Source organism: Molothrus ater, chromosome Z (genome assembly GCF_012460135.2).
Source record: "Molothrus ater isolate BHLD 08-10-18 breed brown headed cowbird chromosome Z, BPBGC_Mater_1.1, whole genome shotgun sequence".
Taxonomy (NCBI): Eukaryota; Metazoa; Chordata; class Aves; order Passeriformes; family Icteridae; genus Molothrus; species Molothrus ater.
In genome coordinates, this window is record NC_050511.2 from 50,170,212 (window position 1) to 50,242,300 (window position 72,089).

The window sequence follows — 72,089 nt, forward strand, 5'->3', positions numbered from 1 at the left end:
TACTCCACTAAATCCCCAAATGCCACATCTACCTGTCTATTACATACTCCCAGGGATGGTGACTAAACCAATTCCCTATTCCAAGCCTGTTCCAGTATTTGACTACCCTTTCAGTGAAGCAACTTTCCCTAATATTCAATCTAAACCTCCCCTGATAAAGCCTGAGGCCATTTCCTGTTGCCATGTCACTTGTTACCTGGGAGAAGAGCCTGACCCCCACCTCACTACAGTCTCCTTTCAGGCAGCTGTAGAGGGCTGTAAGGTTTCCCTTGAGCCTCTTTCCTCCCTCTCTCCATGACCAGCTCCCTCAGCTGATCCTCATCAGACTGTGCTCCAGAGCTTTCATCAGCTCCATTGTGTTTATCTGGACTCATACAAGCACTTTCTCATAGTGAGGGGCCCAGAACAGGACACAGAACTCAAAGCGTGGCCTCACCAGTGCTGAGTATAGGAGGACAATCACTGCCCTGGTCCTGCTGGCCACACTATTACTGGTACAGGCCAGGATGCCACTGGCCTTCTTGGCACACTGCTGGCTCATGTTCAGCCATTGTTGACTAACACTGCCAAGACCCTCACCTCTGGGCTGATTTCCAGCCCCTCCCTCCCCAGCCTGCAGCTCTGCAGGGGTTGTAGTCACCCAAGTGCAGGATCTCATACAATTGGCCTTGGCCAATCAATCCAGGCTGTCCAGATCCCTCCAGCAGATCAGCTTGGTGTCATCTGCAAACTTACCGACAGTGCACTCAATCCCCTCATCCTGATAATTGATAGAGATATTAGACAGGATTGGACCCGATACTGATCCCCAGGGAACACTACTAGTGACTGTTCTCCAACAGGATTTAACTGCATTCACCACAATGAAGTTGTGGTGGGCTGGGCTACCCAGCCGCCAGTTTTTTAACTAGTGCAGACTACACCTGTCCTAATCATGATCAGCGAGTTTCTCCAGAAGAATGCTCTGGGAGACAGTGTCAAAGGCTCTACTGAACAAAAAAAACATCCACAGCCTTTCTGTCATCCACAAAACAGGTCACTCTATCACAGAAGGACATCAGATTGGTTGAGCAGGACCTGCCTTTCCTAAGCCCATGCTGGCTGGTCCTGATGGCCTGGTAGTCCTGCAGGTGCCATATGATGGCACTCAGGTTGATCTACTTCATGACCTTCCCCAGCACTGAGGTCAGGTTGACAAGACTGTAGTTTTTCAGATCCTCCTTCCATCCCTTCTAACAATTTGCATCACACTGGACAACCTCTGGTTGTCTGGGACCTCCCTGGTTAGCCAGGACTGCTGGAAAATGATTGAAAGTAGCTTGGTGAATTCTTGTGCCAACTCCAACAGGAGAATCTAATTATGTTAGTTTAAGCAGGTCCTTAATAAAATGGTTTAATTGCTATGTTGCCTTCACTTTTGCAGGGAGACAAGGCTGATAGCAGCAGTGAAGAACAATAATACCCTCACTTGGGTAAAGGAAGAGCACTGCCAGAAACTTCCCAAAATCACACTGAGTGCAATTCTGGATGACAGGTGAGTATGACAGTACAGCCTGACCTTCACTAAATTCTACATTTCAGTCCTTAAGAGGTGAGAAGGAGCCACAGCTCTTGTTTAGCATGGGCTTTAATAAGGCTTCTACTGACTGGAATCCTGGAGAGAGACCTTGAGGACCATTATCTCATTGCCTGATTGAGCAGGCATCTGCTGTTTTCACACCTTCTTATACAGCTATGTATAGCTTCATTATACTTCCTTACTTCCTCCAAATGAGTTTTGAAATGAATTCAAAATGACATAACACTGATAGGAAAAGAAAAATCCCTGAGCTTGGAGGGAAAAGAAACATGAATGGGGCTGGGAAAACTAGATTTTAACATGATGGGCTTAGTGCCTTAAGTGGATCTGGTAATTATTAATGTAGAAGTTTGTTTCTTAGATCCAAACATTTAAATACAGTTTTGTTTTATACCCTTGTGTATTTATTACAAAAGGTCAGAAAGGATCTTCTGTTAGAAAGATTTGGGTTAGAAAAAGGGTTCAAGAAACCAGTTTTTTTCCCAAAGGAACACATCTTACTTTAAGATTGCTTCAATTGGTTAAGCATTTTGCTAATAAAGCTGCAGTTGTGGGTTTGATCCCTGTATAGGCCATTCACTTAGGAGTTGGACTTGATGACTCTCGTGGATCCCTCCCAACTCAGACTACTCCATGATTCCACTTTGCCTCAGAAAATGGCCATGCCCCACACAGGTCTATCAGTTCAAGAAATCCCTTTTCTCCCTGGTAAACAGTATAGAAAGGAAGAGCAAGCAATGGACCTATTGCAGAATGGACATATAAATTTGTATGCACACATATAAAATACAGGATGATGTATGACAACCCTTTGATGTCTGTAAAGTTCTACTTGCTGGAGCTCATACTATCAAACCTAACCCACCACTTAATGTGACAGCTGTCAAGAGAAACTCATTGTATTTACCAGGTTTAGCTGTGGGGATTTTTTAAAGCAGACTGGCATGTGTGAATCAAACAACTGTTGAAATATAAGTCTCCATGGACACATGCGTATCTAATGCATGTAGGGAGTGAAGATATTTTCTAGACATCATTGACAGACCAACTGAACATGAAACCTTAACTTTCTGAAAAAACCTTCGGAATAGATCCAAAGCAGCATCTTAGAGGTACTTCTGCCCTGTGATTTCTATGGCAACAGGGAAGTGTCCTGCTGAGCACAGCAGGAACTGAAATCTGACATTATTTAATAGCTATTTATCAGCCCTTATAAAATAAGCTGACGTGGTTAACTTGACCTACACAGACCTATAGTCAAGAAATCAATTCAGCTAAAGGAAATTCAGCTGAAATTCACATGTTCATGAATGACATTCTCAGAAGCTATTGTCACTTACTTTAATCTTACAAATTGTATGATAAACTCTTTCGTACAAAGTTTAGTCACACTTAGAGCTGCTGCACTTTATTCCAACAGTATGTACTAAAATACAGAAATTATATATTTCTCAATAGTTTCTTTCTCTTTTCTCTAGTCAGACAGCACACTCTCTGTATTTGAGGTGTGTTAGCTGACTTCCAAGGAGAAGCCTGGTAATGTATATTCTTTATATTTTACATTCTTCTTTCATCTCCAATGACCAGGGTTAAGCAAGAGAATCAACATTATAAGAGGACAATGAAATCTTTGCTTCAACCTGGCATAGAGAATTTCTTAACTTTTTTTTCCTGGGATTAATACTGTTTATCTTTAAAGAGCAATACAAGGAGCACTCTATGCTTCTGTACCTAAAATTACTCTTATTAGTCACATCTCTGAAGTTATGTAACAACTGAGACTGTGTTTTACTGATCAATTTACTGAGCAATTCTGTGTAATAAAATTTGAGCAATGCTGAAGGACCATGAAGTCAGAAACCTATGCTGTGTGGATGGCTAATAGAAAAATGGCAGCTGCATTTCCATAGCTGCTGAGGTCTCTCCCCTTCTTTGATAATCATCTGCTTTTCCAAGATGTACATCAACTTTTTACCAGTTACCAGCAAATAAGAAAAAGGCTGTTTTCTTGGTACTCCTCTGACCATAATTCTATATTTCTCAGGGCACAGATATTTAGCCTGCAACTTAGAAATTCCTAGGATTTGAAGCATAGTATCTGTATAGTACTGAAAACAGAATATAAGAATGTGAGGATTGTGCATTGAGAATAGACCACTAAAGTTAGGTCTGGTTAAATATTCTCCAGTTGCAGGAAAAACTCTGCAGTTCCATGTTGACTCCCTTCAACAGTTACTTTCCATGGATTTTACTTGTACCACACAACAGCAGGAGATATCCAGCCATGACTTACAGGCTTCCAGGAGCTCTCCTGGCTGCCAAGACCTTTAAAAGATGACTGTGAGCAGCCACTGCTAGATGACCAGCTCTCTCAGCACTCATGGATGCCTCCCATCAGGAGCCATGGACTTATATTGTCAATGTATAGATGTCCTCTAACCCAATTCTCCTTGACCAAGGGAAAAATCTTCCTTCCAATATTTCTATACCCTGGTCTTGTGGGTCAGAGATTCTTAAGGGCAGCTCTTGTCAGTGAAGACCGATGCAAAGATGGCATTCAATAACTCTGCCTTCTTTGCTTCCTCTTGCTTAGTACCATGTCTATCATTACCCTTTGCTTTCTTCTTGTTATTGATATATTTGAAAACCATTCATTATGTTAAAGACCATTTGTTTCAATAATGTTATTCTGAGCTTCATTAACAGAAAAATATAGCTCCAACACTTACGGGTGAAAAGATTTTTTTTACATTCCCTGCTTAGCAATTTCTCCTCACAAGAGCAACAGCCCTAGACTAAGCAAACCATATTCCCAGAGCAGTCTGGTTCACCAACAGGACAGCAACAGAACACCAAAGCATGGCACACCCAGGGAGGTTTAGGAATTGTCTTAAAGATCCTTTCTCTACTGAGCAATTCTTACTCTTCTTTGGGACATTTCTCTGGAAAAAGGCCAGGAAAACAGAGAGCAAAAGAACTTCCTAATGGGTGTTTTTGTAGAAAAATATACATTCATAAAGGTACTGGATAGAAGACAGGGATGTTATTGTCATGTTGTGTTGCTCCATTTGGCAACACCATCTGGAATAAGTTACTGTATGTTTGGTACTGGACCTATCTTTGTTTCTGACGAAGTATGTGTTCCTTATTTAGTATATGTTCCTATTTAGTGTAGTCTACTGAAACTGCTGCAGTTTAACTTAACAAAAATTCCATAAAAAAGGAGAACTTCTAAACCATTACCTCTGTTTTGTTTTGTAGTTTGTGGGGTTTGGTTTTTTTGTTTGTTTTGGTTTGTTTCTTTCGTTGTTTTTTTTTGTCTGAGCAACTTTTACTGCATAATAACCAGTTTGCTTTGGGTCATGAAAGCTTCCTTAGCTTGTCTTTCAACAGTGAGTAAACAAGGAAAACAAAGGTGAAACAAATCACTCTTCCATCAGACATGGCCTACACGAGCAAGCTAATTTGAGTACAGAGTTCTCATGGTGTGAATTATGTTGCAAAGCACAAAGAAACTGAGGAAATCTGGGTTTTTACAGTTAGCCTTGACCCCCTAGGATTGCAAACACCAGTGGGGATGGTTTCCATGGGGACTGCAGAACTGGGGCCGCCGTGGGCAGGCTCCTGAGCACATCTACCAGCCAAACTTGGCACGAGCTGAGCTTTGTGATTCCTTTGTCCTCTCTGCAGCTCACCCAGCCCTTCACAAACTGAGGCAATCAGCACTTCTCTGCTCTACATGGTAGGTAGGGAAGAGGCCTCAGCAACTGTTAGGACATGCTGATAAAAGTGCAAGGGGAGGGCTAGATGTGGGACAGCTGCAGGCAAGGCAGCCTGACAGCCGGAACTTCCCAGACGGGCAAGTGCTGCCCTGGTGAGGAGACCATCGGGAGGACGAGAGCGGAGCGCCTGTGTCGGGGAGCCCTCGGCACCCACCGCCCCTCGGCCCTGCCCCGCCCGCCGCCATCTTCCTGCGTCCCCTCAGGCCGCCATCTTGCCCCGGGGCGCGGCGGGCGGTGCACGGGCGAGTGGCGCCACCTGGCGGCGGGCGCGGGACAGGGCGGGGGGAGAGGCGGGAGCGCCCTGAGGGGGAGGGCAGGGAGCGGATGCAAAACTGACGCGGCCGCGGTAAATATAAATACGGCCTTGCTGCGGTTTGTGGCGGCGGCGTGTTAGGTTTTTACATTGCTTATGATTATAGATGATTTTAAATTAAGTATTTTATGACAAACAATGGGCTTTAGTTTGTACTTAGCAGATGGCTGTTGCAAATTTTTGTGAGCACCATTTACTCCTGGAAACAGAGCAGTAACTCCCGAGTTCTGGCTCCCATATCACACGTAGCTTCAGTTGATTGGATTGGAGTATTTTAGTTGTCATTCTGTCAGAAAAAAAAATCCTGCAGAGCAAACCAAGAAATTCGTCCTGGAAATCAAGTGATCGTTGCATGATTGGTACAGAAGGCATTTCTGGATTTTTAAAATGTAGTTGCTAGTCATTCCCTGGAAATCCTGATGTACCAAGTAGGAAGTTCAACATTTTGAATATTTTTGAATTTTTCCCTTCTTATTTTTCTTCTGGAAAGTAAGGAAATTGGTCTGCTTTGCTTTACTTTGTTTTGTCTTCTTAATTTTTTATTATCAAATTTTTGGTGATGACACATCTCCTAATTTTGTTGGTTTGTGATGTGTTCTTCAAGCTGGCGCTGTCTCTGAAAGAAAAAAGGCTGTGTGACATGCACGTTGTTCCCAGTTATTTAATCCAACATGGTACTGCATCTCTAGGCAGCCCAGTGCTCTTAAGAATCTGTTGGCTGTTAAGAATTATGTGTATAATTAACATTTGTGTCATGGGTACTTTAAGGTACTCCTACAGCCAATCTTGCAGGCATCATGTTGATTAAAGAAGCAATTAATTACAAGAATTTTTTATACACTACTAGAGGTGTTTAAACCACTAGAGGTGGTTTGGTTTTTTTTTTTTAATTAGATTTCTCTCATTAAAGTTTACAAGGGCTGTGTTTACTGGAAAGAACTGCATTTGTATTTGGTTTTCTGTAGGGTGATTTTTTTTTTCCTGTTTTAATCCTGAGATGTTTGTTGTCACCAAAATATGTTATGCTTACTCTCCCTTCTCCAATATTTTGTATTTCTCAGTCCCTACAGAAGATGAGTTTATTTACTTATTGGCTGGTGTGGTTATGCATAAAAATCCTCCAAGGGATATGATTCTGTATCCACTTTTACCTGTGTCTGATAGATAAATATATTTTACCTTTGTCTGATAGATAAATTTATTTTATGACTCCTAGTTTACATTTTTTAATGAAATGGTTTTTATCTGCCTGTCTGCAATGGCTTTATTGGCTATTGCTATTACAAACTTCCATGGAGAAGTTTTAGTTCCTTGCATTCTTCCTGATGACTAAATACAAGTAACAAAGGACCAGAATAAGGTGTCATGTCAGTGAGGGCTGCAAGTGCTGTTGATTCAGAATACCAAGAAAGTTAGTAGACTTCTGTTAATGAGACCAAAAGAGAAAATTTCCTATTAATTTTCAAGTGCTCAAGCTATGTGGAATTCCAATCTATTTCAGCCACAAGCGTCTTGCTGCCCAAGGACTGAATTAATACTCTCATTAGGTCTCCTTGTGATCTGGTAAAGCAGGGAAGAGAGCTTGCTCTTAATTCAGCATTGCCCACAGTATGTAATTTCTTCTTAAAAAGCAAGACCCAGAATTGATAGGAAATTACTAAGTAATACAACATCTGGAGCAAAGAGGACTCTTGGAAAATGTCAAGGACTGCAGTTTGAGTTCTTGTAGGGAAAAAAATGGTGTTTCACAGGCACTAAAACTGGCTTCTAAAAAGAAGTGAAAATAGATAAGAACAAACGCTTACTATCTGTGCCATTATTGCCCACCCTTGTTGGAAGCAGGAACACTTGATTTAAAATCGTTATAGGGATCCCAAAAGTTGAAAGTTTTTCTAAGAATCTGTAGTATTTGAACAAATTTTTTAGAAAAGGAACAAAGGTATTGTACTGCATACTGGATTATATTTAATGCCAACTCACAAGATCTGTCTATAAACTCCCATGCACGCATCTGTAAGGAGTCCTATTTATTCTTATTTTTATTTTTGCTCTATAGCATGACTAATTCTTAATGGGTTGTTGCACATAGTTTCTAGAGAGTAAAATCAAGGGTCAAGTACATAGTCATTTTTTACAATTCATGAGGATTTCTAACCTGAACATTTTCTTGCAAGACTTGCATTGAATATTAAAGTTTTCTTATGAATTTTAAAAACTTCAACGTGCAAAGATATTTTATAGTTACATAACATATTTCACCTTAGAACTGAGCAGCTAATGCAGCTCAGCATCAGTCAAACCTTTGTATTTTTTCCTAATACCTAGTTTATGATTTAGTCATTACCCTGCAGCCTTTCTTCAAAAATAGGTAAGTTGAAGGGCAAAGTTCAGCAAATTACACTAACATAGAGCAGGTCTAGGACAGAGTTGGAGCTGTTTCTCTGGTGGGCTGGCCAATAATATTATATTAGTATTATGCTGTCTGCATTTTCATGTTGCAGAAAGTCTTGGATGTAGCCCATCAGACCATCTGAAATCTGTACTAATAAGGATACAGTTTCCTTTAGGTTTTCACTTGGAGCATTTTGGTTTCAGTCACCTGAGTCAGTGGTAACAGCCTCTGGGTATGTTATTTCCCACCTCTCTGTTTCTTTTCCCCAATGAGTTTTGGTCTGTTCATGTTTAAAGACTTCTCTTAGTTATAAACTGTGGCAGACCCCTCAACTGAGACTAGGATATGAAGTTTTTAAAACTGAGTTTTTGAAATGGCAGCACTAGGGATAGAAATACCAGATCATTTAGTTACAAAAAAAGTGATGCCTGTATATGCAGATAAAATGTAGCTTCCTTTGCAAGAGCGCTGAGGTCTACTTGTGGTAAATCAGCATCAGGCATTTAAAAGTCCTAATTTAAGTAACCATGGTAAGTAAGTTTCTGTTAAATGTCTGCATGAGTGCAGTAAACTGCCTCCTTGGCATTGTTTCAAGAGGGATTGAGTAGAACTGTATACTATTATCACTGAACTATGCTTATAGAGAGGTGTAACATGCCATTAACAGTTTCAATAGCAGCCAAATTACCACCCTTTCCAAGTACTGCTGTTCTGGCTTCTTTTTTTTTTTTTTTTCCTCTGGGACAAAGGGTTTCATCAGTTTGTTTTCACTCTGATGCCCTGGGAACTTCAAAGCAAATGATAAAGGGTTACCACCTTCCTGCCTCTTCTAGTTACTGAAATTGCCCTCATTTTTTATGTACCCCAGCACTTCCTAGATCCCCTGTAAATTCACTTTCCATTAAGGAGAAAATCAGACACATATATCCCTTCTACTAGTCTCCATCTCCTAGAAATCATTTTCCTAATTTCTGCAGAAAATAGCACTTAGAGAAGGTGCTGCTGACAATCTATTAAGCAGGTTAAGTCTCTCTTTTTCCTGCTCTTTTTCGCAGCTAAATGAAACAGTTTAAGAAGAATGTATGAGTGACATTCATGAAACCTGAGTGGAAAATTGAGGTGTTTTAAAAATATATTACCTATTTTTAAAGAAAAATAGGTAATTTTGGGTTAGAAAAATACTGGCAAGTGAATTTTTAGAAGTACTTTTAATCACATTTTGAAAGAGAGTGAAAAAATGCTGAGAAAAAAATTTAGTTAATCCTGGCAATTGTGATAGGCTATACTTCCCCCTAATTTAGCAGAGTAATGAAGTCCAACTATTAATAAAAACAGAATTTAGAAAGTCAGTAAGTATTTGTAGTGGTATAGTGATGCATCTTGGACAACTCTGACAAAACTGATTAGCTCATGGAGTAGGAAACAATTCTGAAGGTAGAGCTTGAAATATTTTTTTGTGCTGAATGCTTGATGTAGTCTAGGGAAGGAGAAATTCAGGTAACAGTTCTGTAGCCAGCACTAGCTAAAGGCTTGAGCTCTGAGCCAGCTCTTGAGCCAGATGTGCCCAATAGAAGGATCCAATGCAAACTGAGATGTTTCATCATTCTGATTTGTCTGAATTCTATAAATCTATTATAATACATTTTTTTCTTATAATTTATTCTTTATATCAGTTTTCTTTCATTCAGCACTGTGATGAAACCAGAGTGAAAACATTGTTTCTAAAGAATTCACCTTTTGGTGATGTTTCTTTTGTACAGTTCTAACCATGAATATTGTTGCCTTTAACAGGTGGGACGTGATTTGCCACCAAGGCAGAATGGAGGTTCTACAGCAACAGTAAATGAATGTTACATATACAGAGTTTTGTTTGTGATCCCTTCCATACTAGGACTAAAGAAGTTAAATAAATGTATTCTTGAATTAACTAAAAGCATTAATAAAAGAGCAATTTCTTGGTCAATGAAAACACTACAAAACGGACTATATTAAGAATGGTTAAACTTAGCCTGGCTAAATTAAAGTTTTTGGACTTTCAAAAAATCATTTCAGAAAAGTACTAAAATTATGTCTAAAAATGTTGCATTACCAGAGTTTCTCACTATGATTAGTCATGCATGATCATTGTCATCTTTGTTCACAATTTTGATTTTTCTCTTCTGTATCAGGTAGAAACTTGTATTGTCTTTTGCATTGCTTAAAACAGATATAATACAGCTTGCTTGAATTCTGGCAGTTTGTGTGATAGCTGAGACTTCTGTTGTATCAACATGTGTCTTTTTCATTATTTCTTGAAGTTCTTAGACAAGACAATTCTTTCAGCACACCCTAAAGAAAATGGGAGACGGCATTCACTACAGAAGGCAGACAGTAACAAATATTGGTGACCGTTCTCATGTAAGACAGAGATGTTGTGCTTAATACCATTACTAGGTAAGTCAAGACATGCTTGGCTCCTGTCATTTTTCATTTCATACATCTAATGAAGAGTAAATATATGTGTGTATAAATACATATCTCACAATTATGAGTACCACTCCCCCATTCATTCCTAGCAATGAAGATTCATTCTTCCTTTAAGGTACTTTTGTCCTTCTCAAATAAAGCAGACCAAACTGATGATTGACAGTCTTTATTGGGGGGCCAATGAACTCTGCCCCTCTACCTTCTTCTTTGCTTGCCTATCAAGTGCCCTCCTGCATAAATTCTCATTGCTGCTCCCAGTACTTAAGAAATCACAAGGCCATTTTGTGCTCTTTGTTGTGCCAGCAGCATTCAGCAAATCTGTTGTTTCTCAGTTAGTTTGATTTCACAATCCAGATTACCAATCAGAAAAAAGGAGACAATAGAGCAGAGCATATGGAGTATGTCTGCATCAAATCAAGATCATTTTCAGCCCAAAAATCTAGTGAAACACGTTTGTTCAACACAGAGGTGCAAGGACTTTCTCACTGTGAGATGCCAGTAAACGTTTCTTCTAATAGCTCTGCTCTGTGATCCTGCTGCTACTCCTTACTTCACTTGTTTCCCTGGATACTCTTTACTCCTTTAACCACAAACATTTCTGCTATTTAAATTCTTCTAGAATGCATATAACCAGTGGAACTGCTGGTCATCCAAGGGTAGACAATTCTAAATAAATTTTCTTTCCCTGTTTCTTCTTCCCAGGCTGTAACATTTATACCTCAAAACTTTGGCTAGGCAGACTTATCAAAACTGGCTACTCAGAGGTTTCTGCATGCAGTTACAAAACATACATTACAATGATCCATATATGATGTGAGTGTATTATATTATTTTCTTATATATTGTGACTGCTTCTTTAAACAAAAGTGCCTCTCAAACAGATAGGATTAGATTGAGAAGTGTTGCTTCTTGAGAAGGCTAAAGTCTGGCCCAGTGACTACATGCTGTGGACATAGAGTAATGGAGTAAAATGGTGCTGCTACTGATAGATCATGTTAATTTCATGGTTGGAACTGGAGGTAATCTCAGACTTCATTAAGAGATAAGAGAATACTCTTTGTGGGACTAGAATTACCAGGTTTTGATCCTAGTCATTATGATCCCAGTCATAATACACAGAGTTGTAGCTATGTCATAGAATCTTCCTGTCTCAGATCTGGCAGGGAGAGGGTGTTGAAGCAGCAGGAGGTGTAAGCTGGTTTGAGAATGAAAGTTATGTGTTGGGTATTTAGTAAACCACTGATACCTCAGAGAAAACAAAAATAAGCACTGATTTATTTAAGAGAATGACCTTCTGTTTACCCAAAGCTACACAAGTAATTTTCTCTTCGGCTTTATGCTTGCCACAGCTTCCCAATGGAATTACAATTTAAATCTCTTACATAATCAGAGCACTTTCAGGGGAGAATTTGACCCTGAGGGAGGCAGGAGAACTGGACAGACTTGCTAATAGTCATGTGATAAAAATAGACTTTTCATTAGCCCTTCATGAAGTGCAGAGATTGCCTTGAAACATGCCCTAGCTAGTATCAGAAATAGCCAACCTGGAGATGAAAAACATCCTTGTGCTCAAATGAAGAGGGAAAAAAAGACCCTAAGATATCCTATGACAGTGTTCCTAATGAGTTTCTCACAGGTCACCATTTCAAATGGCATCCTTTTCTCACCAGCACAGAAGTACTGGAGTACCCTGGAAATTCAGGTTCTCATGCAGCCTTTCTCCCCTTAAATGCAGAATACATTAGCATCAGTTGTATTTCAGGGTCCATAGAAATTAGTCCCTTACAGCTCATGTGTTTATATGGAAAAAGGAAAATGAGCAAGTCTCATGATCCCTGGGAAGCAAAACTTCAGGAGCTAAGAGGAGAGCAGTTTCATTCTTGGTTTTCCCTATACTGCATATGTAGTTCACCTACCTTGTCTGCAGGTAGCCTGGTTCTTTAATCCCTTGTTTGACAGTGGTTGGACTTTTATCCTACTTCACACTTGGAGGGCTAAGAATTTTATGTATTGTTCTTCCAAATATGTTACTTGCATCTCTAAACTTTTCCATGAAGTATGGAGCAGTTTATGCAGCTTCCAAGGGATATAAAGACTAATAATGTAGGTTTTTCCTTCCCACTGAAGTACTGAGAACAAAATATATATAAGTTAAAGGTCATCTCCTCTAAATGGAATAAGCACCTGGGGCATGAGAAGAAGATATGCCTCATCATTTTAATGACTAGTGAAAAAGTGATATTGTGATCCAATACAACAGTTTTTCATGGTCCAGCATTAACAAAAACTTATCAGTGGTAAAAAATTTAAGTGACAATATATATTTTATAAAAATATCTAAAACCACAGCTGGTCTCAAGCAGATACTTTGAAGTGGGGGTGTGATGTGAAACTGGATATTAAACTAAATCAGTTATAATACTGTTCATTTTAAAATATTACTGAAACCACTGATAATCCAAAGATAGTGATAATGTCTGTGTTTGAAGTTAATGATGTGTAGAATTCTGTCCTGTCTTGATAAATTCCTACTGAAACAGAAGGAAATGAAAATGTTGTCTTGTTTGTAAAGAGTAAGTCCTTTACAAAAATCCCTATTTGCAATTAGAAATAGTTTGGCAAAAGATACTGTAAGAGGGATATCTCTGTGAGGTTTTGAGCAAATAATTCACATTTTCCTTTCTGGCTAGAATTGCAAAATTTTTATTGCAAACTTAGTCCTGAAAATTATTTTTATTTGTTAATTTTTAATACTTATAAGTTTTTTTTTCCCCTCCAGCATTATAGCTGAGGCATTCTTGTAATTGAGCAAGGACAGAGTGTACCACAAGGCAGGGATATCTGAGCAGCAAGGCAAACAGAGTGCCGTCACCCCAAAAAGTCAGGTCTACAGTGCCAGAGGAGGGCAATCATGACAGGTCTGTAGATAGTCTTCAACCAAAAGTGCAGGTTAACAGATGAATGAGTGATGATAACAGATAACATGGTGATGAAGTAAATCCAAGGTCACGCCAGGAGGTAAAATCCATGTGGATACAGATCAACAGGGTTCCTAGCCAGGTGTGGGCATAGGTGCAATATAGCTCTGGCAAAAAAAAAATTGTGAGAGCCCAGCCTAAAAGCAGATCCTGGAGAAAGGTGAGGGGTCCCTGCGAGGGCTTCTCAGGTGACACTTCTACATGTGGCTTCATGGCTGGAGAGCTGTGCTGGCTGTGTTGGCCATGAGAGCAGGCAGGTAGCTTCCAGGAGAGAGGGGCATGCTCAGGGAGCATAGCTGCTTGTCAGGATTGTGTTTCCTTTTTATTACTCACTTTATACATAAACATAAAAATTAGATATTTTTTGAGAACTAAGTATTGGCAAGCTATGTGGAGATTCAGTGGACATTAGGCCTCTGGTTGCTGTTTATGTCTTTGAGAATCTCCTTTTAGAATTCTAAAAAACAGAGAATTATTTTATAAGAACTAAATTATAAAAGAGGTGAGGGGTGTGGAAGAAATTTATAAAATGAGAAGATACAGCTCAACTCCTAACTAGTATTTGACAGCAGAGCACTGAAATACTTTATGGTAGAATCATATGACATATCATTCTTCTTGCCAACCAGACTACACTGGAAATCATTGAGGATTTCACTTTGGAGTGTACTCTCTGAAGGGAGAGGAATATCAAGAAACAGGAGAACAAGCAATTAGCAGTAGGCCTAGACAATATAAAAATGAGCTAGTGGAAAATAAAAATCCTCTTTATAAATATGACTTCATATGCTCACATTTCTCCTTGCAGTAGGAGTTCTCAAGTTTCCATTCTGGAATTAGCACATCATTGGGAAAAGCAAAGACAAGTGCCAGGGATTTCAGTAAAAGTGAGTCTGAGCCCTAAATCAGATGGTAGTTGCATGTGGCTATAAAGGATACCTTATTTTATTCCCAACAGGCATGTCACATCAGGTATTTGGTTTTCAAATCAAACCAGTTTTATTTTCAGTCTTTTCCTTTCAGTGACCATTTGAGCCACTATTTCTTGTGTCAAAGCTACAATGCAAGTGGTAGATTGATCTCTGGATAAAGAAGTAGAAGTTCTTGACTGCCCAGTGTTTTCTGACAGAAGAAAGACATATCTGACTTCGGCAGCAAAAGTACTGTACCCAAAGAACCAGAGAATCCTGAATTGCGGAGAAATCTTTTCAGGTTCAGTAGCATATAAAAATCTTCTTCTCCCACTAGACTACTTCTGTCAACTAGTCAGTCACAAAACATTCTGCAAAGTGGGATTATGCCAAACGAAGTTTACTCTATTTGAGGCACAGATTAAAAAAGCTCATTGAGACAAAGTCTCCATCAGCAGAAAGGCTGTCATATTAAAGAAAGACTGATTTTTACGTTTCTCTGTAACTGACATTTATTTTAATTACAGAATGAGAACACTTGCAGGGTAGTGATCCCAGGCTGCATTTGCAATCACTTGTTTGCATACAATACTCCGAGGACAAAGTGTTAATTTTACAGTTGAAATATCTGTTCTGCTATTTTTGGTGGGTTTTTTTGGTTTTGTTTTGTTTTGTTTTGTTTTTTTAATCTGCCTTTATTCCTGTATTGGGTAACAGAAAATAGGATGATCCTTTTTTCCTGTGAAGAAATGTGAGAATAAATTTCTGTAAGGCATCTTGATACATAGTAACTGGCAGAAACCAGAGCCGTGGAGATTTTGAGCCTGTAAAAAGGATACAGAACAATCTGACTGTTCTTTGTGTAGCTGGGATAAGTACTGAACTGAAATTACAGCAAGATAGAAGCTGGTGGGGCTATAGTGAAACCCTTCTATCAAGGAAGTGTACTGAAGCCTTGGATGACACCACAAAGGAAGGGATAGAGGCTCCATTTCCAATGGTTATTAAAAACAGGTTAGGCAAACGTTTCTATAGCGCGGCATATGCAGAAATTATCATGACTTGAGGAAAGTAAATAATCTGGATCTCTTTTTCTTTTTTGGACTGGTCCAAAGAGATGATCAATAAAACTAAGTGTTCCTTCAATTAAGAGACACCCTATCTCGGGGATCTCTCAGTGTCTCTTAGGAATTCCTGATTGTATGACATCCTGGAAACATGGAAGCAATTGTGGCTTATGAGGGCATCTTCCTCGGGGAGAGAAGGGCTGTGTGTAATGTCCATAGATGTGCAATGCTAATAGTCCATAAAAGTATGAGCTTCAGAAAATCATTGAAGAGTTCTGGACAAAGGAATGACTAATACAGTGAGAGGTGAGGAGGACAGGAAAAACTCATTCAGGGAAAAGGCAGATTTCAGTTGAATGCCCCTACTACCAGTGGAATGACCAGTGTATCTTAGGACTGTGATGCAGGCCAAGAACAGAATTGTCCCTCAGCTGCTATATGTCACTATTACCCAGGTCCCTCAGTAGATCTTCAGAGCACTGCAGACATCTGTAATGTTTCTGCCTGTGTGGGAGGACTGAAAGATGGGAGGAATTTGAGAACATCAGTAATGTTCTGCTCAGCTGGAAAATTCAAATTACTCTGTGCTGAACTGGGACCCACTCTTCTTAAGCCTCCCAGGCAGTCATCCTGACAAATTGAAATTGATTCTCACATTCTCAGACTTGCTGAATGCCCTTTGAACAACTACAGCATTGACATGCTATGTTACAGTAACAGAGACACAAAGATTTGTTCAGGAAAATCCCTTCTGCAGAAATGTATATTATGTTATGTAAATAGGCTAGGATTTTCTAAAGTTTAACCCTTTGAAAACAAAATTCTTGGTGGCTTTTCTGGCAACTGAGAGTCCCTTTTTTCTTATCCGGTCTCTTTAGCGGCTTTCAGTGATATATTACATCAAATAACTAGCATCACCAATATTTTCAGTTAATGACATAATCACTGTTACCTGTTAATTTTTTACCTGAGAGTTTTTTTCCTTGCAGGATTCTAGATTATTGTTGTTCTGTCTTCTCTTTAAAAGAAGAAAAATTATATGTTGTTTTACATCATGAAAATTCTTGAATGTTGGGTTTTTTTTCCACAGTAGTTCATGTACTGGTCAGTCATCTAAACAGATAATAGTCTTATTCTTAAAGAAAAATGTTTCTTCTTCATGTCTGTGACATATGCTAGGTGACAGTATTCATAGAACCTGGAGGAAGTATACAAGATACTTTTAATTTCAAGTTTTGATGTATTTTATAACATTTTTGAAATAAACTAAATATTTAGGCTTGTTTAATGAAACAGATCAAATCCAAAGTAGAGCAGCACAACAAGCCTTCCTGTGATGCATCACAAATTAGAGTGAACCTGAGGAATGCATCTATAAAAGCATTCATTTGTTCAGTATTCCCAAGAAAATCACCTGCCATCTTCACCAATTAATATCACTTGCTTTTTTGAGGTTTGTCTGAGTTTCTGAGGTACGTACAACATTGTGGGTGATCATCAGAATAAGCAGTTTCTTTGCTGTAATTTTCACTGGCTGTAGTTATCTTTATCTGTTTTGCTTGCATACTGCCTCCCTGGTCTGTTCCTTTGTGTATGGATGTAACTGCTACTTTTGCTGTAAGTAAACTGTCATAAAAGATCAATCACCTAACATTAACCTTTCAGATCCTTGAACACCAATATGTCATCACTTCTTTCTTTAAGGTATGATTACCATTTTTTTTGCTTGAGACCTCTTTCTTTGGAATTATCTCAAGCTTTCAATATTTGGAAAAATGTATTAGAGAAATGAAGAGGTACTACAAAGAGTGATGGTGTGTGTGCAAGGCTCAGGATCTTACTGCTCTCCAGCATTTCTTCAAACCCACACTTGATTACCTGTTAAGATGTCCCAGCAGATTGAGGTCACTCAGGACCTCTGAAGCTACTAATCTACTGTGCAGTTTATTAAAATGTTTAGTCTTTTAATTAAATTATCTGTAATTCTGGAGAAAATCAGGTGTTATTTTTTTAAATCTGCTAATTCAGGCTCAGATGAGGTGTAAATCTCACTGAACCATATTAGCTCACATATGTGTTACTTGAATAAGTGTTTGCAGCAAGAATTATGAGAAAAAGACAAAGGCTGGGAGGAAAAAACCACTGAATCTTTTTAAGGTAATGCATAATAATAACAATCATCATCATCATCATCATCATCATCATCATCATCATCATAGCAGTTGTAACCAGATCAGGCTTTTGATCCAGTTGTCCATTTCATAAGCAGCAGAAAGCTTGGAAGACCAGCACCCTGAGAAGAGCACAAGAAGCCCATACTGCAAGGCCTCTTTTGGCACATATAGTTGCTTGCTTCAATGTGGGTTTACAAGACAAAAGTCAATACCCTTTGTCTGTAGGGCTGCATTACATAGGTCAGCAAAACCCTTTCTCTACAGGCTGAGAATGCATAAACAAATTATTAGGGTGACCCAGGGAAAGTGTGATCACTTGTTGTTCTGTGGTACTGTGACCACGTGCCAGAGCCCTGGAAATTTCTTGTGGCTGCACAGTGCATCCCTCTGCTCTTGGGAAGGGGTAGAAGGCCACCATCTGCTGCCTCTGAACTCCCTGGTAAGAACCTGAAATTTAACAGTTCTGTGCTGCACTGTGGCTCTGCACTCCATTTGCAGCAGTTTGTGCATCAAGAGAGGACTTCTCTTGCCCCAGACCGTGCAGTGTGGGTGCATCAAGAGGAGGATTTCCTTAAATCAGACTGGGTGTAGGAGGAAGCTGTCCTAGAGCCAGACCTGCCGCTGTGCTGCAAGGAAACCACTAGAGAGCAGCGTCAGAGTGCTCTGGCCATACCCAGCAAACGCCGCGGGTAGGGGAAGCTGTGCTGGTCCCAGTAAGAAAGGCGCTCGGACTCCGTGTCGTTTAAAATTATTTTGGAGCTTCCTGTAAAATGAGAATAGCATGGATAATCGTCACTTAGACGCTAGGAACCTGGAGCGATATAGCATTGAGCAGGGTGCCAACCCTTGCACAGGATGAATATACTCTGCATAAGTGGAGTTCTATATGCTAAGAACTAAAGCTATAGCTACTGATTTCACGAATCACAGCACAGCCCTCATCAAATGGTGTCTTTGGAATGCCATAATTTTGAAATGTCAAATAAGCCCTGGTAGTGGCTTTTGAGGTTTTGTTTGGGATTTTTTGGTTGTTTGTTTTTTGTTTTATGGATTGGGGGGTTTGGGGGGATTGTTCACTTTTTTGTTTTGTTTGTTTGCAATTTTAGGAGGTTTTTTTTTGGGGGGGGGGTTGGTGGTATTTTGTTTTGGCTTTTTTTTTTTCTGGTTGTTGTTTGTTTGTTTGGGCTTTTTTTGTTTTGTTTTGGTAACTCAGTATCCTTGTCTTACTTCCAAGACAAGAACTATCTGGAAAATTTGAATGTCAGAATAAAGAAATATTTTCAAGGATATCTGAATCTTTCATCACACTAATTTTTGTTTTGACTTACTGCTGGAAATTACTATCCTAAAATACTTGAAAGAACACAGGTGGCAACTTTTGTTCAGCAATATTGTATCCATTATTATTATTTGCTACAAATATTAAAAATTTGTATGTAAGTTATATGATTTTTGAAACATTAACAAGAATACATGTTTTTAACAATATCTAAAGTTTTCTTGGTCATAAATTTTTGAAATGTCTTTATTTTGCCTCTGTTTCTTTCATAGTAGAAGTTATTGTTGTGTTAATTACTGAAATGGAAATAATGTAGCTTAAGGGACTGCCTGAGTACAGTCAACATAATAGAAATACATCTGTAAACATAAATTGATTTGATAATTTAATTTCAATCAGTAGAAATTACCTGGGGTTTTCTTTTTTTCAGATTAAGAGATCCTTTGAAGAGAAGAAGCCAAAGAACTCAGTGTTATTGCACTAAGCAAATCAAGCAGTAGTACATAGAATTCACTTAATCTATGCTAGAATGGGTCTGGCTGTGATTATAAACTTATCTGTGATAATAAACTCATCTGTAATCATAAACTTATCTGTGATAAGATAAACTCTGTGATGGAATGTTAAGATATAAACACAAATTATGTAAGTGCATATAACTTACAAACAGTAAAAGGGGCAAATGTAAAGCAATTACTATTGAGATGAGTACTTCACTTTATTAAAATGTATTTCTGATTTCTTTTATATCCAGAGAGTTGTGGATAGAGCTGAAGAAAATATTGCTCACTGAGATGTCAGTCCTTTTTACAAAGGTTTATATACTTGTATTGCACTGGTTTTATTTTTAAAATTTTCGGTGCTTCTCCAATGCAGAGATGGTAATGTGCATCTCAGGTAGCTGGGATACATTGTTAAATCAGACAATTGCCAGTCATTCCTGTCCATCTTTAATCCAAGTTTCTCAAGTATTTGTGGCCATTCTCCAGGATTTCTGAATGAGGTGATAGACAAGTAGCTGTAAATGTAATGTATGATATTTACAGTCCTTGAGAATCATGATATCAATGTCATCTGAATATTTGTCAGTCCAATTAAAGAAAATAGGATCAGTCAGGCAATCTTTTGGCTTCTGTAGTATCTAACAAGTTATAATCCTTAGCTTCCCTGCCAGCAAATTCCTTATCAAGCAAAGATATCCTAAAACACAGGGCTAATAAAACCTATACAAGATGTTAATATAAGTGGGCTGTTTTAAGTAGATAAATGTACCAAAAAAAAAAAAATTTCTAAAAGACTTCCACATAGTGAAACCTATCATAGCACAGGAAGACAAAGCACACATGAGGTTTAGCATCTCACAACAAACATAAAATTTCAACCTGAAACATATAGTTTATACAAATAGCTCTTTAATGAGTGAAACCAAACATTTTTTAATTCATCTGCAGCTCTTTCAAGATTATCTGGGCACACATTGCAGTTTTTCTCCTGCCATTTTCATGCAAGAAATAGTGAAGTTCAAGCAGTTTGACTAAGATTCTTAATTTCACATTGGGCTGAGAGACAGAATTCAAGAGGCAACATAGAGAAATATTCTGGAGAGCTGAATCACAACTGAAGGTCTGTATTGGCAGGGCTTCAGCGAACAAAGATATTCATGGACACATCTATGTCTTTATTGTATCAGCATAGCTACACAGAAGTCTGTTTCACCTGTGCATGTAGCAGGACACATGGATAGAAGTTGTTCTACGCCTTCAGGTGAGAAATTGAAGTCACAGGGTCTCATGCAATTCAGGTTGGAAGGAAGCTCAGGAAGCTGGTCAGCCTTACTGTTTGTCTTATGGTGGTAGCCTTTGCTTGCCTTGGTGTTTATGTCCATCTTTGGGCTCAGCTGTGTCTCTGTGTTTATGTCCACAGCATCAATTCATCTGCCTGAGAGTCGGATGCTGCTCACATTTGACAAAGCACTGCAAGAAAATCCCCCCAGTTGGTTTTGTAGTTTTAAGCAGTAAGGGGCACAAATTTCAGGAGGATGGGGCTGCCCCTAAAACAAGTTGGGAATTTTTGAAGGGTTTCAGCAGAGGTGCAGAGGGATAGTTCCACCCTGCACTGTGGAGTGGAAGAAGAGGGAAGGAAGTGGGAGAACAGCTGCAGCAGCTGGAGTTGCCAGGATAGCTTGCCTAGCAACCCCCTTCTTAGGCAAGGGTATCTAATTCAGAAGCAACAGCAACATCAGAAGCAGCCCTGACACTTGGTGAGCTGGGTGCACATTAGGGAGCATGGGAGCTGTCAAATCACCAGCTGTAGAGCTCCGAAGCCTCCTCAGTTTTTTGGTAGGTCTACCTAGATCTGCTTACCAGAACTTATTCCTCTGATCTGTGTGTTCAGAAAGAACTGTATATGGCTTATTAGAGTGAAACAGCTATTTATGCTAGTGATTTTTATTTTAGTAATGTAGAAACCAAGAGTAATGGAAGATATATTGGAAAAATAAGTTGTACCATTCTGTCTTATTCTATTCACATTTTGTTGTGATAAGCAATTGCACAATACAGTAGATGATTATGCTTTAATTATATGTAGAAAAACAATAGCAGATTGCATGAGTAGAAACTATTATCTTTTACTAGAAATAGAATAAGCCCAGAGTGCATTATCATAGACTATTCTGATTTGTTAGTATACACCCTAAAGTGTATTTTTTAATACATGACTAATATAATCTGTTATATATACATATATAATGTATCTTTTATTACTGTTACAATTCAATTTCTAGGCTATTATGATGCTGTATTCTACCTATAATACGTTTATGCAATTCTTATTTTATATGTCATTGTGCATATTAACATTTATATGGCTAAAATTTGTATTGTGTTATTAAAAGTATAACAAAAATTACTCCTTCATAGATTTTAGGTATGAAAGATTAAAAGAAACGGAGCAGTTTGGAATGGGGGGAGTGCCATTCTAAAAGCAAACAAAAAAACCTTTGTTAAATAAACTGTCTTTCTGCATATAGTCCTTGAACCATCTGCTCTTTGTAAAGAACCATTTTGGGAGAGAAAGGTTAGTTAAGTCTACTAACTGTTTCATGCCAGTTTCTGGACAAATCAAAATAATGTACTGGTTGTGTTTGTATGGAATTTTTTTTTCTTTTTCCCTCCAGAAGTTGGAGACCTCAAAATATGCCAGCCTATGTTTCTGCATTTTGTTTGGTTTCTGTAGAAGAATTATAAACTTAGGAGATGGAATCCATCCTTTCCTTCTTCTTATCCTGCCTTTTTTTGACTCTTTTTTTTTTCTTTTTTCCTGGCAGGTGGTATTAGTGGAAGGGTGGCATGATTTAGATAACAAAGACTATGACTGTTGGCCCCTGGAAAAGCCAGATGAGTATAACATGCTGGACTGCGGAGGTGAGTGAGTCATAAAGGCGACTTCGTATCTTACTTGGGGAATGGCTGAAACCCCAAAATTGAAGTATTCATAACAATAGCTTACTCATGATGGATGTAATCCATGATGAAATACATCTAAATCAGTGACAACCTCTCTTCCTAGAGAAATAAGGGAGAGAAAACACCTAAAGATACTTCAGAGTAATTATTTGTCCAGTATACCTTTGTTCTAACAGAAAAGTAATAACAACAGCTGTATCCATTTGCCCAGAGAGAAACTGAAAACATTTTCTTTCTCATTAGAAAATCAACTGAAACTTAATCCAAATGAAGCATGGAGGCAGCGCAGCATTGTAGCAAATCTACTTGCTGAAACTTAGAAGTGTAATTTCAAAAGCGTACTGAGCTTAATCAGTAAGCCAGCAAGCAAAATCACCGATTCTACATCACGCTTTTCCACCTGGCACAAAAGTCTTCCATGACTACCTAAAAAAACCCTGAGACCTTTAATAAAGTACTCCTGTCAGTTTCCAAAATTAATTTACATGATGAGATAGGAACAAAAAAAAAAAAAAAAAAAAAAGAACCCCCCCCCCCCCCCAAAAAAAAAAACCAACAAAAAAGTTGGTAATTTATTGAGATGAAAAACTACTTTAGGAGCAACTGATATGTGTAAAACTCAATTTAAATATATAAATATAAATAAAAAAGTTTCTTATACTCTAGGGGTTATAAAGTAGTAGAACAGGCATCTCAGAAAGGTTGTGGCTTGTCCATTCTTGGAGATTTTTAAAACCTGACTAGACAAATGCTAGAGAAACATCCTTGACATGACCCTGCCTTGAGCAACACGGGCTCGGACCAAATGATTTCTGTGGGTGCCTTCCAAATTCAACTCTTCGTGATTTTGTGACTCTGTAACAAATAAATAACTGATGTAAAGGAACACTTTGTTTATATTGTAAAAGGTAGGACCAGAGACATGCATTCAATAGGGTTTTTAGAAAAAGAACCAAGAGCACCTCAGAAGGTGGTTCTAATAAAACACTTCAGGAAATATACTGCTGTGTCACGCTCTTAGCTCAGTGTTACCGTTAAACATTCTTCAATTAATTCTCTTGGAACAGTGAAGTTTCAACTAAGACTTTTATTCCTGTATGAATTTACTATTGGTTTAACACTGAAACAGCTATTTATCACTACAGATGGCTTGCTTAAAGCTATTTTTACTAAGTACAAGGAAAATTAATGTGAGTAGATTGCTTAATTAATGTATACCCATTACAATCAGTTTTAGAATGGACTTCAAACTCTATCCTCCCTTTCTTTGTAGGTTTTCTTTGCCATTTTCTGGGCATTGCAAGAAACAAAGCAAAACACATATACTGTAGCCTCATTGCTGTGGAATTAACAAAAGATTTTCAAAGCTTCTATATGTGGGAGTAGCTGTCATTGAAAGAAGAGTTTGGTTTACCTTTCTGAGACCTTTATAAGGCAGTAGAAAATAATTTAACTGAAATTTGTGCTGACCTTTTGTCTTCATTCTCATATATTCTTTGAAGCTCAACTCTCTTACCTTTTAGTAGAAATCACACTAGCATTTTTTTTTAATCTTTGTATTATAGTTTTCACATAATGTTAGCAATTAAAATGGGTTTTTACTTTTCAAGGGAGATTATCAAGGGAAATCGAGGTTATTTTACAAATTGCCTAGTTAAATCTGATAGTAAATTAGGGGGAAAATAGTGGTTTCAGTACTGTGCAAGCAAAGAATGTACTTTTTAAAACAAGTATGAGTAACAAAAGAGGTCATAACCGAACAACAAGAACAAAAATGAGATGTCTTGTAAGGCAGGTTTACCAGTCCTCTGCAGAAGGAATTTAATACTTCCTGACAAACTGAGTTACACAGTTTCGTTATGTAAGTAATTTGATGTAGTGCAAATTAAAACCTTTATCCAACAATAGACAAAAAGGTAGGTGAGTGCACTGGGAAGATTTTGATGGTGTTAAGTTTATGGATTTAAGACTTTTCCCAACTTTTATCTTTCTTCATTCTTAGGCACAGAGGACAAGAGACATGATGGGGGTAAATCATCTTTCCCAGTTTAAATTGTGAAAATGGAAAATAACAGATGTTTGATATACTCCTTCCACTGTCCTCTGTTCTAGATGCCATATGATTCCATCATGTGATAATGTATTCTTAAATATGTAATTATTAGTATTTATGTTTCATGAATTTAAGGGTTTTGACTGAATTTTGTGTGTGATAGAGTTGTCTGTTCTCTTCCACAATAAGGTGTGTCTCAGTGGAAGCAGCCAAGAATTAAGGGCAATATTGCCTGATCAAAAGAGGAAAGCAAATATACCAGAACAAACATCAATGCTATAAAATGGAAGCAAAGTTAGTTTACACAAGATGAACAGATTTTTTTGTTGCATTTATCCAACTGCTTGGTCTGAGTGTCAGAACTCTTCAAATAATGTGCATTTGTATTTACCAATACAGCCATTAAAATAAATGACTCTATTTGGCTCATAAAAAGTAATTGGAGAATACTGAGAGGGTTACTCAGAGGGTTGTGAAGCACTGGAACAGGCCACCCAGAGAAGCTGAGGATGCCCCATCTCTGAAAATGTTCAAGGCCAGGTTTGATGGGGCTTTGAGCAACCTGGTCTACTGGAAGTTGTCCCAGCCCATGGCAGGGGAGGAGGGACTAAGTGGTTTCAAGTGGTTAAGGTGCCTTCCAATCCAAACCACTCTGTGATCCTATGAGTAGATGAAAATCACTACAGAGAAAGTTTTATATTTATATGTATCTGTTAGGTAAAAAACTGTAACAAATATTCTGACCCATGATTGCACTTTTCTAGGACTGGAGATGACATGGGTTCATAGGCCTCCAGAAAAGGCTGTGAGTGGGGAGTCCTTCAATGTCACCTATGCCGTCTTTGCTTCAGACAGTTTTTATCAATATGCTGTGCAAAATGGAATCCTTTCCCACAGGTATTACTTATTATAAAAATGCTATAATGATCATGAGTATATGAGGATTTTGTGTATATATATTCAGTGATATAATTGGAGCAGACACTCTGGAGCTCTTCATTAATTCCTTCCATGTTCTGAGATCTCTCATAGCTCTATTTGTCCTGCTATTTTTCTCTTTGCTCTCAGACTAGCCATTATGGCATGTTTGCCTGCTAGGTCAGAGACAGGGCACATCACTACTGTCACAGTGCAACTTCTTGCCTTCTCTACACATTGAATTTATGAAGTTGAAGTTTCATCATGAGTCACAGGCTCTCTGTATCTTATACTCATTTTAATCATGATTCAAGTGCTCAACATGGATATGAAAAAGACCTGAATCCATTTAATTCAGTGGTCAACTGTGCTTGATTTCTGTGGGATTAAAATCACTCCAAAAGCTTATATGTCAGCTCACACACTGTGTTAGTGACGGTGGACATCAACAGTTAGAGAGTATGAAGGGGTGCAGCTCCAGATCTACAGATCTGGATCTATAAATCTGGGGGCAATATTTCATACTTTTGTCTGTAAATAGCAATTCTCCATTCTTATATAGGAACATCTGAGACAGAGGGTGGGACCCCACTTCCTGTACTGTTGTGTAAGAGATTTTTACAGAACATTTTTCTCTGCCTGAGAGTTCACATTGCAAAGTTCAATTTATAAGAGCTGTTATCCAGAGTTATTTTTTTTTTCATATTGAAAGATGGTCCATAATCTATTTGCAACCGCAAAAAATTGATTTTTTTAAAATTTTGGTCATCTATGTACTATGTTTAAAAACTACTTAAAATTTGTTTATCACATCTTCTGAAATGTATGGTTGCTGTTAGTTCTGGGAACTTAACCATGAAGCAGGTTTGACTGCTTGGCATGAATCTGATTTTTCTAGTGTTCCCTGGGAGACCCACTCCCTCAAATCAGTAAGGAACTTGGAAAAGTCTCCTTTTTGTGTACTTATACACACCTTGAACATAGAGACAGATGGCAAATATTTTATAAAAAGAGAGACAAATCTATGCTTCAGTTTTCAAAGGGCTTAAATTTGCATCTCATTTTGTCTAGGTTATCTGGTTGACACTACAGGTTACAGTGGCTGACCCAAATATACCTGAGGTTGGCAAGTCAGTGTATGGGCATCAGTTTAATTGGATAAAACCATGATGAAATTATTGAATAAAAAATACACAATACTGGATAAATTTTGAAAAGGAAAGAAAAGTACATGATGGAATTAGACACTAAATTAATTAAGTATTTTTCTTAACTTAAAACTTCCAGTATGAACTCAAAGGCTAATAAATTTTAATATTTTATCTGTTTAGGTGTTTTGGAGGTTGACATATTTGCTTATGTCATATTTCAAATATGCCTATGCCCTCGTAAATCTGGCCATGAGTACAATCAATGTTAACCTAATCCTTTGTCATTTTGTTTATTTATCATAATAAACACAGTCTTCTCATAATAAACAAAGCCTACTGTTTTATACCTAATCATTATTGGCTAATTCTTTCATTAAGAACAAACAAAAAAATAAATCCTGTGTTCTGAAATTGTTTTCTAAAGATCCAACACGAGTGCATAACATTTCAGCTGAATTGCAATTATTCTGGCTGTATCTGAGTAAATCATGTTTGCAGAAAACAATTTATCTTACAGCCAAATTTATTAGGGTGATAACCACTGAAAGTGTAACTGAGGAAACAGTGTTGCATCACACATTTCGAGTGAATACATTCATCTTTCAGGAATAAGTTTTCATAATTGTTTTGCAGCACAGTCTGTTTCGAAAGTCTCCTCTAAAGTTGTTGTTTGGGAAATTGTATCTGGTGTATAAGACCATTATACTTATTTTCCTCAGCAATTTAGATTGTGGAGTGAAGACTGGAGCTAAATGGTCTGTATGAATTTCATGCATAGATGAAAGTTTCTGATGGAAAACTTTGAGACTGGAAGTAGTCAGGGACACATATATCTGAGAGTGGAAGTAGAATAATAGTGTCTTTGCCTGTGCCAGATGAAGAAGTGCAAAGTAATCCCACCTGGTCATGAAGTCAGGTTGGAAAGAGTAGTGGAGGTTGGTCCCTGCTTGCAGCACAGTATCTGCTAGAAGTCCCTAGTGCATGGCAGTCAGCAGAGGTCGAGTTGACAACAATTTCTAGTGCTCCAGGAGCATTTCAACTAGAAGACAAAAAAAAAGAAATGGTTCAACAGTGTTTATTTCACTGCATATGTTTTTGCTGCTAATTTGTCTGTGCAAGATAAAGAGCAAGCTCTCATGTGTTTGTTGCAATTTTTGTGAATGATGAATGGATGTAAAAGTTTTTCTCTCTCTCCTGCTTGGTTAGCAATGCTACTGCTGCAAAGGAATTCTGTGAAGAGCATGACTGTCCTGCCAGATGGAAAGACGCAAATGGGGACAACTGCTGTGTCTACCATGCCAACATTCATTCCTGTCCTTTGGCCTTCATGGTTAGTGGGATGGTGCAGCATCATGTGCTCTGTTCTTGCTGCTGGCTGAGACATCGTTGTAATAAGCAGGTTCAAGTTCGTGAAGTATTTCTGTGATTACAATTAGACCAAATTTATATAGTTTGCTATATATTCACAAATTATGGTTCACTAAAACCACTGTGGCAATGTCTGTCAGTTTTGGAATTTTTTTTTCACTGGATGCTGAGGCTGCAAGGCAGTATTCAGAATCTCCATTAGTGGGACCAGTTTCATCTGTCTGAGTTTACCTGACTTGGACTACTATGCAACCAAGAGAGAAAGAAAGACAGATCACTGCATTCTAAAACCAGCAGGGAAAATTTTCAGTTAGATGTATTCCAGTCTTTTTGTTTTACAGAGTGAGTGTGATTAATTTGCTTGGATTACTGGAGTTGGAGAGGGTGAGTATTACTGGCTGTGACCTGTAGAACTGAAGCCTATTTACCTGTCAGGAATGATTTTACTTCATTGTATCAGAGCAAAAAAAAAAAAAAAGAATCTCAATACAAGATAACGAAATTTGTTCATGCAGTGAAGGCAAGATCCATTCTTAGCCTGTCTTCTTGGCTGTCCCTCTTTGAATAACTATTTAAAGTTCTGATCTAAAAATACAGTTTGGAACACTTTTTTTTTTTTTTTTTTTTTTTGTCTGTGAGGTAAGCCTTACCCTGCATAAGAACTTTCATGCAGCTGCCCAGTTTTTCTAGTTAATCTTCCTTCTGGAAATGTGACACATTCTTCATGATCAAAGGTGGTGTAATAGGAAGCCTAGCCTACACATCTTGCAGCTGTTTCATATACCAATCTGTGTGAAGGTCTAATGACTCCACAACAGCTCTGGTTTGCACCTTAGCAATCTATTCTTGTGGACTTGTTTTATTAATGATTCCTCAAAAGCCTTAGCTGGCACCAGGATTTTGGTTTAAAAGAGGAATCCCTGCTGGAAGCATCACATCAAAATTTTTGTCTAGAATCATAGTAAAAAACTTGAACATCCCACTGCTTTGGTAACCTCTCTATTATTTCTATTTTCACAATTCGTTCTGCTTGAAATTATGGTGTGGAAATGGCAAAAGCATATTCACCAACATGCATCATCTGGTTTCTTCATAGTACTCTAAATGTTAGAGTTTCTGCCTAAAGGAACTCTGAGATATTTGACTGTTGCAGAGTTGACTATCACTGCATAAGATTGAATATACACTTCAAAGTAAGTTTTTCCATTGTTTGAGAGGAGTTTGGGTTTTCATTGCTTTATTTTTTCAGTGTCATGTGTTCTCAAACATTTTATTTTGGTTAATGTGCTCCATTTCTTTTGACTTGGTCTATTACTTACAGTCCTTCAAAAGAAATGTCAGAAGAATTATCTGGAATTAGGAGACACGCTTAATCCTTTCAAGTAAACAAAACAGCCAAAATTAATCCTTCATGTTTGCAGTTGTAGGAGGTTTACATCTTAATAACTTTATTGAGAAGTGCTCTGCAAACAGACTCTGAAGCAATGCCTCCCTTCCAGAGGGAAAAGAAAAAAACAAAGAAAAAAAGAAAGAAAAAAGCTGCTGTATCAAAAGTGACACTTCAGTAAAACCTCTTGAGAAAAATATTAAAAATGGAATACAAATCTGGTTCTGATTCTAGCACAGGAAATCAAAAAAAGTGAACCAGCTTCATAAGAACACTCATTCTTTGAGTACACTACTGAGGCTCATATTTTAAGAAATAACAATATATGTGAGATCTTAACTGAATATAGGAGCAATTGCTTCTCTGTTATTTTGTCAACGAGCAGTGTTTCTTATATTTTGGCAATTTGATAGTTTTGGTTATAAAATAGAACTTTATTTGCTGTTAGAGAACATAAGTAATTTTGAGAAAGAAAGAGAGGGGGTGCTAGGACTTTCATTGTGTTTTGGTATACTGACATAACCAATATGTCTACTAAAGGCTAAAGGAGGAATATGTGGTCCATGGATCCCAGATGATGGTCAGATATTTACTCACACTTTGTCTACTGCTGGCAAAATGAGCCAAAGGAACTGGACTGCCAAGGTAAAGTATATTTATTACATATAGGATTTTACCTCATTTGCTCTTTTTGGAGCTTACTTGCTAGTAATTTAATGCAGTTCATGACCATGCTCCCCATTTCATTTATATGTATGTGTTATTATCTCTGCTATGCATATAGCTGAGCTGACTATCAATTCCCAACTGACTTGACTTGGAAGTCAAGTAAGGTACCTTTACAGCTTAGGTAGTTAGTGGAGGGAGTGGAGATGACAGGAAAATGAATAGCATAATCTGTCCATTTGAGGCCCACACTAAGAATACATCTCACTACTGACTGGATATGAACCTGTGATGCAAGTTCATATGACCATAAGGGAGCTTCAACCTGAAAGAAATGGCAGGAAGGCATACACAGCTGAATGCACAGGGCTGATAGCCCAGCCTGGTGAGAAGAAGACACATCAGGAAGGGAATAAACCAGTCTTTCTCTCTAGAGCTGTCTCTCCTGATTTTGAAAGAAATGCACAAATTCTTTTGAAGGATACCACAGTCAGTCAGTTCTTTTTATAAAAGCCTACTGTATGCAAGTGAAGTTTTGATGCTTGGTGATTTGTTCACTTGTTTCACAGGTTGTTTTAGTTCATGTGGGTGTGACTTCTCTCATTGCACACATCAGAGTTGGGAGAATCCAAGCTGCTCTGGAAGCAAAAACCACAGTCCTTCCTGCAGTAGGTATGATATAAAATGAAAATGTGAGCTAACTTCTTATTGACTACAACTCTCAATGCTATTATCATTCATGCATAGTTACCAAGAGCAAAAGCAAATTCTTACCCCAGCCTTTGAAAATACACAAATGTCTTCCTGAAATTCTTCTTCACATAACACTGAAGTCTGAAAAAGTGTTTGAGCTTCTAATAGTTGTATTAATCTAGAACAGTAGAAAGTCATTCTTGTCAAATAAGTACTCAAATACGGCCAATGGCTTCAGGTACTACAAGGCTTGTCTTCAGTTCATGGGAATCTGAGAATATTCCTCCAGCTAGTGTTCTGAGAATCCAGACACTTTTCCCCTGAAGGGGAGCAGACTAGTCTTAAACATATTGGAAAGGTAGAAATCCATATTGGTTCCCTTGTTCACATTAAAAATTGCTCCCAAGGGCATCAGTCTTCCATTCTCTTTAGTATACCTGTATGGAGGGAAGCAGAAATGACTGTAACAATTATCTTAGTGATGTCAAATTTTAAAAGTGGGCTTCTTTAATAAATTAAACACACAACCTGAAAAGTTATTGGCTAAAACAAAAGTGTCATCACAATTCTCTTGATATCTACTCTTCTGGAAATGTGAGAATATATTTTGCAATGTTATGGGAAAAAAACACAAAGCAACTACAGTGTGAATAGTAGTATTTATCTACAGAATTTTCTACTCATTTCAAAACAACTGCAGCTGAATTTTCCAGGAAACTTACAATATATCAGAGAAGAAATTTTTAAAAATGCAGCTCTACCCCTGAGACAGAAAGTGACTTCTGTTATTATCTTGGTATTATACTGGAATTAGTGAGGTTGAAACAGAATTATTACTGAGCAGTAGAATTTTTTTTTTCGTTGTTTATTTAATTTTTAAAAAATTACATAATGACAGAATAATACCTTCAGCTCACCTCTCAAGTCTGAAGTACAGCATGATATTAGTTTAATCACAGAGGTAAAATTGAAAGACCATTCAAAACATGGTAGAGGGACTTTTGTTATTTAAGACTTTTGTTTTAAATTACATCTAATATTGCTGATAATTTATGTAAGACCTTGGAGTAAGTAAAGGAAATAATTGAAATGTGGGTTGCAAGATTTTTTTCTGCAGTTCCCAGTGTCTTTTGCTGCTGCTGAGGAAGAGTCCCTGGCTTCCTAGAATCACAAGTGCTGGATTAAATACAAAGAATTCAAAAGAAAATGTTGGCCTTGAAGAACTTTGAGTTTCAGAAAAAAAAGTGTAGATAATGAGAAACACAGTAGTGATGAGGTGATTTATACACAAAACATGTCAAAGGCTCACAGGTAATTCACATTTACCTTGACGAAAGAGAACCTGTATTACTTCAGAAATTCAGATTGTTCTTTCAGTTGCTGGGATGATGCCTCTGAATTCTTCAAAATTTATTTTTTCTGGGACTCTGAGGTATCCCAGGTCAAGAACCACATGTTTAAATCTGAAGACAATCTTGTGGATGGATGAAACTGCCTTAAAATGTTTTGTTTTCTAATCAGTCTGTGGAGATGGCTTTTGTGAGGAAGAGGAAGGCTGCTCTATCTGTCCAGCAGACTGTGGGGAATGCCCTCTTTCTGTTGATGTTAGAATAGCAATTGCCTTACCAATATGTTTAGTCTGCACTGGCTTCATTTTGACAATCATGGTAAGTACTTGTTCTCTACTCTTTTAGTTCCTTTTTCTTCCATGAGTTTATTAGACAGAGTGGAGCTCACTCTATGTAGGGGGAGAGATTTTCTTCAGCCTCCAGCATCTGTGTGCTATGGAAAAAAGCAGAAAGAAGGGAAATTACTTGTAAAGCTTCCTTATGCGGGAAGTCACATTGTACTAGGAATTTTCATCCTGTAAGAGAGAAGACTGAGGTGGAATCTAACGGGAGAGTGGGTAGATTATGGTAAAGGAAAAAAAATTTTTTCCACTACATGGGGAGTAGGGGATACCAACAAAGTAAGAGTACTTTTCACTTACAGTAGAACTCTGTTATGAAATTAACAGCTTCAAAACCTTATAGAAGCCAGACTTATAAAAGATTTCAAAAACAAATTAGGTAAATTCATTAAGGAACTAGCTCCACATGAGGCCATTAAATATCAGAGTCCAAATAGAACTTTAAAAGCAAAACATTCAAGTTGGGATATTCTCAAAAGAATTGTGGGGAGAGGATAATTTTTTTTTCCTGTTTTGGTCACTTGATTTTTTTAATAGGTTTGTTTCCTTAGTGTAACAAACAGCTTCGTTCCTTTCAAAGTGATTAATTTCATATAAGATTAATCAATTATTATAGCAAACTCTTGAAGGAAAAACAAAAAGGGAATGAGGAGAGAGGAGTGTATCAATATTAGAGAAGTAGTTTTGGGAGTCTTTGAATGAAAATGCCTGTATAAAGAGAGAATGATATTATGGCTTATTACTTAAGATGCTTATTACTTAAGTGCTTCTGGGAAAGAGTATCTACATTCCTTATGTGTCTGCGTCTTGAAAAAAATGCATTTTTGAGTTGCATGACAGAGGTTTATCAGGTGAATATGGCAGCTGTAGAATTATTGTATTAACTATGTTCATAAAGGGTAATTTATTTAGCCCTTGGCCTATATATCCTGTAAAACTATAGGCTCCTGCTTCCTCAGGGATTCCTTCTCTGTCCATCTTATGCTGCAGTTGCAGTGAGCATCTGAGGTAGGCAGCTGCACAGATAGAGAATGAGTAGGAGAAAGCTGATGGCCCACAAATTGAGGTTCTAAAGGAGGCCTGAATCACATTTGTTTGTTTGTTATTGTGTGACTTTGTGAGTTAGGAACAGAAGCACTGTTGAAAGCTATTTGAGCATTCCTCAATGGAATCCTCAAGGAAGTTGTGACAATGAGTTTATAGGAAGTGTCCAGTAAAACCACATGATCTGATAGAAATAAGCAACTGGACAGATGAGAAGTTCAGACAGTTTTAGGTGACTGGCTTTTTAGAAAGAGCAACGGAGATTCTTGGCCTTGCATATGTTTATTTAAAGATCTTGTAGCAAAAATCTATTATTTCTGCTGTTTTTTCTGTATGTTTGGAGTTGTTTGTTTTCCTTCTTTCATTTCTGTAGACATATTCCTGCTATATTCTTCAAAAGTGGCATCATGGGAGTTTAAAGTTTTAATGATTTTACTGTAATAAGATAGGAGAGATTATTTTATCTAATTCAGGAATTGATATAATGTAAAAGGAACCATCTGGGAAACTAATGCCTTCTTTAATGCTTCAAGTAGCAGAAAGGATTCCTTTGATATCAGTGTCAAAGGAAGCAAGCCTAGTATTCACTTCTTGCTAAAATGTCTTTGTACAGTCACACCTTTGCAAGATAAAATGTAGGTTTCTTTCCTCAGAAGCCTTTTGAAATAAATGGGATGACTTAATTTTGATTCAGTGAGCTCTATATTTGTCACAATTTCAACTAGTATACCAACACAATCTCCACAACCTGTTCCTTGTTCATTATCTGGACTTTTATTACCTGTTTCAATGAATCCATCAGTCCTAATATTAAATTTTGAACTATAGAAAATGGTATAATGATGATAAAATGCTGCTTTGATTTGACATTTTGGCATTGACTGCAGTTGCATAATTTAATCTGTTGCTCATCTGAAAGCATGTACTTACACTTTGTAAATGTTAGCTTTGTATGTCAGTTCTACCAAAAATCAGCTGTTAGCTCAATGCCTTTAACAAAGTAGCCACAGAATCCCTACCTAATATTCTTTTTGATAGAGTATTTGACATAATATGGCCTAATTAGTAGGTCATGGGCTAATTCTGCTCCAAGATATAAGATGCATTGCTCCTTATCTCAGGACTGGGATGAAGTTCTTGTCATGTACCTGTATAACATAGGGCACTTCCATGAGATGAGATGATGTAAATCCCTCATCTGATGTCCAGGCTGAAATGTAAATGCACACAGGTTTAAAATAATGGAGAGCTTGTAGACAGTGCAAAATATTACATGTAATTAGTTCTGGAACATAGCCTGTACAATTTTTAATATGTTTATTAGATGCTGTTTTCATCCAGGCCTGTTATTAATACTTTTGGTTCTAATGTTACTTTAAGACATATGCTGAATGTTTACACTTCAGATTTAGTTTGTATACTTTTAAATGTTCATATTTTATAAAAATAACCTCCGAGTCAATTTCTTCAAAGAGAGGAGGGCTACATTAGGAATGATTTTTTTTTTTACTCTTGTAGTGGTTTCAATATCAGAAACAAAAGATGTTTTGGGATGAAAGCTGGATTATAGACTTCACCTGCATCAAACAAGGTTAGCAGCTTGTAATTTTAATACTGTGATCAGTTTACTCATTAATTTTGAGAAATAATCTCAATTATATTGTTCCTATTTTAAGGATCTTGCAAAAAGTGAAGCTGTTTTTGAAAGACATATCCAATATTTCATCCCTGTAATCTCTGTGAGCTGCTCACTCATATTTTTGTTTATCAAACAGTTTGATGACAAAGTTATTTAAAATAGTTTCTTTCTTTTTACTTATGTTGATTTGTTAATCAAAGATGACAAGCCTACCCCATAATAAACAGATAAGCTCTGGAGTTGGATGAAACAAATTACAGTTGCTTCAGTGGAGATACCTTTCTGTATAATTGATCTCACTAAGTTGTGCTGGAATTGCACAAATACATTGAGGGATATAGTACTATCTTAATTTCCCTCAGTGTATTCTGTCTGTGGCAGACTTGCTACAAAAAGTAATTAATTTTGGCCAGAGGTATGGAGCACTCTTTTTCTATTTTATCTTCTGGTAAAAAATATTATTTAATTTGTTCTAATTAAACAGGTTAAGAATAAATACAGGTGTATGCTTTATTACGCTGTACTTAAGATACATATAGATTATTTATTTTGCTGTTCCTTTTTTTAGCATTCAGAAGGAAAACAATGCCTATATCCTCAGAAAGGGTAAATCTATAGAAGTCTGCTGTGCTGATTGTACACACACTCATTTTCTGTCTTTGGGAGAAATTGCTCAGCAGATGTCTGCTTTATCTGTGTTCTGTTGGGTTGCTGGTGTCAAGATGTTCTTGTGATAATATGTAGTAGAGATACTTTCAGCCTGAGACTTGAACATTAATTTCTGTATACTTTTGATAAGATATCCTTGTTGTTGTAAATAAGAGGTTTTGGCTTAGAAATTAATTTGATTACAGGAACCAGAATTAATTTCAATCCAGATTTTTGAAAACAGAAATGGAGAAAAGTGTTTTTCAATGCAGCAAAAAGTGACATGAGCAAAATTTTCAGCTGAAAGTAAATTAGAAAATGCCATAAGCACCACATATGAGGGAAAGCAATAGAAAGAGACTGAGGGAAATTAGAAGCATGATCAAAAAATAACAGATTAAAATTACTTTGAAAACTCCAAGATGAAAGATGTAAGTTTCTTGGAAAAAGGTCTGCAATGCAGCACTGCTGTTTCAGAGTATTGCTCTAAGAGTGATGATTAACAACTTAATGAGGACTTATAACATTATAAGGTCACAGACAGTATGTTTTCTCTGGATAGAGTTGTTCAGAGCTACCCACAGTAGCCTGAAATGCACAGATATCTAAATGAAAACACATCAGCAGTGCTGTACCCTGGGTATGTAGCACTCTGTATGAAAAAATAACCTTATTTTTTTAAGATAATTTTTTTTTGGTGTATTGGACTGTATATAGACATATAGATATATATGCAGTCTTATTCTCAAAACTATCTCAGGGATCTGTAATGCATTTCTGGGTGGAATGCTGTAGAAAGCTTCAAATGTCAATGCAATTTTGAACTGCATATGGATAATACTATGGTGTGGGAACATGGCAGTCCTGATTCAAGGTGAGATATTGAACTTCCTCAGCAAGATATTTCTACCAGGGAGAGTTGAGATGTCTCAGCAATTCTGAGCCTAATTGGCTAAATCTGGATTTTGATCGGAGATTATGGCATGACGTGTAACTCATTAAATTTGTTTTGAAGTCCATTTTTTTGCTGTGAGCTGGTCAACAGACATTAAAAAATGTACATTGAAAATCACTGGGATTTTTTTCCTCTTACTGTATTGTTGCTCTTCTCTGACTTCTCTTTGGTGTCAGAATCACTTCCCACATTCCTGTACTTTTCAGTCTTCTAGGAGCTCCAAATAGACTTGTTAAAGTATGGCACAGGGTTTACTCTCCTTCTCTGGGTTCTGTCCTCAGCTTCTGTGTAGCAGCAGGGGCTAACCATCTCAAGTGCAGAGAAATGAAAGTTGCATAAAATCCTGAGGATTAGTGAGAAGTATCTCTGGCAATGAATCCTCTTTGAAACATTTTTTACTTTTTATGCAGCAGTCCCATTCCAAGCAATAGCCTTCTCTCTTAAGTATTAACAAGAGGAGATGAGATGCAAAGATTTTGAAAATTCTCTGTATTTCTTTGTGTCTGGAGTCTCCATCTGTGCATAAATAGGAACCTTCATGTGCCTTTTCTCATCCCACGTCCCATTTAGATTGCATTATATGCACAGCAACAGGAAGCATGACGAGTGCTCCCCCAGCACTCAGTGACTCCAGTGTCAGTTGTGTTACTGCTCTGAGCTCCTGCACAGCAGCTGCCAACATGTCCAGGAGGAAATACTTCACCCAGACTGGGAGATAGTAAGTCAATATATTACTCATTTACTGAAGTTCGACTATATTAGTTTCACCTTCATTTCTGGTTCTTGCCACTTTCAATTGATAGGCAGCGAAAAACCATGAATTTATCTTGTCAGGCCAAATTGGGAAAGTTAAGATCATCATCTGACTTCTATACTGCATATTGGCTGTGGAGTATTTTAACATTCCAGGCTTCTGGCTTGGTTGTCATTTCTCCTTTTCTCTTAGGGTCTTGTTGAAAGGTTGTTGGTATATAAGATGTCCTGCATCTGTTAATGAATGGCCCCTGCTGTTCAAATGTATCTGTAACCAAGACTTTTATAAATTCCTTTTTTCTGAAATGCAGGCAGAGCAAACTAGGTTCTTTGCTCTAAAGAAGGGCATCATCTACAGTAGCACATTAGAAATCTCGTCCTTTAACCAGCTGACATGACTCAAGATTCAGAGCATTTCACCTCTGAATCAAATTACAAAGCTGCATATCATGTAACTATAAGGACAAATGTTACAGATATATCCTGCCATCCAAGAAGCAATTGAACACATGCAAAGCTGGAAGTGGTACTTATCATTTGAATAAACAGAGAAGGATCTGTGCTTTGCAGGACAAAGAAGCTTACTTGGGATCATGGGGACAAAGTGCCTTCAGCATAGATTGTGGAAAATCACAGCCACTTCATTGATGAAATACTGTGTTCAGCATTGATCTTTTTTGCTTCTTTCTGAGTGGTGATATTTTCATCATCATCATCATCATCATCATCATCATCATCATCATCCCCTTCCTCAGATGACTCAACGTCAAAAGTATTTATCATGGGTATAATGGGGCATTCAGTCTCATTGGTGAAGCACCTACAACTGCTACTCTAAATACCCCATACTCTGTATTTATATGGTTCACCACTAAAATTCCTGCAGGTATCTCCACTGAATTCCTTTACTCTAAAAAGGAAAATTTCTTTGTTCTTAATGAAACTCAACTGCTTCTTTGCTGAGAATGCTCAAACCCACAAGAACAAAACTTTGTTAAATGTCAGTGAAGAATCTGCAGAACAGTAGTCAGAAGTAATGGATAGATGGGAGCTGGCTGTATTATTTCTCTAGCTCTGACATTTCCTTTGCTGCTCCATCCTCAAACTGCCCCAACTGACTTTAACACTCACATTTCAAATGGCGTCCACATATCCAGATTGAATATAATAACTAATGCTTCCTTCATCAAAAGAAACAGGGTCCTGTTTCTAGTCCTAGAGTCACAGTTACAACCACGTATGGACATGCTTAAATTCTCTGCCTCATCTCTAGAGATGTGGAGCTATTCCCTGATACAAAATATACGCAGTCCCTTTTTGTAGTATTGCTGGCTTCTGAAGTTGCCCTAAAACTGTAAACAGCATTTCATTCTGTTTCAGTGATGGCAGAACAGTGGCCATAAAGAAAATAATGAAGAAGTCATTCACACTGTCTAAAACCATACGTAAAGAAGTAAAGCAAGTGAGGTAAGAAGCAAAATCTAAGAAGTGTATGTTGTTCCATTTTTACACTGATTTTTTAGGGCTTAAAATCTTTCCAGATGTGACTATAAATTCATATTCCTCTTTCTTTCAAACTTTGCTTGAAAGAGAGCAAAGATTAAAATTTCCTTATGTCTGTTTTACTTTTTCTCTACATTGTGAGACAAGGCACTTGGTTTTCTAGTTGCACTACAAAACCAGGATGGACATCTGTGAAAATTACTGTTATGCTGTGATTTTTGTTGATTTTCACAGGGAACTTGACCATCCCAATCTCTGCAAATTCATTGGAGGTTGTATAGAAGTTCCAAATGTTGCCATTGTCACAGAGTACTGCCCCAAAGGCAGCCTTAGTGATGTGCTCCTCAATGAAGATATTCCTTTGAACTGGGGTTTCAGGTGAAAAAATCCAACTTTTGAAAAGCTAACTGACATAGACCGTGCTATATGCTGTTTGGGACAAGATATTAATTTTAGATAAAGTTCTTGTCTAGACAAGCCTGTACTGTGATATAGGGAGAGGAAGGGAGGGAGGGAGGGAGGGAGGGAGGAAGGGAGGAAAGGAGCAAGGGAGTCTAGTCCAGTCCAACTTGTCTTTTGGGTGTTTTGAGAAATTACATGATTAGTCCTTGCAATGCTAAGACAATGACTTGTCAGCTTTCTGTTTGTGAAGATATATTGGTGAAATGATTAGCATACCTGCAAGTGGTTCATTATTCTTACCCATAGAGGAAATGAGCTCACATTGTCAATGAAACTTTCACAAAGGCAGTGACATTGTTTTTTGAGATTGATCCTCTTGACGTGTCCTTTCTGCTTCTGCTTTATGCTTGCCTTCAGCAAAGAAAAATGGTTTTCAGGAAGGAAACCTTCCAAATAAAGCAAGGAAGATAATAATATTGTTTCACTTGTAAACATGTGAAAGCACTCCCAAGGATAAAAAAGTACTGAAAATTTCTAGAAGAAACTTTACTCTCTTGGCCTGTGAGCTCAGGGAGGTATGGGCTTTCAAACAGTCACCTTAAATGTTTTGGAAAAGTGACCATGGGGACACAAGTTGAAAACTACAGATTCTGTAAACTTCAGTAGACTTTGGAGCCATTTTTGAGGGAAATTGGAAATACTAGCTTACTGATTTTTGACTTTCAGGTTTTCTTTTGCTACTGATATTGCTCAAGGAATGGCCTATCTCCACCACCACAAAATGTATCATGGACGGTTGAAGTCTAATAACTGTGTGATAGATGACCGGTGGGTTTGTAAAATTGCAGGTAAAAAGAAAGCTAGAAAAAATTTTCAAAACTGCCCAGCTAACCCTCTAATTAGAGATTTCACATGCAACACTCTTCCCAAGTGCTTTCATGTTGACATTGCATGTGGAGTTGCTGACTGTACCAGACTTCACTAGCAGCACCTAGTGCTGAAGCAAGTTTCATATTAAATTATCAAGTCAAGTCATTTAGTATGTGTCACAGATGCACACTTCAGATCCCACAAATGATTCAGCCTGTCAACATCTGAGCAGAAACTCTCTGCCTCATTCTCTCTTTTGATAGAGAGAGAACCCTGAGGCATGGAGAATGGTGTAAAGAGATGTAGTAATCTGACTGATTGGTAAGCACAAGGTAACTTAATGGAGAGAAGCAGACTCAACTCAGAGCTTTTAAGTCTTGTTCATGGCATTGAATTGTATTCTCCCAGTGATGGAGCTGCAGGTCAGGTCTACTCTTGGTACAGGAAGAGAGCCTGTGGGAACAGGAAAATCACTAGAGAGTCTAGTTTAGTTTGCAGCTGCCAAAGGGAATTAAGGCAATGATCATCTCTTCTACTTTTTGCCCAGAGCAGTCATCATACTCTTTAACCCATAGCCATCCTGAAAGCAGCAGCAGCAGATTTTTTTTTCAGTGGTATATCCTATGACTAAGGTTCCTACATGGGGCCAGGCTTGGTTCTCCAACTCCTTCAGTATCCTTCTGTCTTCAGAACTGCCTTCTCTGCTTGGAGCCTGTTCTGGAGAAAAACATAAAAATTAGACATAGTTGGATTATATCCACTGCATCACCTTAGCACAGCTCCTCTCATATGAATAGGATATCTGTGAAATCATTCAGCAACTTCTGTTTTGTTTCTGTTCTGTGTCAAACTGTAGGGTTTTCAAATGTTCATGGTTTATCTGGATGCAATAATGTCAAACAAACCTCATTAATAACAAATGTGGGAGCTATTTTAAAAATGACCTCCACATAAACATTCAGTCCCTAGGAACATCTTAATTAGAGGTCACTCCAGAGAAAGCCAGATGTCTGCATCCAGCTTTCACATACAGTCAGAAGAGCGCTGTTTACGTAAGAAAGAAAACAGAAGTCAGTTGTTTTTTTCTCATTCTTCCTGATTCTGAGTCATATGCTAAGAATTCCTTCTATATTAGGCTAGAAGTATAGATGGAAAGATGTTTCACATCTATGCTGTCTTTGTTCTCATGCTAGTGGTGTTCAAGTAACGCCCACCATCTGATTTTCAGCTGTTTGTCTAACTAGCAATTACTTGAGCAACCTGCCACCAGAGATAAGGATCAAGGGACAAAGTAGAACAGAAACCTGTATTTACATGCTAACTCTTGCACTGAGGTGAGAATATTATCTGAAAATAATTTGATAAAATTATAAAATAATTCTGATTGCAATGGGTCACGAAGTTCAGTTTGCCTGCTGTCATTCAGTCTTGCCCAAATTTTCCAGATGCTATATTTTAGGGGGGCAAGACCACAAAAAACCCACTCTTTCTAGACTAAGATGTGTATTTAGAATAGGGAAAATTAATTTATTTAGACTAGCTGTGTTACTGTCTACTACTGTACTTGTTTCAGGGAAGTATCCACTGAATAGTTTGCTTCCTTTCTTCCACTTCAGATTATGGCTTGCAGTCATATAGAAAAGAAGATTTTCCTGATGGATCAAATTCGTCCCAGCAGCATTTGATACAGATTTACACAGCTCCTGAAATACATACTCTTTCAGATTTTGAGCCCAATTCTATGTCTGATGTCTACAGGTAGCTAACTTTTCCTGATCTCACTTTTAGTAGTCTTGAGTATTCTTTAACAACAGTTAGGCTTGGTGGAATTCTGTGGTCACTCCAGGTATATGTTTGATTGTATTTTTAAAAGGATTGGTCCTGGAATAGAGAACAGCATAGATATCACAGGATCTTCTCTTTCAAGGTAGATAATCAAATACTGAATTCACTGACATTATTTAAAAGCAGAGTTGCCCCAGTGATTTGTAAGGAGTCACTTGACTGGTAAGATAAAAAGGCATGAAGATGTGCTATTATCTAATTATCCTTTTTCTTTCTGCTGTTGTTTCTTATGAAAAGTAGAATTATTTTCAACAATGGCAATACTTTAGAAGTTAATAGCATCAAAGTTCTAGAATGTCATAATGCACATATGCATCCTGTAATTCTATTACTGAATGTCAATACAATTATTTGGGGGCATATACATGGTGACAATATTCGGTTTACAGTGGAAAAATAAAGAGAAGGGGAAAAAATGGATGCACTAGCAAATAGCTCCATTCCTTTCCTTTTGAAAGCCTTTATAGAAGATTGCTTTCCAGTGGCTTTCCCTCCTGGTGGTGGACTTCTTCTATCCAATCACTTTTCAGATAAGTGGGAACACGATTGTAAACAAATGTCTGTATATGTGCTTGAATATCATTACTTTTTATCTATTCTATCAGATTAACTGAGCAAGAACTTGAAGTCTCAGTAGTATTTCTGCCTATAGGACATTTCAATATGTCCTTAGAATTTTCTCCAAAATAGCTCAGCTAAGGCAGTTTGGGATTGTGTTGGTATTTCTGGCTACTGTCATTTGTCCTGTATCTGTACTTTTTCAACATGAAGTAGTCTTTGAAAGAACTGTGCTCCAACTAAACAATAATTTTAGGATTGTCTTATACATTCCAGTGTTTACCATTGCCCTGCAGCCAAAATGTATCCTAGAAAATGTTTCCTTGGCTTGTTGTTCTCACTTTGATCCCGTTCTGGATAGATATCATTATTTGACTTCACAGGCAACTTTGCCTCCTGAAGGCATTTCTTGCCAAGGGTTCCCCTTTAAATAGTCCTAAGATCTGATTTACTCACATCCCATATGTCTACAATGAACTTTTGACAGATTCAGTGAACGTTTCCTGGATTTATCTTGCTGTCCCACCCACATGTCTGAAAAATCTACATCTTCTTTTGTGACACTGCAGTTATTAATTTCTTGATTAAAAAAAGTAAAAGCAGTGAGAGATCACACCAAAAAAGGGAGAAGAGAAACATGCAGGCAGGGAAGACAGAGAAGTACCCGGTACCATTGAAAGAGCTATCTTCTTATCTGGGCTGTTCTTTAGAATTTGCATTTTAAAAAATTTAATTTTTGATGATATGAGCAGGAGGTAAGCCTTCCTGATATATGTATTTGGTCTCACTGGCCAGGCAGCATTGATCCAGTGTTGAAATCCTTAGTTTTTATCTGTGCAAATTTTCCATTAATGTTCTTGAAGGTGAGGCCCAAATAAAAAATGAGTAGAAACTACGGGAGAGGGACTTGTAATTTAGCGTGCTCTTACAGATGAATCACTTTCTTTTAAAGTTCTCTAGGAAAGTGTTGTTCAGATGGGAAAGCTAAAATGGAAATGAGAACAGAAGTATGAACGTAGCTCATTTTGAGCTGAAGAGGCTGTTTCCAGTCACAGTTTCTCCTAGATTTGTTCTTCCTGATTTGTAATCATCATATGGATTTCCCTATCCACAATGCATAGTGCATTTTATTGGGCAGTGCAGCTGAACATTAATTAAATCAATGCTGCTTTATCAGAGTTGCTATCATCTAATTATTATCCGTGAAAATCTGTTTTAGTTTTGCTGCCTTACCAGGATTGATTTTGCTTTCTCCTAACAAATCACCACAAAATTAATATGAAAATATCATCAGATTAATTTCTAAATTATTAATCATGTTTTGTATGCATTATTTTATTTTCCAGTGGTGGTCCACAGGTGGGCTGAGAGATAGATAAACATATCCTGTTACCAACAAAATGTCTTACAGAACTGTGCAACCATTAGTGACACAACAGATTGAAAACCAATATTCTCTACAAAAGTAAATGTTACCAAGCTGAGAGGCATGCAGGCATAAATTATTACATAGTTTTACTGTATAAAGAGACATCTTTATCCAGCCTGTTGGCTGAAGGAGGTGCTTGCTTCTAAGAGATCACTGTTTTGGAAGCCCTCCAATGAGTTCAGAAAAGACTAAATTCTCTATTTTTACTGTCTTTTTCCACTCTTCATCCTTGATGAATGTATTAGACCTTAGTTCAGCTGAGGAAGATAATGACCACGAGAATACAATTCAGAAGAAACAAGCAGAAATGCTTACTATAGAATATCTTCTCTCGACACACCATGTCATCATAGACATGAAATTTTTCTAGAACAGCAATCTTTTTGGTGGCTGAAAAAAAGCCACTTCCCCCATTGGTGATTCTGATGAACCTGCTCCTGACCCTTGATTGGAGCAAAAATCAGACCCTTATGTTTAACTGGTAGGGTTCATGTACATAAACCTGGACATATCACTCTGGATTCCATTAATACTTACAGAGAAAATTGCTTTGCTGTCCATCAAACTCAAACGTCTCTGGGGCCTATAACCGTGAGACCCAAATGCTATGAAACATTCAGTAACAAATCCCTGAAAACACAAAGCAGTAACAAGTAGCAGCACCATTGCCATCCTTCCTTTTGAGATACTGGGATTTCAGCCATAGAATGGGGAAGAGTAAGAAATCATGAAAAGAAGAAATCGCTGACTCAATTAACTGTTACTGCATTAAGATTTTTCTTCATTTTTATTCTGCAGTTATGCCATCATTTTACTAGAAATTGCCACAAGAAGTGACTCTCTGGCAGTAAGTAAAGATGAACTATCTTTAGAGAATAGAATTTGTAGAATTTGCATGACAACTTTGATTCTGTTTCTGCTGAAGACAAACCAAACTTTGAGGTACTGCACCTTTGAGTTGCTTTATAAGCATGCATTTTCCTCATGATTTTATGGATGCCAGTTCAATTCCCATGGAACATCCAATCAGGGTTTCCTCATAAATCTACCAGTTTTCCATTTCAGAGCTTTGAAGAAGAATATATTATAAAAATAATGTAGCTCCAAAACTGCCTTTTGATTAGTTTTGTGAGGCTTAATGGCTAGGTGGATGCAGAGAGAATGTATGTATTAATATCTTCCTTTTTCTCCTGCTTCTTCCTTTACCTGTCTTTTACAGGCCCTTTAAGTGGAATCTTGCAGTAAAAAGAATAACCTAGAAAAGCAAATTAGCTGCTCTCCATGAGTAAAATATCTGTTTTGCATATGTCTTTGATCACTACTAAATGACAAACACAAAAAGTATGCACCTTGAAATTGGAAACAGATAGTCTTGATATGTAACCACATTCTCTCTGAAATAATTTCCTTAACAAGAATTGTAAAAATAAAGACTTAAAACTACTATTTTTCCAGTTCTCACGGTTTATGATAATAGACTAATATAGTCCTCTAGTCCTGGTGGTCTCCTAAAAGTTTCCCAATATCTTGCCAGGTATTCATTTGTTTCAAAAGATGTTTATGTCATATAAACACTAAGATTAAGGCCTGTCAGCCATGAAAAAACTTTTAGAAAAGGTGACCCATTTTAGACTGGGTTATATATCTTTTTTATCCTTTCTTTTCCCTTGTGTTCTTATGTAAAAAAAGCTGACTTAGAAGTGATAGGGAAGATGTTATAAAAGTGATGATGATAATAGTAATATATTTTCAGTGTCTGGCATGAGAAACATAACACTTGTTTCAACAATGCTTAATCTCCTTTTCTCTAGAAAGATGATGTGCATTCTGCTGAATATTCCTGGTGCCGACCTTTGGCAGAATTAATTTCAGGAAAGAGTGAGAATTCTTGTCCCGCAGATTACGTAGAAGTGAGTAAAATACAATAATGTACGTGAAGTACAAATTGTGAGTAAAGTACAACATTGCGTACAAAAATCATTTATTGAAGTGAATTTACAACATGTCATAGTAGTTTTATGGTGATATGACCTTTGATAAATATAAATAATCCAGAAATCAAGAAGTACACCTCAAACAAAGCAAAATTATAATATCTAATATCCTTAATAAAAAACCTGTCATTGTAACAATTAAAAATTCAGTTGTCCCCTCCAGTTTCCAGTGTAATAGATTATGTTTTTAATATTCAATCATTGATTTTTGTGCAATTTCATTTTATTGTAAAGTGTTGAATTCCATACATATTTTATGTTGGTAATATCTAGCTTACTGACGGAGAGCTTTCACATAATGAAGTCTGTCTCAGGCAAATTATGAGTTTGGTTTGTTTCTTATGCAACAAGTCTTTCTCTTCAGTAGCCTCAATAAAGTATACCCCCTCCCAGTTTAAATAAATCAGAACAAGACAGGGTCATCCTCTTTTCAGTTGTCATTTAAATGCAATATAATTCACCTTTGCTGGTTTGTAGAAACATAAATGTAAAAAACTTCTCCTTAGCAGCACTGTTTTTTAATCAGAAGTTAACATTCTTAAGGGGTACTTCAGCTCTTAATCTTTTGTGAGATTTATGTACAGACAAGTCCTTTGAAAACAGTATGTGACTCCAACAGCATAACTCTCTTACAGCACAAGACAAGAGCTTAAGCAGTGCTCAGCAGAAGGAATGTGTATATCTTACTCAGGATTTCCCACAGCAGCATTTTCACGAACTAATATCCTTCATTCAGCAAAAGCCTGTAGAATTCCAGAAGCTTCAGTATCCCTCTGACACTTCACCAGCTGCAGATAGAGCTTCACATAAGCAGTTGGCACCAAGAAAACAAGTATTAACTTAAAATACTGCTTGTGCTTGGAATAATAAAAGGCTGTTTGCTTTTCTCACTCTTTCCCTTCTGCAGTTAATTGAAAGGTGCAGAAAAAATGATCCATCCCAAAGGCCTACATTTGAACAAGTCAAGAAAATGTTGTACAAGATGAATCCTGTTAGCCCTGTTGACATGATGATGACTCTGGTAAATTTAGCTTTTTAATCCAATCCAATCTGCTCACTTTCAATAACTTTCACCTCTATCCTTCAGGTTTGTTTTTTTGTTTTTTTAATCTTATACCCCTTGTTTGGAAAAAATATCCACAGTTATTTGTTCAGTTCTGTTCTTCTGAATGAGAAGAAAAGCAGGGTTCCAAGCAGAATTGCTTGGAACCCTGCTATTCTTCTCATTCAGTTTTTTAACTTTCTCAGTTTCTTTGGGGCTGAACATTTTTTGTCTGTCAAATGTTGTTGGCAAACTATATTCCCCCTTTCCTGTGACCCAACACTCTTACAGTACCATGGATATAGAATCCCTGCATGCTACAAATAGCATGTTTATAAATAATTTTGAGCAGAGTATCTCAAGCTCATCACCAGAGAAGGAAGATATCTGCCTCCAGACTATTGCCTCACACAGAGGAGGGATGCAAAAAGCAAAGCACAGACTAGCATAGCAAGATAGTTTATGAAAGCATTGTGAATTTTTTATAAAAGTTTGAGACTTAGATACCTTCTGTTTTGTTAAGATTTTGTCTGTAGGCTGCTTTCTGCATTGGATTTGCCCCCTCAAGCTTGCATGAAATTTGAAAAACCTGAAATTGCCTTCTACTGTCTTGTGTGTAAGCAACAACCTCAAGTCTAAATTCATAAATTTACTTGAGGAGAAACCTGATCTTTGTATTTTGTTAATAAGTGCTTGGTGTCTTAGGCCTGTGCCCTTTTTTATCTCTGAATCTCTGAATGTTTTCAAAGCAGAATCATTCCAATACTTAAATCCTATCCAGCTAGGCATCTGTTTCAGTAAACAGATGAATTTCTGAAAAATTTTACCTAATTCTCTGTTATTTAGATGGAGAAATATAACAAACATCTGGAGATACTAGTTTCTGAGAGAACCCAGGATTTAATGCATGAAAAACAGAAGACTGATCGTCTGCTGTATAGTAAGTTATAGAGAAAAAAATACTGGATATTCTTCTCAATAATAATTTTATTTCAGCTTTCTAACTACAAAAAAGAACCCTTTGATAGGTGATTATTTAATAGGTAACATTTAGCTAGAAAAGATTGAATATACTTGTTTCTTGAAAAGCTGGAAAGATATTTAGCTACTTTCTGTATTTCCTCCCTAGAAATCAGTACACTCGTCTAAGAGCTATGGCCCAAAATCCATAGTGCTCTGACTTTGCAAAGCCATTGGTGTGGCAGGCCTTTTGCGTAGTTATAAATGTTCTGGAAGGGTAGTTGGCTGCTTTTGATGGCAGTGTATGTTCCAGAATTCTGTAAGAAAGGCACAAAGAGATGGGAATAGCATGTAAGAAAGCAAAAAACAAAGGGATGTGAAAGTCCAAGATAGGGGGAACAAATAAAATTAAAAAAAAACAAACAAACAGGGAAGAGATAATAAACAAACCTAACACAGGTAGAAAGCACTAGCAAAGAGCTCACAAAGAGAGAATTAGTAAAATCGTAGATCACACCATTAGAATCTAACCTTACTCTTTCTTGAAATGTATAGATACTGGTTTGTTTGGCCTAAAAGTTATGGGCCATATGAAGAATCTGGATGTGTTATCAGTGAGATTTATTGTGATTTCTCACATTACAGCAGAGCAGATTTTGATGCCAAGGTGTGTTTTCACCTTCATAATATTTTGCATTTATGAACACTTTTTGAGCATTTAAACCAACACGTTATGTTTAATATGTTCTTTTATCCATGTAAGAAGATTACAATGCTCTACTTTCTACAACAGGTATGTTGCCAAAACAAGTAGCAGATGATCTCAGGCAGGGAAAACAGGCACAAGCTCAAAGTTACTCAAGTGCCACCATCTTCTTCAGGTAAATAAAAGATGAAAGGTAGGACTAGAACTGTCTCCTACAGAAGAAACTCCTAGGCTTCTGGTGGAGGTGAAGCTCCTAACCAAGTATCTATCTAAACTGCCATCTGTTGTAATAGGTGGTTCTACAAAATAGTGTCTTTCAAAATTCTCACACTCTCTCCCTATTTTTGATTAGAATTATTTAAGTAAAAAATTACATTACTCTAGAGCTGTAACAAACGGCAGCACATTACTTTACATGTATTACACATGCATGAATCTATGTTTCATAAAATAGGTCTAAGTAAAGAATCTATCATTTAACCTGTGTAAAGAAAATTTGCCTATCCTTAGAGTCCACAAGGATTTACAGTTTTAATTTTTTTGTGTGCAGGAAACAACATACAAATAGCATGCCTTCTTGTCATAAAAGAACAGATATCAAGTTCCCTTTTTTTTTAAATTTATACATAACTCAAAGCAGAAGAGTGCTTAGTCTGTTACAGATTTAAACTCTACCTGTAAAAATGTTTTACTGCATTGCTAAGCAAAAAGACTTGGATCAGTCTGTCCTTTTAAATGGAAGGAGTCTTTTGTAAATTTAAATAAATGAAGATAAAACTATCCAATAAGAATCTTAGTGAAAGAATTATTGAAAAGAGAAAGTTGATGTAATTGCATTGAGAAATGTTTACTGTGTGTTTAAGATTACTAATTAGCAACCATTAGGACAGTGGACGATTATGGTCTTTCTGTTGTGTTTTAACAGTGACATTGTTGGCTTTACTGAGCTGTCCAGCAGCAGCACGCCATATCAAGTGGTAGATCTCTTGAACAAGCTTTATACCATTTTTGATGAAATCATAGATAACTATGATGTCTATAAGGTGGAGACAATAGGAGATGCCTGTAAGTTCCTTGAGCTGCGGTCTGTGATGGGGCCTGGGTCAGGATAGAGACTCTCTGATGACAAGGAAGAATAGCTGAAGGAGATTTGGAAAGCTTCTTATGACTGGGAAGACCAAATAAAACAATTAGGAGAGGAGTTCTAGCAGAGCCCTAGCAAACTTTAGGAACATTTTCCTGCATACATTTCATCATTTGTGTGGTTAACAAGTGTGGTGAATGGGGCAAATTAATGGAGTAAAATACCACTGCTGTTTATTTGATTCCTATTACTGGTGAGATCTGACTTTAAGTCTTGACAGCAGATTAATCCCAGTTGGAAACTTCTGTATCACGGGAACACAACTAAAAAAAAAAATTATCTTCTACATGGGATCATACATGCCATACCCTAAGCTTTATTATCGGTCTTTTTCACAAAGACCATAACAATCTTCTTTCTCCTAATACATTGTAGGGGCTTGACTGCCTCTTCTCTTTTGCATCTTTTCTTTTGTAGGAAAAGAGCTTTGTATTTGCTACCACGGCAATCTGCTGCAGATAGACTATGATTAAAATTGAGTTCTTTAAAACCTAAGAAAAATCTAACAGGGCTTTTGGATGAGACAGACAGAATTCCTATAAGAGATGGGGAACAAAAAAGCCCACTCTTCTTTCTCCGTGGAACTGTTGAACACATTCTTGAGCATAAAATTCCTGAACAAATGCACCCCATAGATCCCTAAAAGACCAGTTTCTCACCCTACACAGTGTCAGAATCATAGAATATGATCTGGAAGGGATCCACAAAGATCATAGGGTCCAACTCCTGGCCCTGCACAGGACCATCCTCAAGAGTCATACCATGTACCTGAGAACGTTGTCCAAATGCTTCTTGAGCTTGTCAGGCTTGGTGCTGTGACCAGTGTGCTGGGGAGCCTCTTCCAGTGCCCAACCACCCTCTGGGTGAAGAGCCTTTTCCTGATATCCAACCTAAACACAACCCTGACACCACTTCAGGCCATTTCCTTGGGTCCTGTCACTGTCACCACAGAGAAGAGATCAGTGCCTGCCCCTCCTCTTCCCCTCATGAGGAAGTTGTAACTGCAGTGAGGTCTCCCCTCAGTCTCCTCTTCTCCAGGCTGAACACACCAAGTCACCTCAGCCACTCCTCACAGGACTTCCCCTCAAGGCCCTTCACCATCCTTGTGGCCTCCTTTGGACACTCTCTAACAGCTCAATATATATATATATTTCTTATTGTGGTACCCTGACCTGCCCCCAGCACTCGAGTTGAGGCTGCCCCAGAGCAGAGCAGAGCAGAGCAGGACAATCCTGCCCCCTCCCTTGCCTGGCTGTGATGCTCTGCCTGATGCACCCCAGGACACTGCTGACTCATGTTCAACTTCAACCAGGAGCCCCAGGTCTCTTTCCTGCACTCATTTCTGCTTTCCAGCCTTTCCTTTCCCAGTCTGTCTGTATATCCAGGGTTGCCCCATTCCAGGAGCAGAATCTAATACTTTTCCTTCTTAAACATCAAGTTGGTGATTGCTCAGTCCTCTGATTTCTCAAGGTCTATTGGCTGGGCCTTTCTGCTTATGGGGCAATTTAGTAGCATCGGGAGACTTAGTAACCCTTCCAGTTCTGTGTCCAAGCCATTTATGAAGCTGTTGAAGAGCACAGGGCTGAGCTTGGAGCCCTGTGGAACCCCGGTGACAGATCACCAGTCTGATGTCTCCCCATTCTGGCACCCCCTTTCTGCCTGACCCATGATTCAGTTGCTCACCCATCACATAATTTGTTTATCCAGCTGTGTTCCAGACAGTTTGTCCAGAAGGATCCTGGGAGAAGCTGTATAAAAAGCTTTACTGAAATCCCAAAAGATAACATCAACTGGCTTCCCTTGATCACCTAGGTGGGTTATCCTGTGTAATAGAAAATCAGATGTGACAATCAGGGCTTTCTACTCATGAAGCCATGCTGGTTATGACCAATGACTGTGTTGTCCTTCAAGCATTTTTCATTACCCCTCAGAAAAAATTGCTCCAAAATTCTGCTGGGCACTGAAGTGAGTGATTGGCCTGTAATTTGCAGGGTTGTCCCTCTTGCAATTCTTGAAATTCTTGGAAAAATTCTTGAAAGCTGGCAGATTTGCCAGCTTCCTGTAGACTGGAACCTCTTCAGATTTCCATGACCATTCAAAAAGCATTTTCAGAAAGCTTACAATGACTTCACGAGCTCTTTGAGTACAATGGGATGAACCCCATCACGTGCCATAAATTTACAGAGCTCAAACTAGAGCAGCAAATTCAGGGTTTAGTGGGAGTTTATAATTCTCACAGTCATGGTTGTCCAGCTCAACACTCTAGGACCCCAAGATCCCATCATCAGTTTTTAAAGCATAGTGCAGGAAGCACTAGTTGGAGTCATTGCCTTTTTTTATAATATTTGCCCAATGACAGAAGGCACTGAACTGCCACATTTGCACTGCCTGTCCCACTTTAACTTTACTCAGTGGAGGGGAGGATGAAGAGAGAAAGGATTGGAGGGAATAAATCTCATGTCAAAATAAGAAGGAAGTACAACATTTTTCATACCTAAGGTAATTCCACATATGAGCCATTGCCCTAGCATTAATTTGTTTCTGGTTTTCTTTGCTCAACAGGCGTAATTGTGCCTTGGGATATGGAGGAATTGGGCTTCTTCCTTTTTTTTTTTATTATAGGCAGCATACTTTAGTAAATCTATGTGTAATGGCAAAGGTTAACACAGTTACATTGTTGTGTTAAGATATGGTGGTGTCGGGAGTACCCAAGGAGAATGGGATCCTTCATGCTGGTGAGATTGCAAGCATGGCTTTAGACCTTCTGGATGTCTGCAGGACTTTTAAGATCCCGCACAAGCCTAATACCCTCCTAAAGATAAGAGCAGGAATACATTCAGGTATGTTGAGAAAGCTGCAAAAGAGTCTTCTCTAGCCTTACAAATGCATCTGTAGTGGCCATTTCCTCTCCATTAAAAATAAAGTTAATTTGTTGATACGCAGTGGAACACAACATAGAGGTCATCCCAACAGAATAATTTATTGGTATATTGGTAGCTCAGTTTTGAATACAACATTGGAAACATCTCATAGCCCCTCTGCCTTTGATGATGTGAGTTACAACTGCCATTCTGTGTCTGTAACCTGTCCTTATCAGCTGTTCTCTTCTCAAAACAGTGAGTTGTCAGTCTGATCTAGGCTTCACTCTCAGACTCCTAGCTCCCTGATTTAATCTGATGTGATTGCAATTCCTGCTTGATAGACAGCCAGAGTTGGACATGTCCTGTGCAGCCCAGCATCTGCCAACTAATCAGCATACATTGTCTTACCAAGAAATCATATCTTCTAAGTTTTAAATCACTTGTAAGACAGCTTTGTAACCCATGTAAAGACAATATTGACACTCAGTCTTTATATGGTTAACAAATAAGATTTAAGGGTGTGTAGGAAGCAACCACAAGGCTGTATGACTGACTATGTGATTTATAAACACAAAATATCTTCCTTTCCATTTCTTAACAGGGGCAGTTGTAGCTGGAGTTGTTGGAACGAAAATGCCACGGTACTGTTTATTTGGAGATACTGTGAACACAGCTTCCAGAATGGAATCTACCAGTGAAGGTAATAAGGGACAAACTGCAGATGGGGTTTTAATCATCCCTGAATTAGTTCTTAAAAAATGTTAGGCTGAGTTTTGAGTCCTGACCTATTCAAATAATTCTGAATCCTGTAAAGAGGTTCTTGATTTCTGGGTCCAGTCTGCCTAGGGACAAATTATTTGAATGATATTCTCTACAACTGTTTTTGCAATCAGATCCCCTTATTTCTCAAGTCTTGGGAAGGGATTTTTGTGGCTTTGAAGTTCTCTACAGTAAAAAAAGTTTGGACTAAAACAAAATGAGAGGCAAGTGGTTATGTTCACTGTTTCTATTTGTTCCTGGCACCCAGCTGGATTTATGGTAAGAGTATTTTCATTACTCCTCTTTTGCCGCTGATAATTTTCTCTAATGGAGAACAAAAGAAACAGTGGAATATCATGGGAGCTATGTCTGTCTTCAGCCAGAATAGAAGATTATGTATGTACCCTCTAGAAAGGAGTTTAAACAAAAATTTTGTGTAGGTATTCTCACTGCTTCTTCCTAAGAGATAATAGAGCTCCAAGTCTGCTTAGAAAACTTTGTCTTTAGCTAACATGAACATTTGAAACTCAGATTCTGAAATATTTTAACTGATTTAGTGATTCCCTGCCACAGAACCTTGATGGCTTGTTTCCTTACAGTCATGAAACGAAGCTGAGTAATTTTATGGCTCACATTTTAATGCATTGTAAATGAGCTAGGCACATACAAGATTTTTCAAGTTTAATTTCATGGTAAAAACTGATACTTTCAATCAACATCTATCATGATCCCCTAAAAACAAGGAAGAAAGGCAGGGAATGGTCCTAAATGATGGATTTGAAACTTTTGAAAGGATTTGAGAATCATTTGTGTCCATTGCTTCTCACCATTTTTATTTTTCCAAAGCAAATGCTAACCTGGATGGAGCACATATAACTTCATTTTCGTTTTGTCAGTCTCCCAGATAACACCATTCATGTTCCTTGTGTCATCTTATCTGAACTCCTTTAAAACTAATACCTCCAAAATCTGCTTCCATCATTCATAGGTTATCTTTTGTTCTGTATGCCAGTCTCTTTCTCAGATGGTGCATCAACACTATAGACGTAGAAATAAAGACAAAGTATTTATCTTTCAAGCATTTATTTTCTCTCCCTCTTTTTCTGGCCACATACATCTGAGGACCTCAGATTATATTACCAAGTTTTAACCCTAAGATGATTGCTTTAAAATAGAATAATTACTAGCAATGCACACTAAAAATGCTATCACCTGGAATTTGAGTGCTAGTGTCTTGTTCTCAAGCAAGATGACAAGCTGAAATATAATGTCTCTTCAAAGAATAGTTCTGAGATATGTATCTATCTGAAACTTAGATCTCCTGATCTACAGGCAGTGTTCTAAGACTCTAAAAAAGAGTTAAACAAATAAAAGTGGACATTATAGAACTGTCATTTTCTAATATAACAAAAATCAGTTAGACAATCTTAGCCACTCCTACTATCATCTGGGATGTTTTTTAAACAAAAAAGCATAATGATTGGCTCTGTTTCACAGAATGTTACAGGTAAAAAAACCTTTTCTTAAATTTTTTTAAGTTTTGGAAAAATTTTGATTTCCAGCAAAAGTAGAATTTCTTCTATCTGTCCTTCATTGGTCCTTCCTCCATCATTTGCAAAAGGCAAGACAAGTGAGGTTTACATGGTTTACATGAAGATAAAATTTCAACTAAGGAAAAATAACAATGTTAAAAAAATTATGGAGTTATGTTAATATCATCTCTTCCAACTGTCTTAAATTGATAGGTTTGGAGTCAGAGCAATTGTGCTGTTTCTTTAGTGTTTAGACTTTGCTGAAAACGAAATGTGCTTAGAAAGCACTGGCTCTTTATTGACCAGGAAGTAGAACTGTGTATGGTTTTCTTCACCACAGGCAGAAGATGCTCATCAGTAGCACAGATACAGAACTGTGAAGAGTACAAAAATATTATTAGATGCAGAATATGAAGAGTAGTGTTTATTGACAGCCCCATATTTACCCTGAGATGCTCTCACAAACAGGCCAGGATACTGGAACTTGTGTGCAAACATTTTTAATAACAAATAACAAGGAATGGAAGGAAAGACTTGGAAAAAAACCCCAAGGGAGAGTTCATTAATGAGTCTTGAAATGTTTGACACACTTTGGGAGATGGATCTGTCTTAGATGTATAAATTGTTTAATATGATATTTATCTTTCTTTCCAGCTCTTAAAATACAGTGTAGTTCAAGTGCATACCAGCTGTTGGAGCAGATTGGAGAGTATGTGTTAGCATGCCGTGGGAATTTACAAGTCAAGGTGTGTATGCAACATTTATACTCAGCTTTTCAGAGAGGAGAGTGTGAAAGTATTCTGGAGTCCTTGAATTTTAACCCATGCAGTCTCCTATATTTTCTAGTCCTCTGTGTTTCACAGTTCTTTGGTTAGACTAATTCTTGTACCTGAAGAGAGCATGTTCAGATTTTAAGCCAGGACCAACTCCATGGATTTGTTCATGGGACAAACCTGGTAAGTCAGAGACAAGGGACTTAGTCAAGCTTGGAAGTCCTGCATGGCACACTCACTGTCATGACTGCTTGAAATCAAAAAAGGTCCTTCAGAGACATTACAAATCATCATGTGAGTTCCACAAGAGAATTAACATACATGTGGACCCAGTTTTGTATGGAACTTCAGAGAATTTTTTTAACTGATACTACTGCTATTATCTTTTAAGGAAAGCTTTTATGCTTCTTTTTTCCTCTGTGTAAAGAGGCTGACAGGCACATATTTCTCCTTTTGGGACTTGTTTTGAGTTGTAGTAAAAAAATTGTTTCATAAATAACAGATGGTTTATAACCCCATGACTAATATTCTTTCTTAGGGGAAAGGAGACATGGTCACATACTGGCTTGAAGGTAAGAAAGCTTCTGTCGCCCAGAAGGCAGTCACCAGCACTTCTGTGACTCCTCAAGATGCCAACAGATTTTCATATAGTCCGATACCAGGTGTCCTTCCCAGTGATCCTCTCTGAAGTCCTGCTTCCTAGTCACTCATTAACTCCAGTATCCCTTCTGCTTTCAGTCTGTTGGGTCATCATGCTGAATTAGAAAATTAGAAAAGAGATAATACACCCCTTTGGCCTTGTGAATGTATTAGCTCAGGCTTTATTTACAGGTGTTTCCTCCAGCAGTGGCACTGAAAATAGAAAAAAAGCAAAAAACTCATCTTAAGGAATAATACACAGAAATGGCCCACCAGCTACCAGAGCAGAAAGTAGCTCCCAGTGTTACTTCTTGATGTGGTTTTGATAGGAAATGCTCAGCCAGCAGCCACCATGACCTCAAAATCAGCTGATTGGACCTTCCAGCCTGTGAGGTGCTCCCACAGGAAAGGAGATGGTACAGTGTTGCTGTTTAGTGGTATCATAAACCCTGTGGGTGTGGTTGTGAAAGGGACAAATGAGGTGTGTATCCTGCGAGGAAGTAAGATCCATCAAAAGAGAAGGATGAAAAAAAGAGCAGAGAAATTATAATGGATACAAATTGAAACAAGAATTTGTACTCCTACTTCCATTTAATCTCCATTGTCTGGGGCATAGAAAGAGGAATTAAGAAGAAAGTCTGGTGTGTTTCTATACAGGCAATTCCTCGTGACATCTGCATCTTGTTATGGAAAATCTTGGTAGAAAAATGCAAGATGTTGTATGCTGTTGCTAAATAGGGTAAAGTTCGCTACAGCTGCTCTGGGATTTCTCTGAAAAATAGCTCTTAACATTAGCTGATGTTTTTGCTTTGACTGAAGTGGTGGTGAACCTACTGTTGCTGGATGGCTGTCTGTCAGTGAAATCAGGCAGCCCTCTGAGTCACTGTCTAATTTAGGACACAGTTTAGGAAAGGTCATTCCTGAGCCAGTATTTCCTGTAAAGAGAGAACTACATCACTACAAGTGGAGGACTTTCTAGATGAGCATGATTCTGTGAGCATTGCTGGTGTTGGCTTTCGTTAAAGACTTACCTTTCAGGACTAATCTATTTTGAAGAGTTTAGCCCATTCCAGTTCAACTGGTTAACAAACAATCTAACAGAATAAGTGAAACTGAGAGACAAAGGATATCAAGGGTCAAAGCATTTCCACCATAATGTGGGCTGCAGTGGATAAAGTTAATTGGGAGGAGATGAAAAGGAAGGACTTTGAGTGACGTAGCACCACTTAATCCTGATTATTCTTCTCCGTTACCCTCCAGTCTGTCCCTGATCCTAGGTACAAGTACAAAAACATGCATGTAGTTGCAATATTTCTGGTTTAAATTTGTGGAGTTTAACTGAGCAGCTAACTACTTGTTAATGTTTCTATATAGCTAGCATAGCTACATAGCATAGCTACAACTTTCAAATCCAAGTATGTGCTGTGTGATAGTGATAGGAGTGTCACACTGCAGTCTTTCTTCAGCTTCTGTGAGAAGTAAATGCAGCCATGATGATAGACTTTTCAGGGATGCCTAACAAAGGTAGAAAGTTAAGTACTTCCAAATTATGGGAGGTTTTTTGAACTATACAGAAAAGATGTATATCTTTCTGAGTGAAAATAAGTCTCAGAAGTCTGTGTATCGCAGTGAGGGACATAGACATAGCTGACTTTGGCACATGAGATCCCAACATAAAGTCCAGCCAAATTTTTTAAATCAAAAATTTTAATTAGTCTCACATTTTTTCTAAGCTTAAAAATAGCTTTATCTTTTTAAATTTCATAGTAGAAGGTATAGTACAATTACTGGTTTTGTAATCTTAGCAGAATAAACCTTTCAGTTTATTCTGAAAAGGTTTTTTTCTTATCTCAGTAGCCCAGAGATATCCTCTAATACAACCATTTCCTTTATCCAAATGTTATCTAGAAATTGTGAAACTCTGCTTTATGACAGTGCTTTTTGATGTATTAAATATTTTACATAATTATCTTAATGAGTTAGCATTTGTTTACGTTTTTATTAAAAACGTTGATATCCTTATCAAATGTGGATGTGAAAGTGTATGCTTTGTCCATAGTATTTAAGTTTTAACTCTTCTGCTTTATTTTAATGTTGTCTATAGAATTAAAAGATTTTTTTAAGTGTCTTATGAGTTTAAAATCTAAATAGAAACAAGTGATGAGTGACCAATGGCAAGTTTGCTGGATTGGCAGCTTTAACCACTGACAAGTTTTTGGGTAGTATTCAAGTTCTGCTGAGGACAGCAGAGACTCTTGCTGACTTCAGGAGTCTTAGAGCATGGTAGTTTTCTATAAAAGAGGTACAGCCTGAAGAGTGCCTGGGTCACCCTACCTCAGTTTTACTGTTACTTCCTGATCCTCTCCTTCAACAGAACATCTCCCACGAATTATTTTCTACAGACTATGTTGAATCTCTCATATCTTTCCTGCAACTTCAAGCAATAGTCGTTATTAATGTCAGTTTGTCTGATGACTGTGATGATATGACTGACTTTGGAAGATAGAAGTACAGCAGTGAATATTACAGACACAAACAGAAGTGTCCTCAATCAACTGACAAGTATTTTAAGATTAATCTCAGGCATTTTGACAGATATAGTCAATGACAACAGCCATATTTCAGAGACAGGAAAGCATTTACCAGCCTGTAAAACTGAAGTATGATAACCAGCACCGTGCTCATCTGTGAGATGCTTTAAATCCACAGATTCACATCCCAGATTTGGAACTAGTCAGCTAATCTAGCAAGCATTCTTTTCTAAAATGGCACTATATACTAGAAATATTTGATGTGTTCTTCCTTTTCTTGATGATTTTATCCATGCCAGAAAATGGGAAAGCAATTGCAATAATAGAACTGAAGAAGTGAAGGTGATATGTACTTTATAGATCACTTCACAGAGTGGCCATTCATTTTCTATACTCATGCAAGAAAATACAGAGGATACTAAGACTCTATTCACAATGTGGTGATTTTATTGGAAAGATTGTGCATTCTGATTATTGTTTATTACAGCTCCATCTACCTGGCAGTGAGAATGCAGGCAGGAACATTAAAAAAAAATCACACAACACAGAAATGGACTTATGAAAGTCTTTTATTAGATTGATAAACCTTCACTATATTGTTTCAGCTTGAATATTGAGGAACAGACTGAATAATCACAATATTTTAAAAAATCACAACATGTAAAGCCAAAAATTCATTAATGTATTTCCAAGTGTAAAACTTTCTAGATTTTATTCAAACCATGGGCATTGGAAAATACCATGTTTTGCCACCAGAAGTTATTCTTTATCCCCTAGATTAGGTAGCAAACATATTTTACTTTGCTTGTTAATTGGTTTGGGGGGGGGAAATCCCAATTCCAAGGTTCTTTTTTTTTTTTTTTTGCAAACAGAAAAGTTATCTGCTTCTTTGTACAGCCAATTAGTCAAATGAAATAATTTGTTTAAATAAAAGGGAAGTGAAATCAGGTGTCTTTTGCAAACAATGCAGGGGCATAAAATGAGTGTTGAACCTGACTATGCAGTCAAAGATGCAGTGTCTCTTTAAGATCAATGTCTGATTAGTATGAGATTTTCCCAGCTTGTAGAACATCTCTCCCACCTACTCAGACCCCTAAAAATTACTAATAGCCCTTCCATCTCAATTGACCTCAAAAGTAGAAATCTTTGGTTCTTTTAAGAGTGTCTTTCTGGGGCTGTCCTTTAAAACCTTTAAAAGACAAGGCTATGCAAGATTGTTCTGCTTATACTCCAGCTGAGCACCATCTGCTTTTCAGATAATGAGCACTTTGTCTTCCTAATTCCTCTCCCAATTCTTCCTTTCCCCACAGTATAAAACATTGTATTGTACAATTTTATACATTCTAAATTGGAATTCAAAGATAAAATATTTTTGCACTAAAATGTTCTTTCCAAATAAAATATGGGAAAATTGCCTTTCCTCCTAAGGTAAATTTGGTTTTAAATTTAAATGCACTTTCAGATACAGAGATATAAAACAACCAGAGTTTGGAAATGTGATAGAGTGGGTGTTCAGAATTTCTTTGTGTGGGAGCCCTAATTACTGAAACCTTCCAAAGAACACACGCGTCTACATGATGTTATTTAATGTCCCACAGCATAGTAACCACAGTCCTCTGGTTCACACAGGGAAACAACCCATTCCACCTTATTATTTGTACACCATCTTTCCTCTGCACTATGCCTTAAACACATATGTGATCCTTTCTGGAACTAAATTGCCAAGACTGGATTCAAAAGTTTTCATACAGCACTAAGCTTTATCTGGAAGCTCCACATGAAATATTTAGTTACACCTTTGCAAAATTTGCCTTGGATTTCAACAACAAAATAAGTAATTCTTACCAAGAGTGCCAAATATGAAGCTAATATAGGAGCATCCTTATGTTCATGACTGTGCACAATTGCTGATTATTACTGCATTTCTTACTAAAATAGAGTGGTGTGAAAATAAGTGTTTTGATGAGATCTAAAATCAGATCCCCACTACATGGTAATTTTTTTCCTGTAGTTCTTGTATCATGCCTTCAGGCAGGAAAACATCCTCTGTCCCTTCTTGAGGAGCCATCTGGGTAAGCTACCAAAGATACAATACACACATGGAACAGTGCACTAAACATACTGTTTTTGTGACAAGAATTCAACACGGTTAACCTGACAAAGTAGTGAAATATTGTGTGTGATGCCTTTTTGGTCTCTTTTGCTTTTATGAAGATCTCTTCTGTTCTACTCTGATTAGAATATGTACAGAGACAGATTTTCAAAGTGTTTCACCCTTTTTTCACTCCCTGAGGAGTGAAAAGGATACTTTAGGTTGAAAAAGAAAAAGCTAGAAATGCATCTTTCAGAATTGACTAAAGGTTCAGGGCATTCACCAATGGTTTGGGGAAATGCTGAATGCAAAGCACTGGAAAAATTCAGTTTTCACTTTCCAGGAATTCACAGGGGCCATACTGAAACACAGACAAGGAATATCTTAACTCTGCTGGAAGAACTGTGTGTTCTTAGAAAGCCACAACAGAGTTGTTCTTCTAGGAAGTTTTTTCTCTCCTAAAGAACTGAAGGAATTTTAAAATTTCAGCAATAGACTTGAGCAGAAAAGCTGAGTAAGGTGTTGGAAAAACACCTCTGAGGAGATCTCAAATTACTATTGTGTTATGATTGTGCATTCTGTTTCCTGCCCTTGCAGACAAATGTATAGCATATATACACACACCCATCCAGGGTGCAGCTTGTAAGTAAAACCATTAAACATAAACATTTCCATGTATCTGACACAAGGCTAATCTATGCAACTATTCTGAGCACAAAACACACAAAGATTTAAAAACTAATGAAAGCTGAATCTCTGTGTCTGGTAAAGACAATAGAGCGTCTGGAATTCCAGCACCAATAGGACTGCTAAATTAAAGGTAATGCTTATCTATGAAAGTTGGCCAAGGTGTGTGAAAAGTGACTTCTCAACCCACTCTCTCTGTGGTTTAGAGCAATAAAAGAGCCCATACCACCAGGGGAGTAACCAACCCGCTGACAGTTCTCCCTGTAGGGATTGTATGTTCAGACTGGCTCAGAGTGGAAACGGGCTCAGCATGAGCTGCTTTGCAGCTGATGCCCCATGCCATGTGTCAAGACAACACCTCTAGCCTATCTATTAGAAAACTCCTCTACAAGTTTTAAAACAATTTATATTAGAAGCATTGACAGAAACCTTTCAGGACTCAAAAGTTTCCTATGCCATGACTTTACTGCCAACATGCTGAGTCAAGGTCTTGTGTGCTGATTGTGCCCTGCAAGTAAATAGGTTGGTCCCCACACACATGAAAATCAGGTTGCCAGTACTTGGTGGCCTGACATCAACCCGCCTCTGACCCATGGCAAAATCCCAAGCTTGTGCTGCAAGAAGTGACAATATAACTGAATGTCTCAATATAACAGCTTAGATTGGATGGATGATGTAGTGTCAAATTCTACCACCCTGGCCAAAGTCAGGAGCTCACTCTGTGAAGTCTGGTATGTAGCAGCAGATATGGTGAGAGGGGGTCACAGTAGCTGTTACTCCACTAAATTACAACATAATAAATAGTTACTGGAGCCAGGACGGCAGAGAGTTTGGATCAGAGTGGGAGGAACTGCCTCTGCAAGAGTATGACACTTCTACAGAATGCAGATCAAGAACACAACACAGTCCAGAGGGACACATACTCTGAGCACACTCACCTCTTGCTTATTCAGTTCCCGGCCGAAAGGACCAGCTATTGTTTTGCACTCAGGAGGACAAAGTGCACACCGATTGAAATTTCAAATTGTCTTGTAAAGACTCTGCAGAGATCAGCTTGTATGACTAACAATGCTACTTATGACAACAGAAATTTAAACAAAACAACACAAAATTACCTTTTGTTGATCTGCATATTATATTGTCTCTTAAAAGAAGATTAACTACACTGTGGCACTATGATAAATGCTATTCCAAAAAGAAAGTTTATATATCTTAGGAAACTTCTCTAAATGTCCAAATAACTGTTTTCCATTAAATGCTTTATACAGCCTGCCACTTTAGGACTAAGCAACATGTGGTTCACAAGACATTTATTCCCCAAGATATTTATCCCTCAAATTGAGCCCCCCTACAACTTCATACATTGTTTGGAAGAGAGCACTGAGGAGAGAAATGGAACTCTGACCTGAAGGTTTTTTAATGTAGCGAGAACAGAAAGAAGCTCTCATCTCTGGTCACAGCTTGGAATCATACCCCAAGCTGTGGTATCCTTAAGCCAAATTCAGACTAGAAGCTGCCTCTGAAAAGCAAAGTGATTATTCCTGCTTGTTCTAAGATCAGCACTGGTACTACAAGTTCTAGTGTCCACTTGAGCTGAATGAAAATAAAGTCCCAGGTGCTCTCTGATCTGGGCATGTTATCTGCATAAAAATTTTGAAAATGATGTAATGATGTCTGTGATCAAATATGCATTTGATTTCTACTGGCAAAACTATAAAAAGGTCACTTTATTATAAAATAAATAGAACCAACAGAACCACAAACCCCCAAAACAACAAAAACAAACAAAACCCAAATATTAATACCTAGCCTCCCTTAACAAACAAAAACTCAAAACCCCTTTCATTTTCAAATTTTAAAATTCATATTTTTCATGCCCAAATTGATCAATTTCCATTTCATCCTCTATTAAACTAGCAGGGAACAAAAAGGAAAAATAAAGAGGCTTCAGAGGCAGTACTAATTGATTTCTCTAACTTCAAATTCTCAAACTTTCAATAAACAAATGTAGAGGATTATGGCATATTAGCCTGAAAACATTGCTTAAAGTTGTATTTTATTGTGAAATCTTAGCTGAATGAATAGAGGGATGACATTGCCTGTAAATACCAAATTTTAAACACTTTTTTTTACATCTTTCTATGTTGTGAGAAGTTTTCACTCCCATTAAACTTTTGTTGAATACAAGCATTCTCTTGTTTTTACACTACAAATGGAATAAAGCACATGACTCAGATCTGCATGTCTGTATATCAAGTTACATATTTACTATTCCATTTGTCACTAGAGTTTGCTGTCTTGTCTTGAAAAAGCCCATGTAACTTTTGACAGAGAACATCTAATCCTAGACAAAATGGAAAAACTTGACTTCTTCCTATATATATATGTATATTTGCAGAACTGTACAAATCTAGGTTCCCAGTGGGCTGGTGCTCTCTTATGCAGGGCAAGTGATTACTCACAACCCTGTCAAAGGCAGCAGGCAGGACCCAGTAGCCTGTTTTCTCATGGTGGGTCTGATCTCCAGGGATGCTGAGCACCCCTGGGCATGCAAAGAGAGCCTTCACCCGCTCTGCTTAGAAGCAGAAAGCAAAAGACCCTGTTTGTCAACATGTTCATCAGCAGTGTTTTATCTGTTGGCTTCACAGGTCATGAAATAAGACTTCCTGGTGCCACTAAAGACTTGCTCTGCACATTGCAGAATCAGGTCCTGCAGTGACTAAGCCTAAGCAGAAGGCAAGCTGCTGACAACAACTGAGTGCTTTTATGTGGAAGTTGAACGTGTCAGGGAGAGGGTCTGTTTTTGTGGAATTCCTTTGCTCATTGGATCAAACCCGGGCTGCACAGAGTGCAGGTGTTCATTTATTATCACAGTACTGTTGCTGCATGCCTGAGCAGCACAGCTGCCTGTAACCACCTATTCAGAGTTTTTGCCTAACTTCAACTAGCAACTGTTTTTTTAATTTATCATAGTAGTATCCAGATGGCCGACCAAAGCCTGGCCAAAGGGTTAACATCTTATTTGGCCTGAAAGACAACAAGCTAGCCAGAAAATTGTTTCCTTCTTCTGGAAACATATTCAGAGACTCATTATCTGTTACGATTTCACATAAGTTTCTCAACAAACAAAGAAATACACACATAAGTATAGGTATAAAATTTACATTCACTTTCCAAACAATTCCATGGGCATGGAAAGCCTCATTTAAGTGCAAAATTCCTTTTCATTTTCTACACAACATCTCCGGTTGCTATAAATTATTTATTTCCTACTCTGGTAATTCAATGCATTTTTTTGGTACAACCTATGGTTCACAAAAACGATCTAAGTAGGAGCAGCTATTAAGACTTTCATCACACAGGAACTTTTTGGTGTTCTGGGAGTTTGCTTATAGGAACTGGGGCTTTGTGAGATGTTAGCAAATTACTCTATGCTTCAGCAACTGTTACCCTAAGACCTGAACACTGAGAGTAGCTGCTTAGCATGCACATTGTGTTACACCACATCTCTGTTCCCTACACCTCCAAGGTCAGGTAAGATGTTTATGCACAGCATGGAACACGCAACTTAGTGTTGGACAGAATAGCCAGGTTTGTATTTCAGTATGTAAACTGCAGGCTCTGAATTTGAATGGTTAATCTTCATTACCCACTTCACATTTTCTCGCTATGTATCCATAAGCTGTGACAAAAACATCTGTCAGTCAGGTCCTCTGTTCCCTTCTCCCAGCAAAGCATGGCTTTGAGACCCCTGAGTGGACTGTCACCATGCATTCCCCATACAGAAATATCTGGCATTTTAGAAAAGGCACAAGAAAATGGCATTTTCAGAAGAGTCAGATCCCACTCAGAACATAACTCACAGAAGTCTATTCCTGAAGTGATTTTTGAGGTACTGAAATATATTTTAAAGACCTGAGTTCACTGACATCTGCTCCTAGTCTCTGCAAGAACTGTGTCGTGTTAATGTTGCATTCTCCTTGTCAAGTGCATACTCTAAAATCCAAAAGTATTAGAAACATTCCAGTGAACTCTAGACCAGTGGAAAATTAAGCTAACACATCTATGTTCGTGCTATTGATGATGGGTTAGTCTTTGAAAACTCTCCTGAGCCTATATGGTTCCTAGGAGACTTTCAGAAGAGCCCACGGGGTCAGGACACCTATTCCTTGACACAAAGGAAAAAAAAAATCCAGCAAGGACAAAGGGAGACAAATGATTTCTACACTCCCTGACATCAGGCAGCTATTGGAGTTCATGCTGACATCTCTCAATCCCTCCCAAAATGAAGTGACAGTATTTCAAAAACTTATTCAGCCACAGAGCACCACATTCTTTCCTACAGTCAGCTCCAGAGTTTCATTCAGCTCTTGATCTCAGCTGACAGCCACTGCTGCCCTCCTGCCAGTGTGCCTACAGGCTTGGGCAGCAGGAAAACAAAAGGGAGGGAAAGGGAGAAAATAAAATTAAAATGAAATTTCTTTTTTTCCAAAAATGAAAAATTGAATTCTTTAACCTTTAAACATGCTTGTTTACTTACAGAAAGCGTACTTCAGGCACAAAAGGTTTGAGTATCAGTCACATACTACTTTAAATTGAAATAGTATCAGGATTGTCCCATGCAGTCAGCTATATTATCCCCAAGATAATCAAGAAGCTGAAGTTGCAGTTTTTGTATACATACATATACATAAAGTATGCATCTTTCACACAATGGTCGTCTCTTGGTCTGAATTGACTCCAGTGGGGTTTATGTAACAACAGTACCTGTCATAAGGGTTGTTATCCTTGTAAGAGCAGACAATGATACTATCTTTAGGAGCCACAAAAATGTTGTCTTCAATGTCAGGGCAAGGAGTGCTGTCCCTGCTGGGAGAAGAGCTCTTCTTCTCCAAGGCACTGTATGTGGAGCCATCTCCCACGAACACGTTCTCTGGCATCTCTGGGTAACAGCTCTCCAGGTATTTCAGCATCTCCTCCTGCTCTACCTTTTTGGTGAGGCTCTTGCACTCTGCCGTGGCAGCGGCGGTGGTGCTGGTGGTGCAGATGAACACGGTGTCCTCTTCCCTCAGCCCTCTCCTGTCCTTGCGGTAAGCTTTCCTGTCTAGCTCGTCACAACTTCCCTTGCCAGACTCCAGGTCGGAGGGGGTCCTTAGCAGCTCCATGACATCCCGGTCCCTGACTTCCTTACAGCACGGACGCATGTTCTCGGGACATTTGGTGCAGCCGTCGGTCTTTCTGGTGAGGGCAATGGCGGCGATGCCCGGCAGGCAGATGGCCGGCCCGATGGCCAGCAGCGGGATGTCTCCCAGGGTCTCTCCCTTGATGCCAGACACGGTGAACATGAAGCCGAACACCAGAAAGACGCTGACCAGAGCCACCACCAGTCCCGTCCGGGGGTTGATGTCGTCAGGTCTCAGGGTCCGCGCCATCCAGCTGGTGCGCACGGGGACGCTTCCCTCCACCGGAGCGCCCCTCGGGGCAGGGGACAGGCGCTCCCCGGCAAGCTTCCGAAGTTTCCCGGGCAGCGAGGCACGGAGCACCCTGACAGCCGGCGCCGCTCGGCTTCCCCTCGGCGGAGCCGCAGACGGAGGGCGGGCCGGGGCCGGGAGCTGTCCTGCCTCCTGCCTCCTCCCTCGCTCCCTCCCTCCCTCGCTCGTTCCCTCGCTCCCCGGAGCCGGTCGGAGCTGCTCCCCTGCCGGCGGCCCCGCCGAGCCCTCCCGCGCCGGCGGCGGGCCCGGGGGGCTCAAGCCCTGCCGAAGGTCGGGGGTAGAGCGACCGGGCGGCTTCCAGCAGCAGCGGCCGGGGAGACAGCTGCCGCGGGGGTTCACCTGCCCGCTCTCCGTCTCCTCCTCCTCGTCCGGCCCCTGTGCCGGAGCCCCGCACAGCCGTGAGTACGCGCACCGCCCGGCGCGGGATGCTGCGGGGCCGGCGCGGGGGCTCGGCGGGATTGCCCCTACCTGATGGCCACCGCTGCTTGGCCGGCTGCTGCTGCCGCCCCGGGCAGCCTTTCCCTTTTGGGCGGAGGGGAGAGGACCCCCGACGGGCATCTTTCCTCGGGAAGCCGGCATGTGCATCCTCCGCGCGGCCCCCGCGCCTAAAGCGTCTTCTTCGGTGAGGACGGGGCTTGCGAAGTTGTTGAAAGGAATTGTCTCCTGGGCAGAGAGAAGTCCTGCCCCGAGTCTTCTCCTGAGTTAGGCACCTGTGGAGAGCAAGGCTTCAGGAGATGCTCTGCGGCAGCTGGATTTCATCCTGAAGGTGGCCCCTAGGGAGAAAGCCTCTCCTGATGTTATTCCCTCCCCAAGAATGAACATGAATGTTGGGATACCTCGGTATCCATGGCCTGCCGATTGTGATGGTGACGTTCTGTCCCTGTGATTTGATGCACTTCGGTGATGGCAATTTGAAGTAAGCACCAACAGCTGAATGAGTATAGAAAAGGATCTCAAACAGGTGGGAATGGGAAAGGCAGCAGCATCTTCAGGCAGGTTGCCAGTGATACAAAAGAGTAAATGCTTTCACCTGGGGCAGAGATACTGGGAGACAAAAAGCAGTGATACCAGAAAGCTTCCAAGAAAGTTAATGTAACAGAAAAGGACACTCTGAACTACAATTTTGAAACCAAGGTTTCTTTAAGTTTTCCCATTAACATGATTCATTTTCCTCATACTACAAACTTGGAAAGCTCAGAGAAGCCAGTTTAGAAAACACTCAGATGTTTCTCAGGTCATGAAAAGCATGGGTTTTATTTACCCCCTGTACACTACAACATCAATAGAGCACCTCTGTCTTGTAGATTTCAAACTTGCCTTGCAGAGACCAAGTCCAAGAATATAATTTTGCAAGTGGGAACAACTCTTGCTTTACAGGACATTTTGTAAATAGGGTGTCAATTTATAGTATTTACTGTTTCATTTAAAGGATGAGTAAATGGGAGTAGAAGTACACAGTGGGGAGAGTTTTTAAATCAGTGGCAATGGTCTGGGTTTGAGCTTAAAAGTTAGTAATGGACCATGATCATTATTTCAACTTGTCCTCCCGAAAATTGTCCAGTAAAATTCACAATGAACCTCTCACCTGTTGCAGAGTGGGCTGAAACAGGAATCTTTTGGACTCTGTTAGAAATACCTTTCTTGACTGAAAGATTTAAAACTCAAAACCTTCCAGCCAGCACAAGTTAACTTCTACTTTTGCCACTCTCCAGGATTTAGTAGTATGAGAAATGACAGTAGCGTTCTCAGCTCCTATTTTCCAGAGTGAAAATTTGCTGTTTCTTTCCATCTGCTGTTATTCAGAGACATAGCTTTTATGTCCTTACTTAGGAATTAATAATGCCTTTTTTATCCATCAGCTAGATTCTGGATGAAAGGAAGTGATTAACCTTCAGCAAGCCTGTCCCACATAACTAAAATGTTGTAAGTTATGAAGTTATGAGTATGTTGGTAACTAATGCCAATGAAAGTCACTGTTCCTGCTCCTTGACCTTCCTTCAACTCCCCTACTGCATTTGGATAGTTTTTTAAAAAATTGGAAATAGTTCTTTTGTTGAAAAACAAATTATGATGCCTGGGAAAAGCAATTACCTGAAGCTGTACTCATCAACAGTCCTTCAGAGATAGAAAAAGGACACAGAAATGTAAATATTAGTGGCATTTGTGGAGGGGAAAATTGCTGTAAGAGCTGAAGTACATGTCAGAGTATCTAACAGGAGTAAAAATGGCCCTTCAAATTTAAGCAACAGGCTTACTGAGATGGAAGAGGGAACATCTACTTTGGAACAGAAAGCTGTTAGTGGACAGAAAAACACAGAAAATGTCAGGACAAAGGTGGAACTAAATGTCTTCAATTTGTCGCTTTGTGAGTGATTTCAAGACAAGATTGTATGCTTCCAGCAGGAGGGGATAGAAAGGGAAAACAATCACCCAGTTCCAGGAAAGCATGCCACAATTGTTAAAATTGTCTTCCCAAGCTAGAAATCAAGAGATTGGCAAGTGCCACTTAACACAACTGAGCAACAATGCAAATAGTTGCATTTTCTATCCTGTTCATAACTAGAGAAGAAAAATGACTCCTTTCAGGTGAAGTTTCTGTTCCAGTGCTGTACACAAAAATTAGGTACTCAACCATGTTTTTACCTCAGTTTTCAATGGCAACCTCTCTTCTCCCCTCTTGAATGGATGGGCAGCAGGATGGGGACTGAAGGAAAAAAGTGCTCTCTACTGTAATAGATCAGGGTTGTGATCACCTGAAGAACCTGAACATATGTGTCTATTGATCTGATGAGATGCTGTGCTGGTTTTGTCTGGGGTAGAGTTAATTTTCTTCAGAGTGGCTGGTGTAGAGCTGTATTTTGTACTTGTGCTGAACACAGGGCTGATAATACAGAGATGTTTTTATTATTGCTGAGCAGGGCTTACACAGAAACAAGGCCTTATCTGCTGTTTGTGCTTGCATGCTGGTGAGGAAGTTGGGAGGAGACACAGCTGGGGCAGGTGACCCAAACTGACCAAAGAGATTTCCAGGCCATGTGATATCATGCTCAGGACATAAAGTGGGGCAAAGAAGGAGGAAAGGTGGGACATTTGGAGGGTTGATGTTTGTCTGCCTAAGCCACTGTCAGGTATGATGGGGCCCTGCTCTCCTGGAGATGGCTGAACACTTGTGTGCCCATGGGAAGCAGTGAATGAATTCCTTGTTTTGATTTGCTTGTGTGCATGGACTTTAGTGTTCCTACTAAACTGTCTACACCTCAGCCTATGACTTTTCCACCTTTTACCCTTGTGATTCTCTCTCCAATTCCAGTGGAAGGAAGGGTGAGTGAGCGGCGGCTGGGGCTTGGCTACTGGCCGGAGTTAAACTGTGACAGATGTTTCCTGAGTCCCAAAGGAATTAGATTATGTAATTGCCAAGCCAATCTCCACAGTAGTTGAAAAGTCCTGGCAGTCAGGTGAAGTCCCAGGTGATTAGAAGAGTAGAAATATTGGACCCACCTTTAAAAAAGGTAGGAAAGAGAACTGTGGGAACCACTGATCTCTCAGCCTCCCTGGACTGACATTTCCTATTAAAAGCTACCCAGTAGCTCTCTAAATTGTCTAGAGAAGGATTTGATGGGCGTGCTGTTCAGTGGGTAAGGAATTAGTAGAACAGTCATATCCAGAGGGTAGTGGTCAACCCAGCTCAATCTTCACATGAAGATTGGTAATAGATAGTGTCCCTTAGGGATCTGCCTTGGGACAAGTAATGTTTAATGTTTTCCTCAGTAATGGAGAACCATTGGCAGGTTTGCAGCCAACCTGCTTTGAGTGGTTTGAGTGGTGCTGTTGACACCGCTGAAGGTCAGGATGCCATCCAGAGGGACTTGGATGTGTTTGAGAAGTGAGCACATGGGAATCTCATGAGGTTTAACAGGACTCAGTTCAAGATGCTGCACCTGGGTTGGGGCAACCCCCAATAACAACACAAGCTGTGAATGGACTGAGAGCAGCCCTGTGAGCAGGACTGGGGGGTGCTGCTGGGTGAGAGGCTGGACATGACCCAGCCATGGGCACTCACAGCCCAGAAACCCAAACTTGTCCTGGGCTGCATCCAGAGCAGTGTGGGCAACAGGGCCAGGGAGGGGATTCTGCCCCTCTGCTCTGCTCTGGTGAGAGCCCACCTGGAACCCTGCATCCAGCTCTGGGGTCCCAGCACAGGAAGGACATGGACCTGTTGGAGTGAGTCCAGAGGAGGGCCACCAAGATGATTAGAGGGATGGAGCATCTTTCCTACAATGAAAAGCTGAGAGCATTGTTGAACCTCATGAGATTCCCATGGGCCCACTTCTCCTTCTTGCCCACATGTCTCTGTATGACATCCCATCCTTCAGGAGTGTCAACCACACCACTTACCTTGGTGTCATCTGCAATTTTGCACAGGGTGGATGCAATACCCTTTTCTATGTCATTAATGAGATATTAAATAACACTAATCCCAATACCAACCCCTGAGGGACACATCTCTTGTCACTGATGTCCATTGGGACTCTGAGCTGTTGACCACTACCCTCTGAATATGACAGTCCAACTAATTCCTTATCCATCTAAAAGTCCACTCATCAAATCCATCTCTCTCCAACGTAAAGAGCAGGATGCTGTAAGGGACTATGTCAAAGGCTTTACAGGAGATAAATAATATTCATAGTCCTTCCCTTGCCCACTGATGTAGTCACTCTATTAATTCTCTGTTTCCAGTCACTGGGGATTTCTTCTGACTGCCATGGCTTTGCAAATATGGTGGAGAGTGATTTGGCAACTATGTTAGCCAATTCTCTTAGGACTTTCTGGGATGCATCTCAATGGATCCCGTAGACCGTAGACATATATGTTCTAGTTCCTCAGGTGACCGGGAACT

General features: G+C 38.6%; 2 protein-coding genes across 2 annotated transcripts; one reads left to right on the forward strand and one right to left on the reverse strand.

Moving 5' to 3' along the window:
- The first annotated feature begins 21,226 nt into the window (after positions 1-21,226).
- On the forward strand, positions 21,227-58,513 carry LOC118699662 (atrial natriuretic peptide receptor 2-like). The gene is made up of 23 exons (XM_036403759.2): positions 21,227-21,280; positions 22,270-22,366; positions 25,226-25,358; positions 27,737-27,860; positions 29,826-29,930; positions 30,521-30,623; positions 32,166-32,311; positions 34,897-34,969; positions 37,191-37,338; positions 38,754-38,840; positions 39,111-39,254; positions 40,005-40,126; positions 41,765-41,906; positions 44,779-44,813; positions 45,796-45,890; positions 46,882-46,995; positions 47,863-47,956; positions 48,770-48,857; positions 49,608-49,747; positions 52,514-52,666; positions 53,289-53,387; positions 55,633-55,724; positions 56,290-58,513. Exons 1-23 carry the CDS (start codon positions 21,227-21,229, stop codon positions 56,437-56,439), a joined length of 2,538 nt encoding a protein of 845 aa, XP_036259652.1. The 3' UTR covers positions 56,440-58,513.
- Positions 58,514-66,406: 7,893 nt separating this feature from the next.
- TMEM215 (transmembrane protein 215) lies at positions 66,407-67,132 on the reverse strand. The gene has a single exon (XM_036403758.1). It carries the CDS (start codon positions 67,130-67,132, stop codon positions 66,407-66,409), a length of 726 nt encoding a protein of 241 aa, XP_036259651.1.
- Between the last annotated feature and the right edge of the window lie 4,957 nt (positions 67,133-72,089).

Excerpts from the sequence above, each read along its gene's own strand:
- LOC118699662 (XM_036403759.2), top strand. The coding sequence starts at position 21,227 with ATGGGAGCTGTCAAATCACCAGCTGTAGAGCTCCGAAGCCTCCTCAGT. Across the intron at positions 29,931-30,520 it reads AAAGGAACTGGACTGCCAAG|GTTGTTTTAGTTCATGTGGG; the intron begins GTAAAGTATATT and ends CTTGTTTCACAG. Across the intron at positions 34,970-37,190 it reads CTTCACCTGCATCAAACAAG|ATTGCATTATATGCACAGCA; the intron begins GTTAGCAGCTTG and ends CGTCCCATTTAG.
- TMEM215 (XM_036403758.1), bottom strand. The coding sequence starts at position 67,132 with ATGGCGCGGACCCTGAGACCTGACGACATCAACCCCCGGACGGGACTG.